The sequence below is a fragment of the Cucumis melo genome, chromosome 1 (genome assembly GCF_025177605.1).
Source record: "Cucumis melo cultivar AY chromosome 1, USDA_Cmelo_AY_1.0, whole genome shotgun sequence".
Taxonomy (NCBI): domain Eukaryota; kingdom Viridiplantae; phylum Streptophyta; class Magnoliopsida; order Cucurbitales; family Cucurbitaceae; genus Cucumis; species Cucumis melo.
In genome coordinates this window covers 24,809,938-24,882,026 of record NC_066857.1, presented here as the reverse complement: position 1 = coordinate 24,882,026, position 72,089 = coordinate 24,809,938, and the positions used below count along the sequence as shown (strand labels likewise).

Below are 72,089 nucleotides of genomic sequence, written 5' to 3'. Positions count from 1 at the left end.
TCCAACGCCCGGCTTTGGTGACGATCACCTTGAGTGACTAACGTCAAAGCCTAGTATACTCCATCCGAGTGATGACCCATAACTCAGACTTCCAACTACTACAACAATAATCTCCAGCCATTACTTGGATGATCAGTTCATAGTGTTTTAGTTTTATTTTATATAGTAATTTGATTGACTTATAAAATATTTTGAGTGTAAATATAGCAAGCTTATGCATAAAAAAATAGTTTTACAAAAATGTCATAAACACGTGTGAGTGTTTTTATTTTAAACAATTTCTATCAAAATTGTTTGAATGGAAATTACTGTTTGAGAAACAGCTTTTTACTAGTCAATTCAAATGTTCCATAATATATAACTTTATATGTTTATATATATATATATATATATATATAATGTTATTCATCAAATTCGACTAAGAATAATATAATTTAATTTAGTCCTCGAACAAACAAATTTCATCAATCTTTGTTCTTAATCTCTTTTTGAATGATAATTCTACAGCCATTACTTTCTTTGAAAACATGTGCCTAAGTTCAAAATATTTTGTGTGTAATCGTGGTGGTGGCCTATACTTGACATCATTCTTAGATCTACGTTTTTATGCAATATTATGCTTTTAGAGAATTGGTTGTTTTCATGTGCATATTTCAACAGGTTTAAGGACTAAGGTCTGGGGTTTAGGATTTAAATTGTCTCTTCTTATAATTTTAATTTCCTTGCCAATATTACATTAATTCTTCAAGAAATTGTTCAAAATTTAATTTTAGACAAAATAATACTTATAAATTTTAGAAAAAAAAAATTAAGATCCTCAACATGTATTTATTTAAAGGAGTTAAACTTCAAGATATAGGTGTTTGGTCTTTTTAAGGGTCGAAAAATATTTCATTGGAAAAGATAAATATTCTCGTACGGTTTTAGGTAAAATTTTAACTCCAAGAATCCGTTTGAATTACATCTATAGAAAAAATATTTTTCAACAATACATTTTCTTTTAAACACTTTTTTAAAATGAGTTTAAAATTTAAACACTATTTTAAAATGAGTTTAAAATTTAAACACTTAAATGTTTTGTTAGATCTTTTTATAAGTGTTTATATACATATTTTTTTCAAATTTTGGTTTTGAGTGTTTTCTTTAAGATGAATTATTTTTCAATCTCATTTTCTTAAAATGCATTTTGAAAAGTTACCAAACACCTCTTTTTTAAAAAAAAATGATTTTTTTTCAAATTTAAACACTTTAAAAGATAATCTAAACACAATACCCTAAATAAATGATTAATTAATCTTTCTTTTTTCTTAAAATCAATAAGAAAATTTGTTTAGAAATAAGTATATTAGATGAACCAACAATATACTCGAAATCTCATATGAATATAATCCTATAATTCTATAAATACCCTTATTTGTAATTAAAAAACCAAAAGACTAGAGGTAAGCCCTTATTCCATTTCTATTTTACATATATTAATATTCACTAAGTCGTAAAAAACAAGTTTAAAATCCATGTATAAATTCTTTATGGGTTGAAGCATTTTGATGAGAAAATTTTAGAAGCAATTTTATTTTGATAATGATTTGAAAATTTAATAAGCGATGGAAAAACAAAGAAAATGGTCGGTTAAATTTTGATTTTGAGTTGAGGACATAAAGATCATTTCATATTTTTTCTTTTTTAAAAAAATGGGACAAGATCTCAACTCTCTTCTTCTCCTTCTCCATTCTTCAAGAGGTTTCTTCTCCTTTTTAGTGAAAGCCGACCCCCCCCCCTCTCAACCTTCTCTTTCGCTCACCATTTCTCTCTCGCACGTTGGCCACGACGTGGCTTTCCGTCAACAACGTGGTAAAAAACCCCAACCCAAGTCTCCCTCGTGCTCATCGTCTCCCTTTCTCCTCTAGCCAACACCATCACCTGTTGATGACCAGCACGCCACCATTATAACTTGCATGACGACCAACGTCGTTTGACTCTCTTTCTCCTTGTGCCACACTCAAGAGTTCAGCTTGCACGCCACCGTTCGTTGCTGTCACATCAAACTCACGAATATGGTAGTAACTTACTTGTTCGCTCGAATTGTTGAACTTCAGGTCAGGTTAACGCGAAGTTCTTGTCTTATATTTGTCTTGTACCGTAGCTGTGAATATCGTGGCTTCGCCATTCTCGCTAAATTTTGGCTTTAGGGTAAGATCTATTATATTTTAGTTGGGTTTCTTGTACAATTTCAAATTTTAGTTGGGTTTCTTGGACACTTTCAAACACCCACTAAGTCTTGGCTTGAATTAAACATTACCCATAACATTTTGATACTAGATTTGAGTGCTAAGGATTTAGCTACTGTCTAGCCGAGAAGGAATGAATTGTTTGGGTGTTCGACACAAATTTGGGTAAGATTTTAAGCTTTGTTTGGGTCTTGAATACCCATTTAATTCTAGTGCTAATATTGAATAGCTCACAATGTTGAAAGCTAAATTTTGAAGTTAGAAGGTTGTTAGGGTGTTGTCCATTAGAAATAAGGCTACTTTGATAAGTGTTTGGTAAGACTTTGTTTAATTCTAGTAAGTTTCGTGAATACCCATTTAGTTTCGACATGAAACTTTTATTATCATGTTGTTGATTTGAAGATTTAAGGTTTTAGAGAACTAGGAAGTATTGTTCACCGTACTTAAGACCATTTAGGACAAGTGTAGATAAGTTCTTAAGTTGTTGACTCGTTAGCTTGACGATGAGTTTGTTAAATTATCTAGATCTCTCAAATTATATATTGATATTGCAAATAAGAGCATGTTAATATAAAAGACCCATTGAAGTTGCACTAAGTTTGGATGTTCGTTTTGTTAAAGAGTTTAAGATGAATTTTAAGGGTCCAAATGTGGAATTTTTAGCATAGATTAAGGCATGTAGGAAAAAAATCAATTAAAGTCTTGGAAGAGAGAAATTGGATTCTTTGGAACGTTAATTGATGTGAGTTCAGCTTATGGTGTGTTTTGGAAATAGTTGTGACATCTTGACATGTGAAGATAACTAAGAGACCTTAATCGTTGTTTCAAGCCAAATTGAAGTGGGGAAAGCATATAATCTCGAGGGATCGAGTCATTAATAGTGAGTAGTTCATTTTTAAACTTTCTTTGTACATATACATGTTATTTTATGATATTGCTTGGAAATTACCGTAGTTTAATCTTTTTATGACTGTTTTCATTTACACTTAAATGATGTGTTTACTCATCATGATCTTAAGAATGTATATAACGTGAATTTTATAACTAATTCGTAGTTGAATATAAACTATGATTGGGACTTTGGAGTACTAGTTGAATGAGTGTGTGGCGAGACACACTTGATATTATTTTGAGTCTGAAGAAAATTTATGCATAGAAGTGAAAATCTTCCCTCTTATCAGGTTTAGCTAACCAATATTTTAAGGGAGATGCTGCCGAAATTCCAATAGAATTTTATATTACTTGTTCTATAGAAGTTTAAGTTGAATAATAATGTTGTTTTCAAAAAGTATTTTCATGCCACGATCTAGATTAGGAGGAAAAACCTAGAACGAAGTGTGATACTAGAATGAACCAAAAAAGAGATGAAAAAAAAAGACAATCATGATAATAGAAGACAACTAAAGTCAACAACCATAAGACCAAAATACACATTTTGAAAAATGTTCATTATACCTACTAATTCAATCTCATATGATATCAATTATCTCATTCAATTACAAAACACCAATAAGGCTACTCATAAATTTTGAGGGAGAGTGGCTTACATTTTTGCTCCTCCACTTTCACCTAAATTTAGATGTCAACAAATACAAAGATTGAAATGGAATGAAACTAGAAATAATTAATACAATAATATTATCACTACAAGAAATCGAGGTTTTTCAGAAGCACAAAAAGGCGTCGGAAGAAATAACGTCGGATAGACGCCTTCCCTCGACGCCACTTTTCACACGTCGGACAAAGGTAAAAATATTATTTTATTATTGCCTTTTTCCGACGCTGTGATAGAGTCGTTGGGAAACAAGATCACAATTTCGACGTCTGGGTGTAGGGCATTGGGAATAATTACCTTATCCAACACCCCATGCATACATCGAAAACTCTTAGTCAAAAAATTCAAACATTAATTATGTCAGATAGAGATTCTCGATGTCTCCTACATGGGATCACAAAAGGCGTCGGGAGTAAGGGGAGCTTCAGACACCACTAGTGATTCGTCGGAAGTAAGAGGAGCTTAAAACCCTAAACCCTTAAATATTAGTTTAGGTTAGGTTAGTTTAAATAGTTTAGTTTTTTGTTTTCTAAAATTAGTTTTAGGATTTTAATGATGCATTAATCTTAGGATATTATTTAGGAATAGATTTTGGTTTCTGAAGTTGGAATTTTGAATATAGGTTGAAGGGAGGGTATTTGAGAAATTGATTTGGGGAATTAAAAATTTGAATGTGTGGGTTGAATTTGAAGAGGAGGAGTGGGGTTTAATTGAATATTTAAAGGGGGTGGGTTGAAAATTAGAGGGGAGGGAGGGTTAAGGATGAAATTTTGAAGGGGGGTTGAATTGAAATTTTGAAGGGGGTGGAGGGGGGTTTGAATTGAAAATTTGAGGGATTAGGGTTGAAAATTTGAGGGGGAGAGGGGCGATGACTATTATTGTGTTAATTTGTGTTAAGATTAGTTTTAACTATCCTGCAGTTATGGTAGTCTTTAGTTCAATTATAGTAGTTTATTTCTTATTAGTTTTGAATAACTTTGTTGTTGATTTAGGATGACTATCCTACAATCATGGTAGCCTTTTTTGTTTCAAATTTGTTTGTATTTCTGAGGGTTTGAAAGGGTGGTAGTGGGATAGCTTGTAAGGTAACGTTGTTGGAAGGGGTGGGTAGGATGCGAAGATTGAAGTTGTTTGTTGTTAATAATTAGGTTGTATTGACTATCCTGTAGTTATGGTAGCCTATGTACGTAATTTGAAGTTAGTTTTAGTGAAAATTTTGAAAGATTGTATATTCAGGGGAGTAAGTTTAGGATGTGAGAGGAGAGGAATATGTTTCTAATCAAACCTATTTATGTTTTAGGGACTTAAACGATGGACAAGGGTTGGATGAAACTTAGGAATAAGTTTTTCCTTGAGTATAGAAAGGGAGTGACCCAATTTTTAAAAGTTGTCAAGTTTCACATTGATGCCTACGAAAGAATAACGTGTCCATACATGAGATGTATGGACTTAAATTGGAACTTAATAGAGGGTATGGAACGATATCTACTGACTATTGGAATATCCCCTACTACACAGAATGGGTGTATCATGGAAAGCCATTAAGCTTTAAAGGTACAAAACACTTTGAAAAATGAACTAGTAGTAATCCTTTTGATGAAGGAACTAGTAGTAGGCAGTTTGATGAAGAAGATGATATGTTTGGCATGTTCAATGATTTACAAGTCCTGATTGAACAGGAAGAGGAAACGGAGGAAGGTCGTTTGGAGGATGAAATGCCGAGGAATATTGGGGTAGATATAGATAAAGATACAACAAACATATTTCAGGACTTATTGAATGAAGCACGTAATGAGTAGTACCTCAGTTGTTCTAAATTTTCATCCTTGAATTTTTTGGTTAAGTTAATGTATGTAAAGGTTCTAAAGGGTCGTCGTCGGTGGGCGACAATTTGGGTGAGTCTAATAATGGTATACATTTTAACTTAGGATTACTTCGACTTTTTTTCTAACATTATATGTTTTTATAATTTATTGAGTAGGTACTTCTCAACCATCTATGACTCTGACTCCTAGGAGACGTGTACAGTCTCGACTCTTAGAGTTGGAGTGCTACGTTATAGCCAATGGGCGAATTTTGATGACAATTTGTCCTAGTGTGGAGAAGCCTATTTCCCCACACATCGTTCGCTTCAGCCAGGCGATAGGCGTATGTATGAGAAAGATATTTCTTGTTTGCTGCCTTAAGTGGGCAGACGTAGGCAGAGAATAAATCAAGGTCATTAAGGCTAACCTCTAGGCAAGTCCAGTACACATTTCTGTTTTTATTTTAAAAATATTTAAGTTAACCAAGCTAATTTGTTATTTTTGTAATGTGTAGCAGTTTTTTGCGCTTGATTTCAATGATCAAGCAATGAATAGGTTCGTTGAGCATCAGATGCTCGACACCTTTAAAGAGTTTCAGGCGACTATCTCAGGCACCTCAAAAAGTACAGCGACCTCGAGGAGGCTCGTACCAACTCACCACACCTATTGGTGAGATGTGATGAGGATTAACACTACCTTTGTGACCACTACATATGTCGTGCATTCAAAGTGAGCAACTGAACCTTTTGTCGTGGTTAATTATGTTTTCAACTTTTAATATGTATAAGAAATAAACAATATAATTGTTTTCATGTAGGAGAAATCATGGACGAACAAGGTTGCTAGATAGAAGTAGCCTAACAATCACAGCAGCGGCTCAAAATTTCTACAACGACAGCATGAGCTCGCTGAGCAAAGAGGGGAACCGATGGACCGTGTGGAGTTGTTCCAACAAACTATTGACAAAAATAAGGTAATTTGGGTAATTTGGACAAAGTCTACACGTCAAATGATAAGTAGATGCATGGTATGATGGTTCTCTCTCTCGTCCCGTAAAAGATAAATAGATGTATTAAGTGTTGACCCCGGTCTTCAACAACTTTTTAAATATTCAAATCTCCAAATTCCAATTTTCAAAAATATCTTTTTTATTAAATATTTTTCCAAATTCCAATTTCCAATTTTCAAAAATACATTTCCTTATTAAATATCTTTCCAAATTTCAAATTATTCCAATCTCCAATTTTTTTTTAAAATATATATATATTAACAAAATATATTATTAAATATTTAAATCTCAAAATTCCAATTTTCAAAAAATACCTTTCCTTATTAAATATATTTCAAAATTCCAATTTTCGATTTTTAAAAATATCTTTCCAAATTAGATATCTTATTAAATATATATGTTATTAAAAAATATAATATCTAATTCTAGAATTCTTCTTGCCATACGTTTTTCATTTTGATTCTAAAAAAAATTAGATATTTTGTTAATACCGATAGATTGCAAATATTTGTTTAATATATTTTTAATAGTATATTTTGTTAATATATATCTCTTTTCAAAGAATTGGAGAATAGAATTTGAAATTTGGAAAAATATATTTAGAGATTGGAATTTGAAATTTAGAAAGATATTTTTTTAAATTGAAAATTGAAATTTGGAAATATATTTAATAAGGAAAGATATTTTTGAAAATTGGAATTTGGAGATTTAAATATTTAATAACATATTTTGTTAATATATATATTTTTTTGAAAAAATTGGAGATTGGAATTTGAAATTTGGAAAGATATTTAATAAGGAAATGTATTTTTGAAAATTAAAAATTAAAAATTGGAAAAATATTTAATAAGAAAGATATTTTGAAAATTAGAATTTTGAGATTTGAATATCTATATATATATATATATATATATATATATATATATATATGTTTTTAAAAAAGAAGAAAATGTGGGGTCCACGCATTGAAGTTTGGACCCCGTCCACGACTTTTAAGCAAAGTCGTGTATGGGGTATACGACTTCATCTAAATTACCCTATTTTTGTCAATAATTTATCTTCTACTCAATTTTTGACATTACTTCTAAAAAACACATTATTTTAAAAAGATTCCATTGTTTCTCTTTTTTTTTTTTCCTTTTTTTTTAGTTTCTTCTTTTATTTGTTTGATTATTAATTCATTTGATTTTTTCTTTTTTTTCTTCTCTCTATCTTTATTTTATTTATTTTATTTACTGTCATAATAATAGTTATCATATGACTTTAATTGATATCTTAGGTTATTTGTCTAATTTATTGTGTGGCATATTTGATTTGGTTTATGGTGCATCATTCCAATTTGACTTGCATTAAAGATTTCTTATGTTTTTAAAATATTTTTAAAGGAAACTTGTATAAATGTAACAAAACACCATTGTTCACACGAGATTTCCAGAGAAATTCGATTCGTGGAGCTGAACTTGTGTTGATATTGTATTTATGTTGATTCGATGCGATGTGGTTCGATCTCTAGAATTTGATCCTCTGATTCTCTCTCGGCTGGATGCTTGCGCTTGATTTGAGGAAGCGAAGCACGTGATATTCTTAGAGTTGGAGTCTTCGAAGAGCTTGGATCTTCAAAGGAAACTTCAAACTTTGAGGGTGTTCTTGAAGTTGGAGTCTTCGAAGAAAGCTTGGATCTTCAAAGGAGCTTCAATCTTTGAGGGTGTTCTTAAAGTTGGAGTCTTCGAAGAAAACTTGGATCTTCAAAGGAGCTTCAAACTTTGAGGGTGTTCTTGAAGTTGGAGACTTGAAAGAAAGCTTGGATCTTCAAAGAAGCTTCAAACTTGGAGGGTGTTCTTGAAGTTGGAGATTTGGAAGAAAGCTTGGATCTTCAAAGAAGCTTCAATCTTCGAGGGTGTTCTTGAAGTTGAAGACTTGGAAGAAAGCTTGTATCTTCGAAGAAGCTTCAATCTTCGAGGGTGTTCTTAAAGTTGAAGACTTGGAAGAAAGTTTGTATCTTCAAAGAAGCTTCAATCTTCGTGGTCGGAGTTTCGATCTTCGAGGTTGGTTTACTTCAGGAGTTGAGAAGGCTTCTATCTTTTGGGAGGATTCTCTCTAGACCTTCTGGAGTCAAAAATTTCCAACCCCCACAAATGAAGAGAACTCCTCTATTTATAGAGTTCCCTGGTGAGCTTTTATGGACTTGAGCCTATTCTGGTCCATGGACCATACCCATGGGCTCAATCACATGGATTTGGGTCATATTTTATTTTAGGCTAAATTAAGCTTATTTTTTGGATCAATTGAATTTTTTAGCCTAACTAAATAATATTTAATTGAACCAAAATAATTAATTTGACCCAATTGTCATAATGAAGACACGTGACACCATTAGAATTGTTCAATTTGTCTTTAAATTTAATCTGGGACACATGCCAATTTTTAGTTAATCCCAAATATAATTATTTTAGTAAATGATGTGGCAATTTGTGATTGGTTCAAAAATTTCTTATTCAACAACCATATTTATGGCCCGTGTAACAAAGTCCATAAAGTTAGCCATTTATTAAATATTTCAGGTTTAGCCGTCGATTTCGCTAAAAAAATCTTACAATAGAATCTAGAAATTTTTGGGAGTCCGTTGTTTCTAGATTCTTGAGATAAGGGATCGATATCTCTGGGAATTCGAGATTTGATCTTAAGAAAAAATGAATTTAATCAATGTTTTTAAAAAAAAATCATATAAAGACTAACCTAAGATAGAATTTGAGAAATTGTAATAATTTATCGTTTTCTTAAAATGAGGATTTTTTTCGCAATATAGTCTAATTAATGGAATATATTCTACTTATTATATGAAATCATTGCTTCAAATATTGGACTAATGAGCAATGAAATAAGACATATAAAAAAAATTTTGTTTTTTTAAATGAATTTTTTTCAAGACATTAAATTTGGTCACCGTTTTTTAAATGGGTGTTATAGGGTGCTAACACCTTCTCCGTACACAAATAACCTTCGAACTCAATTCTAGTTTTCTTTTCTTTTTGTAGACTTTTTTTTATTTTTTTAAAATGATTTACTTTATTTCAATGTCAAATTACACCATAAACCATAAAAAAGATTGGTGGCGACTTTTCTTTCTCTTTTAAATTAACCCTTTTCTAAGGACGTCGACCACTCCACGTCGTCTCGGGTACATGACGACGTCACTGATGATAAATGAACGTTTTATGCTTGTAAATGAGTTTTGAGTCAAGGTTGATACACTATTCATAGCATCATTCTTATTCGTGAAATTTTACTTGGACGTTCACATTTAGAACTCTGCACTAATGAGATATACTTCAAAATATTGATTCTTGTAGGGTTTTCTTAGTGGATTCTAGACTACGATGAAAATCAAGATCTACATAAGTTTAAAATCTTAGCCAATCTTTTTTACTTTTTCAAATTTTAAAAGTCACACTGCCAAACATTACACAAATCGGAGAAAATTGAAAATATAATGATGTAACCTGAATATATTGAAAGATAAACAATAATGAAAATACAAGACAAGATAAAATAAGTATTTGATGTACTTTGACCCACCAAAAGTCTCAAACTGACATAACTCTCAAGTCTTAATTCAATCATCAAATATTGCTCAACTCCTTTCCTATTCCCTGTATTTGTAACCAAACTTTCCTACTAAACTCTATTTATTTACATGAAAACCATCTTTATAATAGGGTCTTTTCACAAATATAATAAAATGATAAAATATTTACATTATATAAAACAATTTTGAAAATGGAAAAAACCTACAGACCCACGATGAAAAATACCAAAAATATCCCGTCAATAACGCACGTCATATATTTGGTACACGATCATTTATATTTGACTATTATTTGGTACACAATCGTTTATATTTGGTCGTTTAGATTTGAATAGCCAAATCTAGACGATTTATTTTTTTAATTCTATCGTTTAATTTGGTATACGATCGTTTAATTTGGTTTTATGATCGTTTAATTTGATTTTACGATCGTTTAGACTTGGTTACACGATCGTTTAGTTTTGGTTGTTTAGATTTGGCTGATTTTTTCTTCAAAATTTGGTACACGATCGTTTAGATTTGTTTAGACGACCGTTTAATTTTTTCAAGATTCTTTGGTATACAATCGTTTAGATTTGGCTAAATGATTTTTTTTATTATTTTGGTAAATGATCGTTTATTTTTTTTTCACGATCGTTTAGATTTGTCTACTCCAATCTTAATGATTTTTTTTTAAGATTCTTTATACACGATCATTTAGATTTGGTTACCCTAATTTAAACGATATAAAAAGAATAAGAAAAGAAAGAAATACAATGGAAAGAAATCACAGCGAAAAAAAAAAAAGAAGAAAGACAATGGAAAGAAATCACAGCGAAAAAAATAGAAAAAGAAGAAAGCCGAAAGAAATCATATTTGGTTACCCAAATCTAAACGACGTAGAAAAAGAAGAAAGACCATGGAAAAAAATCGCAGTGGAAAAAAAAGAAGAGGAAAGGAAGAAAGACAGATAGAAAAAATCGCAACGAGAAAGAGAAGAAATATAGTAGGACAAACCAGAAATATTTAAAAAATTGTTAATTTTATAGGCTTTGTTATACCGATCGTAAATATTTTAATAGTTTGTTATATTTATAAAAATTTCCCTTTATAATAATTGAAAAAGCCTAAAATTTGGGAAGAATTACATGATGAAATTTAAGAAGAGGTAAGAGTTGATATAAGAATCAAAAGAATGTATCTTTAGTAACATGAATACAAAATAACTCCGAGACTCTACATATTTAGGGGGCGTTTGGGGCGTGGAGTGAGTTATTATAATCTGTGGGTTATTATAGTCTGTGTTTGAGGTGCAGATTATTATAGTCTGAGTTATTATAATCTGTGTTTGGGGTGCAGATTATTATAGTCTGGGTTATTATAATATGTGTTTGGGGTGTAGATTATTATAGTCTGGGAATATCAAAAGTGTTTTTTTCACTCTTTTTTTTTACAATACAAATTTTATTTCAAAATTATTTTATTCAATCTCGTTAATTGTTTGTTAAATAAATTTAACTATAATCTCTATAATGTAATTTTCTCGTTCGTTAATTATGTAGTGTTCAACATAATTAATTGTAGACAATCGAAATTACATATTTAGTAAACATCACAAGAATGACATAAATTAAGAGTGTTCCTAGTGCATACATTTCACAACACGTTAGCAGTTTAGAACAAATGACAAAATAATTTCAAGCGATGATAGTAATTAGAAGAGTATTAAGGCAACAAAGTTTATGGGTTAAATCCATTGATATATAGAAAGAACTAACAAAGCAAGATTGCCTTTTGAAAAAACGAACATATGAAGTTGAGTCTTTTTTTTTCTTTTTCAAATAACTTTTAAGTCGGGTTGACTTATACAAGTTTAGGGAATGATGTAAGTTTAAACAAATGGTTATTAAAAATGAATGACCGATATGAAATATAACCTAGCAGAGAAGTTTCTAGTCAATTCCATTTACCTAAAATATTGCATCCAACCCAAAATTTGCTTTTAGGAGAAAGTTTAATTATTAATTATTCATTTTCATTATTTAATTACTAGTGTTTTTTTGTTAATTTGTGTTTTTCTTTCAAAAATGATTTTTAAAGCAAGTTATAAGTTTGTTAATTTTGTAAAAAAAATTTAAAAAATTATATAAGTTTTTGCATGATTTTAACCACTACATACCGGCATTTTTTTCTAAATGCATTTACCATACTTATTTTTCCTAAGTATGATACAAATTTATTCTTTTTATAATAGAATTTTATTCTTTTTTCTCTTTTATCATGCTATCATTCTTTTGATAACACAAATTGTCTTTAAAAAATGCATTATGATGCATATCTTTTATTCTTTAGATTTATTATACAAATTTGGTTATTCAAATTTTTTTTATGCTAAATCTTCTCGTAAAATAGATTTTTAATGAAAAAATGTAGAATCGTATTTTTTCTAAAAATTAGTCCTTTGATTTATTTAGAAATAAAAGCTAAAAAAAATTCGATTCAATGAAATTACATGTATAATTTCATTTTACTCCACCTAATTACCAATATTTATTTTTATTATGTTTATTTATTTCTATAGCAAACATTGTCAAAAGTTGTTGATTGTCTTATTTGTTTTTTTCTTTTTGAAAACTTGAAATAAATTGATAAAACTATTAATCACTATTTTTCTTAAGTTTAACACAATTGATTTTTTGTATTATGTTTATGCATTAACCGTTTAACATAATTTTTAAATTTTTGCAAAGGAAATTTTTTCTAAGATATTTTTCCAAATTAATTTTTCATAAGTAATTTTTTTACGTTATTTTTGCAAAAATATTTTTCGTAATTTATTTTTCCTAACAGGCCATATTCCTAAGTTATTGTTGTAAAGTAGATTTTTTCTAATTTATGTTTTCTAACAAAATTCATTAGATGAATCTTTTTGTAGCGTAATTAAAATTTGTGAAATATATAATAACCTTTGGAGGAGTGAGGGATAGTGATAAAAGGAGAAATGAGGGAGTGAGAAATAGTGTGAGAGAAGAAAATGGAGGAGTGAGGAATAGTGGCAGAAGAGAAATAAGGGAATGAGTATAATAGTCCTAATCCTAATCCTCGGGTTATAATAACCCTAGGGACAAACATAGATTGAGCTAAAATAGCCCACTCCACTCCTTCATAGTCTGAGGGCCAAACGTCCCCTTAGACTTTCTTTCTTGATGAAATCTATCTACTTTCTAAATCTCTTAGATAATCTCCGCAAAAATTCCATGTTTTCCAAGATTTTAAAAATGAAGGTGCGATGTATATACACGAAGTTTTTTCAAAAATAAAAAAATTTGATAAACTATTTACCGAACAAAGCCACTAAAAAATAAAATTCATTACAATTAGATTTTTTCTATGAAGTGAATATTTTGTCAAATATTTTATTTTTGACTATTTCCCTATATAAAATGATCGTAGAAACAATAATCGGCCAAAATTTAATAGTTTAATTTGATAAAGATACAAGGAAAAAGATGGAAAATTTGTTATAAAATTTGGAAAGATTAAATAATAGGGAAACTTTCATAAGTGTAACAAAACAACAAACTATTTACGGCCCATTTAACAAAGCTCGTAAGGTTAGCCATTTTTCAAATATTTCAGGTTTGTCCTTCCATATTTCTTCTCTTCCTTGCATATCTTTCATCGTCTTCCTCGTGCGATTTCTTTTATCATCTTTCTTCTTTTCCTTTTTCTACTACAATTTCTTTCCATCATCTTTTTTCTTTTCTGATTTTTTTACGTCATCTAATCTTTCCATCGTATTTCTTTTTTTTTTTTTTTACGTCGTTTAAATTTGGGTAACCAAATCTAAACGATCTTATACAAAAAATAGCAAAATCTAAAAAATTTTATGTAAAGAATTTTGAAAAAAAGAATCATTTAGATTGGAGTAGCCAAATGTAAACGATCGTATGAAAAAGGTAAACGATTGTGTAAAAAAAATTGTATATAAAGAATCTTAAGAAAAAATCATCTAGATTAAAGTAGCAAGATGTAAACGATCGTGTCAAAAAGGTAAACGATTGTATATAAAAAAAAAAAGATCGTGTATAAAGAATCTTAAAAAAATCATTGGAGTAACCAAATGTAAACGATCGTGTAAAAAAAGTAAACGATTGTGTAAAAAAAATAAATTATCATTTAGAGAAATCTAAACGATCGTGTACCAAAAAATTTAAAAAATTGTGTATCAAATTTTGAAAAAAACAATCGTTTAAATTTGAATCCCCAAATCTAAATGATCAAATCTAGACGATCGTGTATAACCAAATTTAAACATAACCAAATTAAATGATCGCGTAACAAAATTAAATGATAGAATTGAAAAAATAAATTATAGTCATATCTAAACTATCAAATCTAAACGATCGCGTCCCAAACAATAACCAAATCTAAACGATCACAAATATATTACATGCTTTGTTGATGTCGTGGTTGACAGAACATTTTTGATATTTTATATCGTGGATCTATACTTTTTTTGTTTTCGGAATTGTTCTATACACCTAAATAATATTTAAAAAGAATTAACAAATTAAACTTGGTTTGATACAACAAAAGAAAAAAATATTACCGAGGGAATTTAAAAGAGATGAGTGAATTCTAACTAAATCTAAAAGGTCAGTCTTGACCAAGATAGACAAAGGAAAAAAGAAACGTTTCTCATTTCTAAGATTGAAAGTTATTAACATAATTAATGGTCACAATTCCTTAAAAGAAATGAATGAAGATATAACTTTATCATAATCCAAACTTTTTAAATAACACATTATGATTAATTCTAATAAAATAATTTGAATGAAACATTTAACCATCATTACTCTAAGAAATAGAATACTTCTCCTAGTATGTAGGTTAATAAAAACTTAATTGAATAAATCAGTACATAAAGATAAAAGTTGAAACTCCTAAAACATTAGGTAACTAAACTGAAATTCCAACCCAAAAAACATAACTTTCAAAGCATGTAAAATATCCATATTACCTGTGCATCAATCAATAAGAGAGATAAATTAAAACTCTTTGTGCAAGAACACTAAAAACTAAAACGGAAAGCTCGTTTTCCAAGTTTGGTCAGAAAATGTTATTTGAATAAACCACCACCATTACTTACAAGTTGGCAAACAAGAAACCAACCTCAGATGCCTCCACTGTTTGTACAAATTCAAGAGGAGGAGGAAGCAGCTGAATTTTGAAAGAAGATTAGAGGACACTTTTATGTACATAGATGTGAGGTCTTTTATGCCTCTTTTTTCATCTTGCCTGGGGAAAAACATAGAAATTTAAGTTTATGGATCATCCAGACACTAGAGTAAGAGATTGTGTTCCAACAACCTGAGTGGAAACTCCATACGAAGCAATGTTGTATTTCGATACCAGATAACATTTTAGGAGGGTTCAGAGTAATTTTGATCAGTTCTATCGTCACTGGAGTTTATTTGAGTTCTACCATCCACGTCGGAATCATCCTCATCACTCTCACGAGCATCACTCGAAAATTCAAGAATTGCACCTATGTTATCTGAGCTATCTGAACCTTCACCATTAGCAATAATAAAGGTTGTAGAACCTTCCTCTAACATTTCTGTTACTACCCCCAACCTCATATTTCGAAACATTGGAGGATGTACAAGGTGGAACCTGTGCTCTGGTCTATGTTGCTGGTTAAACCGACCGGGACGTTTCGAACGTGTATTGTAGCAGTCACCACAGAGGTCAAAACCTACTTCCTCTAAACAATCCTTGCACTTGTATCTGTCGCCAATGAGGGGAAACATCTGCAGTGTATAACAGGAGAATACTACAATCAGTAACAAAGTGAGCACTTCGTAATCAAATTCTAGTGCAAACTAGTTTCAATATTTGGACCCAATTTTTAGTTCAGGCAGAAGAGCTATAGGTTATCGTCAGTAATCTCCATAAATCTATTCATCAAGTCCCTGGTGTATGAAATGCAACTATTTTATTAGGTAAGACCTTGTCTGGGGGTGATTCCAAAATAATTCAAATCACATTTATCATTTTCAAAATCAATCATCTAAAGTTTAAAGTCTAAAACTAAATATTAAGGCTTCATTTAGTAACCATTTTTTTTTTTGTTTTTGTTTTTGAAAATTAAGCTTATAGACACTACCTCCAACTTTCTTCATTTGTTATCTATTTTTCAACCATTGTTTGAAAAACCAAACGAAATTTTGGAAACCAAAAGAAGTAGCTTTTAAAAGTTGTTTTTGTTTTTTAGATTTGAAAAACAATTCAACCATTGTACTTGAAAAGGATGCAAACAATTGTATGAAACAGGGAGAAAATAGGGAGACATTAGTTTAATTTTCAAAAAGCAGAAACAAAAAACGATAACAGTTAACAATCGTGGCTAAATTAGTCATATGATTAAAGACATGTTTTAGAGAGATTTGAATGAAAAAATGATTTTAACAATGCAGTAAGTCAAACACTTGAACAAAAAGGAGACTAAGTACAAAACTAATTGCAAAGTGAACACTAACCATCCTTGATTGATTTTGATTGATTAGGATTAGGATAAGTGTCCTTGATTGATTAACTTAAGGATTAGTTTCCTTCGTTTATTAAAACATTAGGTTTAGGATTATTTTTTTCATAAATTAGGATTAGGATTACCTTGTTTTCCTATTCTCCATAAATAAATGGATTGTCTTTTGGTATTGATAAATTTTGATTCATAATAAAGACTTCGGTTTTATTAATCTCCTTTTATCCTTTAGGCTACACCAAATAGCCTTCTAACAACATCGACAGCATGATAAGAATGGTGAACATATAAGGAAATTACCCCACAAGAATCACAGCCAACTGCAGAATGCACTTTAGAGGCAACATCACCCCATCTCGGCAGGTACTGTCCCTTTTTACCCTCTTCAATGGAACCTGGAAGCAAATAATAAACGTAAATAAACCAAAATGATATTATACAGACTAGTTTGTGTTGATGAAGCATTTACAATATTGTAGAGCGACAATACACCATCAAGTATTATAAGTACATTTCTACCCTTACCAAAAGGATTGAAGAATGCAATTGTAAATAACACCATTATTTTAAAATTCCTACATGGGTACAATATCTTGTTTTCCTGAAATTATTGAAAGAAATGAATAGAACATGGATGGTAGTAGAACAGCCCTGCTATCAAATAAATGGACCTAAAAAACATCGGTAAATATTGAAAGCAATAAACACAAACACGAGGCTTTACGTAGAAACCCGAGAACCAGGAGAAAAAACACGATATAGTTAATTTTATTACTTTTTGATGATTTACAAAGGTACAATAAGGGAGATTAAATAGAATACACAAGGGCATAAGAAAAATAGGAAAAGAAAGATTTGTGGTAAGCTTTCCACTTATATTTTTTTCCATAAACACCCTAAGGGTCAAACCCACAAATTCTAACACTCCTCTAAAATTGAGACGTAAATATCGATAAAGCTCAACTTGCTGACACAAAAAATCAAAGTTTGGTCTGAGAGGCCCCTTGGTGAGATCATCAGCAACCTGTTGGTTTGAAAGCATGTACGGAATGCATATGCTCCCATTGTGAAGTCTTTCTTTGATGAAATGTCGATCAATCTTAACATGTCTAGTTCTATCATGTTGAACTAGGTTGTTGACAATACTAATAACGGCTTTATTATCACAAAAGAGCTTCAATAGATCAAACGGACTTTTTGGAGGCAAATTTCCTCCCATATTCCCAAACTCATAGCTCTATATTTGGCCTCCGCGCTGCTTTTAGCCATACACTTTGCTTCTTACTCCTCCAAGTTACAAGATTGCCCCAAACAAAGGTACAATAACCGGAGGTAGACTTTCTATCAACAATAGATCCTATCCAGTCCAAGTCAGTATATGCATCAATGGTCTTTCTGTCTGTCTTTCTAAACATCAATCCTTTATCAGGTGTCATTTTCAAGTATCTCAGAAATCTGTTGATAGCTTCCATGTGTTCCTCATAGGGAGCCTGCATAAACTGGCTGACAACACTCACAACAAAGGAAATATCAGAATGAGGGCAGGGTAAGTAGATCAATTTTTCCCACGAGGCACTGATATTGTTCTTTATCAACTGGAACTTGATCACCAGAGTTTCCTAGTTTACAGTTGAATTCAATAGGAGCGTCAACAGGACGACATCCCAACATACCTGTCTCCGTTAGCAAATCAAAGGTGTATTTTCTCTGAGACATGAAGATGTCTTCTTTAGATCTGGCAACCTCCATTTCAAGGAAATATTTCAGATTTCCTAAATCCTTGATTTCAAATCCATCACGCATTCTCTGCTTGAGTTGACTGATTTCTGCTTGATTATCTCCAGACAAAACAATGTCATCAATATAAACTTTGATTGCTTCAATCTTCCCTGTCTCGAAAACTTTTGTAAAACAAAGTATGATTAAAGTGTCTTTGACTATACCCTTAGGATTTGACAAATGCAGTGAATCTGTCAAACCTACACTGGGTGACAGTTCAGATCATATAGGAATTTCTAGAGTTTATATACTTGCTGACCAAAATAGGCTTTGAATCCAAGAGGGGGCTCATGTAGACTTCCTCCATTTGGTCCCCATTTAGAAATGCATTTTTAACATCCAACTGATATATAAGCCAATGTTTGTTCACAGCAACGGATCACAGGACTCTAACAGTATTCAATTTAGCAACAGGAGAAAAGGTTTCTGAATAATCAACACCGTAGGTTTAAGTAAATCCCTTTGCAACTAGCCTTGACTTATGTCTGTCAAGAGTTTCATCCACTTTGTATTTCAGAGAGAACACCCGTTTGCATCCCACAGTTTTGTGTCCTTTGGGTAGAGCACAAATCTCTCAAGTTTTATTCTTTTCAAGAGCCTTCATCTCTTCCATTACAACCTTTTTTCATTCAGAGCACTCTAAAGCAGTGTAGATATTTTTTGATATTATGGTAGAGTCAAGGCTTGCTGTAAAAGCTTTGAACTGTGGAGAGAGATTATCATAGAAAACATTGTTGCAAAAGGGATGTTTAGTACAAGATCTGATACCTTTTCTCAGAGCAATGGGAATTGTCAAGAGAGGGATCATACTCATTAATGCCTGTATGACCCTGTTCAACTTCACTATTATTGGTTCTTGCTCTGACCTCAGTCTCATCAACACTGTTCTTTCCTTCCATATTTTGAAGAACCGCAACACCAAACCTGTCATTCTCACTCATCTTATTATTAGTACAAATGTTTAGTAGAGTTTTCCATACCTTGATCTCGAAGAGGTTCAGAGTCTTGGACTGAAGCCAGCGGCTGACTAGCAGGGAACTCAACTTCCTTTCTGAGATTCTTTTTGTAATACATTTTCCAGAGAACTTGGTCAGTAGGTAGGACTGTAAGATGAGAATCCAAGTCAGACACGGTACTAGGAGTAGGTTCAATAAATCCTAAAATGCTAAGATGTTAGACTCTTCACTTACACTCTCCACTTGAAAATGGCGGAGTGCTTTCCTTAGTTGGTTCTCAACAAAGAAAGCCTAACCGGAAAGTTGAGTCGGTCCTCACAGAAAATAATATCCATAGTAACCAAGTATTTCCTAGATGGCGGATGAAAACATTTATAACCGCGCTGACGAAGGGCATACCCTTGGTTTGATTAGGGTCAAATTATGGGCATAAGTAGTACACCCAAACACATGGAGGGGAACCTCAGAAATTAGACGCATTGAGGGGTAGAACTCCTTAAGACAATCTAAGGGAGTCCAAAGGTGGAGGATACGAGAAGATATTCTATTGATTAAGTATGATGTTGTAAGAATAGCATCTCCCCACAGGTACGAAGGAAGGGAAGTAGATAACATAAGGAAATGGAATACTCCCAGAGGATGACGGTTTTTTCACTCGGTCTCCCATTTTGTTGAAGAGCGTAAGCAAATGAGTTTTGGTGAGCAATCCTCTTGGAGGCTAAGAATTCACTAAGGTTATGGTTTTGGAATTCCTGACCATTATCACTTTGAAGAATTGCAATTTTTTTATGGAATTATGTTTCAATGGTGTGATAGAAGTTTTGGAAGATGAAACTTCGGATTTATTGGTGATAAGGTAGACCTAGGTAAGATGAATATGATCACCGATGAAAGTTAAAACCACCGTTTCTCACATAAGATAGGAACCTTGGAAGGACCCCAAACATTACTATGAATAAGGGTAAAGAGTTGTGTAGGTTTATATGGTTGTGAGAGAAATGAAACTCGATATTGTTTAGCTCGAATACACACATCACAAGATAGAAAGGAGACATCAAGTTCAAAGAAAAGATGGGGAAACAAATATTGCATATAATTAAAGTTTGGGTGGCCCAACTGAAAATGCCACAACATACAATCATGTTCAAAAATGCTAAAATAGGAAGACAATAAACTAGCCCTAGAGAAACTACTACCGGAGGCATCATCACCAAGAATGTAAAGTCCCCCACTATGTCGAGCAGTGCCAATCGTCTTCCCTGAGCTCATGTCTTGAAAACAAATAGATTCAGGTAAAAAGATAACTTCGCGATGCAGCTCACGAGTGATCTTGCTTATATAGATAGCAAATTGTAAGACAATTTAGGAACGTGTAAAACATTCTAGAGAGCAAAATCACCAAAGGGAACTATTTGTTCTTTCCCAACAATCGAGGCTAGAGAGTCGTCGGCTATCTGGATTTTTTCATTACCGACAGATGTACGAGATAAAGTGCTCCGAAGAACCTATCAAGTGATCTGTAGCCCCCGAGTCTAAAATCCAGGAATTCTTCCCATCAACGCTAAGAAGTCCAAGGGACTAAGGCATAACTAACTAAGCAATGGCACCCAAAGCAGAAGTCTCGGTTTGGCTTACAGTAGGGCCAATTGATTGAGAAGTGCTGGTAGTGGTAATTTCACTAAAGTGGGCACGTCCTAAGTTCTGTTTCTCGTTGAAGGGCTGTTTCTTACCTCCCGGGGGACGAGCATGGCGTCTCCAACACAGATCCTGGATGTGTTATTGTTTCTTGTAGTGCTCACAAACAGGGATTGGTTTTCCATTATTCTTGTCACTATCATGATTCAAGGACTGAGCACTAAAGGCAACAGAATCAGTAGCAGGGGTAGTTAGTACACTCATGGCATTAGTACGGTCTTCTTCAGGACAGACTTCAAAACATACTTCCATTAAGGAGGGAAGAGGTCTTTGTCCGAGTATATGGCCACAAACAATATCAAATTTGGGATCAAGCCCTGCAAGGAAGTCATAAATATGGTCAGCCTCTTCAAGTTTAGCATATTGTATACCGTCATTTAGTGTGTCCCAAACTGTCTTTTTGCACAAATCCATCTCTTGCCAGAGAGGAGAGAGCTTGTTGAAATAGGTAGTGACGTCCAGGGTCCCTTGTTAGCAATCATGCACCTGTTTTCTCAATGTATACAACCAAGAGGCATTATGTTGCTTCGAGTAAAGGGTCTGAGTTGTATCCCACAAATCTTTTGTTGTGGCTACGTACAATAGAGGCTTGCCAATCTAAGGTTCCATACTATTAATCAGCATGGACTAAATGAGTAAGTCCTCCCCTTTCTAGAGTTGTTCCAAGGCGTCACCTGGTGGGGGACGTACAGTCTCTCCAATTAAGAAGCTAAACTAGTGGCAACCTTCGAGGAACATCTTTACTGATTGGAGCCAAAAAAAATAAATTTGCTGATTCAAATTTTTACCTGGAAAATTCCCTATAGATAAATTCAATGAACCAGTTGTATAATTTGACGGTAAATTAGGGAACGAAGTTACCGGGTTCTTGAAATACATCAACAACTCGGTTGATTTGGAATGCATTAAAGACTCACCCTCTTCAACCCCAAATCAGTTATGGAGGTGGACGGCCCCGTTCCCATAGAAAAAAGGTTGTAAAGGGCGACAAATAGATTTTGCATATCTGTAAAGATTTGACAATTTTGTGGGTTGCTGTCTGGTGGCAATGGGTAGCGCGTGGGGCGATGGATGACCAGAAGGGTAGGCTGGTTGGTCAAACGACGGCGCGTAGAGGAGGATGGGCTGAGCAGAGAGATGAAAAGAAAACGGCGCGTGGGCCAACATTCCTGAAAAAGGCGACGTATAAGGTGGTTTCTGGCTGGAGGGTTGCGTGGATGATGGCCAGGGTTGGCTCATTGGATAGATCGGCAACATCTGAATCCTTTGGAGCAGTTTTTCCATGGTGGCGGCATCCATAGTAGCAACAGCTTCAGGTTTAGTCTAAGTTTCTCCAGTTTCTCCTAGGTTGGTCTCTAAGGTTTCGTTATTGCTTAGCTTTGATACCACATTGAAAACAATAAACACAAACACGAGGCTTTATATGGAAACCCAAGAATCGAGAGAAAAACCACGATATTGTTAATTTTATTATTTTCTGATGATTTACAAAGGTATAATGAGGGAGATCAAATAGAATACATAAGGGCATAAGAAAAAAAGGAAAAGAAAGATTTATGGTAAGCTTTCCATAAATACTTTTTTCCATAAATACCCTAAGGGCCAAGCCCACAAATTGTAACAGTAAATTTTGAAACAAAGTAAATTCTATCACTTCAAAGATTATATAGACATACAATAAATAAATGGATACGATATGCTATTCAAAATCATTCAGAAATCAATTACATAATTTGGACAGCTTAGGCCCCGTTTGGTAACGTTCCTATTCACTGTTGCTTGTTTCTTGTTCTTTGTTTACCTGTTTCCTGTTTCTTCTTTTTTTAGAATAAGAAACAGTAATGCATTTGATAACTGTTTCTATTTCTTGTTTCTTGAAAAAAAGAAACAAAAACAAAAAATGTGTTTGATAATTGTTTCTTATTTACTGATTTTCTTTTAGATTTATTTTTATTTTTCACATCTACTTCAATTAAACATTAAACAAAAATATAGGTCTATTCATCAAACATAAAAAATAAATTTATCAAAAGTTTATTCATAATAACATAAACATAAAATTATATTTATCGTTCAAATGTTGCCAAATTTGATTGGCAATATCGTCTCTAACTCAACCCATTTCTCTTAGATGATGTCGATTCACTTCTTAATCCATCAATTTCAACAATCTCATCATTATTTCGTGACATCTAGAATTTAATATTAATTTTAAAGTAAGTTATTATGTCTTCAATATTCATAATTGAAAGAAACAAAACAAAATTTAACCTTTAACTCTACTACCTATGATGCTTTAGAGAAAAAGCCACAACGAAAACCCATATTTTCACAAAGAGGAAGACGAAAACTATAGATCCGACGAAGAGGAACAGTCAGGCAAAAACTTTGGATCCAACAAAGAGAAACAGTCTAGTGAAGAGGAAGAGTTCGGGTTGTCGAGGAAGACGATGAGAGGTGAAGAGGAAGACGGCGTGCAGAGAAAAACGATGAGTGAAAGAGGAAGAGGATGATTATTTGGAGAAGACGATGGAGATGGAAAATGAAACCAATAAAAATAATTAAGAAAAAAGAAAATGAAACAAATAAAAATAATTAAGAAAAAGGAAAATGAAACAAATAAAAATAATTGAAAAAAATGAAAAGGAAACCAATAAAAATAATTGAAAAAAAGGAAAAGGAACCAATAAAAATAATTGAGAAAAAGGAAAAGGAAACCAATAGAAATAATTGAGAAAAAAGAAAAGGAAACCAATAAAAATAATTGAGAAAAAAGAAAAGGAAACCAATAAAAATAATTAAGAAAAAAGAAAAGGAAACCAATAAAAATAATTGAGAAAAAAGAAAAGGAAACCAATAAAAATAATTAAAAAAAAAAAGAAAAAGGAAACCAATAAAAATAATTGAAAAAAAGAAAGAGGAAACCAATAAAAATAATTGAAAAAAAGAAAAAGGAAACCAATAAAAATAATTGAGAAACAGGAAAATGAAACCAATAAAAATAATTGAGAAAAATGAAAAGGAAACCAATAAAAATAATTGAGAAAAAGGAAAAGGAAACCAATAAAGATAATTGAGAAAAAAAAAAAACCAATAAAAATAATTGAGAGAAATGAAAGGAAACAAATAAAAATAATTGAGAAGGAAAACAAAACAAATAGAAATAAGGGTAATTATAATAGGTAGCAATTTTTAGAATAATTATTAAGTATATAGCAATATTTTAAAAAAATTGCAAATATAGCAAAATCTATCAGTGATAGGCTTCTATCGTTGATAGATTCTTATGGTTTATCAGTGATAGACCAACATTTACTACATAGTCTATCAGTGATAGACTCCTATCATTGATAGATTACATTTACTACATAGTCTATCAGTGATAGACTCCTATCATTGATAGATTTTGACAGATTTTGCTATATTTGCAATTTTTTTAAAATGTTGTTATATACTTAATTATTTTGAATATAATTGCTACATTTGCAACTATCCCTAAAAATAAATTGAGAAAAAGGAAACCAATAGAAGCAATTGAGAAACGGAACAAAAGAAACTTATTTTGTTCCGTCTTCTTTTGTTCCCAATAATTCCTTATAAAATGAGAAACGTTTCTACTTTTTTTAAAAATGAGAAACAAGAAACGTTATCAAATACCTCTGTTTCTTAAAAAATGAAAACATAAACAAGAAACAGGAAACAAGAACGTTACCAAACGGGCCCTAAACTACCTTCAGTCCGTACAAGCTAAGCACAAACAAAAGTGCAACAAATACTAAGAAATAAAAAGGGAAGAAGAATGTAACAAATACCAAGCACTAAAAGCACCACAAATAGATCAATCCAAGAACACAAATGCAACAATATTAAAAACGATTATTTAAGCAAGTGTAAGCAAGCATACAGGAAGTTGGATTGTCATGCTTGATACTGTTGGCTTGTTCAAGTTGAACTGAATCTCTGCGGATGCTATATTCTTCAGGAAATTGTTCCTTCAAAAACTGATCTAGCTCTAAACAGACATTTGGAAATCCCCTTGGTTGCAGCGACTGACAAACTTGGCACTCGAGTGTCTCAACCTGTGAGTTGATACAACTCTCACAAAATACTGTAAACATAAGAAAACAAGTTCTATTGAAACCTTTTAAATTTATGTTATTGAAGTCGACATATTTTGGGAATGGTAGTAAAGTTGAAAAATGAAATGACCCAATTATTAAACAAATACTTCACTACATAATTGAAAATAAAATAAAATGCAAGCTCACACATGGATGAAAGAAGAGCATATATACCATGGCCACAGTTAATAACCACAGGTCGGAAGAGCAATTGGGTGCAAGCTTGACATAGCACATCAGCAACTGAAATCTTCTCCTGCTTTTGTGTCTTTTGAGCACAAGGATCTTGAAGAGAATTGAGGCTTACAACAGAAGTAGAACTAACAACGTCAGAATTTTCTTCTAATATTAATTCAGCAATGGCATCACCATTTTTTGTATTTGTGTTCAGCTCGCCATTAGCAGAATCTTCCAAGTGTTCCACTTTCATACCAGCTTGGGAGCCACAAGCAAGGGAATCAAATTGTGGAGAGAAATAGCCAATTTTCTTTTCCTCCTCTGAAAATGAAAATCATTTAAATGGCGACAAGGTTAAAATAACTCTAGCAAAAAACTTGAAGAAAATCAACAATGAACTCTTTTGCTGAACCGACATTAAGAAAATATCATTTTCATGAATATAGTTCTACCAATTAAACAATATGTTTGAGATTTATGTGTATTTCAACACAATTAATATTTAACATCAAACGCAAAAGGCAATGGATCATTAGCATTCTGCATTCTAAATTAGTTTTTTCATTCTGAAACATTATAATCATTGATAAAAAGAATTAAGCAAAAAATAAATAATCTAAAAGAGGGAAGATAAGGTATATCTTACAAATTAATCAATTAATCAAGGAATACAGCAAGGGCAGTAGCAATCTTGTCAAGAAAAGGATAAAAGACAGGTACATTAGATAGATAAGCGGCTCAAAAAAAAGTATGTGTTCCCTTGTACATTAAATAGATAAGCCCATTGTCAAGCCACTTCTTTGCGTTATTCTGGCTTTGCAACTTTGATATCGTTGGCATTTAAATACATCATCAGAACAGGGATCTACTTCCCCTGTTTTTTGCTCTATTTTTTGTTGGGTTTTACTGACTGCAGGTGAAGTCAGATTCAAAGTTAAAACCATTACACCTCGGCTCATATAATATGCATCTTCTTGATATGTTTGTTTTTAACAGCAAAGATTGCAGCCGTTGCAGACATTAGCACATTAGTGACAACAGCATCCAATAGAAAGCTTACCTAGAATTTGAGCTTCCCTTCTCTTATAGGCTGTAGGATAAATCTTCACAATCAATTGGTGAAGAATCTCACAGATGGTTGGAAAGTGATAATACGGACGTCTACAAATTGGACAGTGGGACTCACGAAAACCATTCATGGATTTGTGGACGCACCAAAAACATGAAATATGACCACAAGCTGGCATAGAAGAAACTAAAAGTTAACAGAAGGCTGGCACCTCTCAAAAATATTTATGGTCAACATCTAATTATACTCACAGAGCACTATTGGCTTGTGGAGAAGATCCCTGCAATTCACAACCAACTTAAATTAGCCACATGTAAGAAGAAACTGGTGAAGACAAATAATACTAACAAACAACAGAATAAAAAAAACCTCCTTGCAAGTGCCCCAGTTGTTTCTCATTTCTAATAATACTATAAGCCATTACCTCATGATCATAATACTATAGGCCATTACCTCAATTCAAAGTTTATCTTTCCTCCAAAATCTAGGAAAACCCAGTTTAAACTGTAGTCCTATTGGATATGGGTCTCTTAGAAGTTAAATTATTGACAAAATAATCTTTTTTATTTCCGACCACGCCTGCCATACCGATTGAAATTGCCTACTATGTAAACATTTATTTGGCATAATTCAGGCACAGAAAGTATGCAATAGAAAGGGAACACTATTTGGCAATATGTGCAGAAATCTTATCAGAAGAAAACTAGTCAATGCTTGTTTGAAGTCATTATTGAGATCTTGAAAAGAGCTGACTTGATATAGACCATCCATTCTTTAGTTATTTGAAGTCATTCCTACAATTTATCATAGTATATTTTTTTAGATATCCGTGAGTGTCCGGACCAACTTCCGCGCACCTCAACCCACCTGTCCCTAAAACATTTGGGTGTCAAGAAAACTCATAGAAAATTAATTCCTAGGTAGATGGTCATCATGGATTGAACCGATGACCTCTTAGTTAGTTATTGAAACTATATATCCCTTTTTATCACTAAGTCAATCCATGATGGTTACAATTTATCGTAGTATTGAACATAAACAAATTCCAAAAGCAATGTCCCACTCTACTATGTCTCCCTCAGGTAAAGAATAGTCAACATCAAGTCAACCGAACAGGACACTTTATCCAATTCTATAATTTACCAACCCACCTGGGTGACTTTTGGGCCAAACGAAAAATAGGGCAATTCAAGTATATAGAAAAACACTAGGCTCCCCAACATGGGATTTTGAGAAACAACGTTTAATAATGATAGCCTTCTGTCAGACCCCAAACATACAAGAGACGGGGCAGAGAAGGGAATTGACATGGCTTTTGGTAATTCGGGGAGGAGAGAGAGAAAGCATCACCTGAGGACTCACAGTGGGTTAAGGTATTTATAGGGAATGTTTTTGGGGACTGCTGTTTAGGTTTTTATGTTGTCTTTTAGGTGGAAGCAGCCATAGCATTACGAGAAGTTTCCAGCCTTCTCGAAGGAGCTGAGGGTTGATCTTGTTTTGCTACTGTTTTTCTGGGTTTTATATATCTGTTGTGTGATTCATCTTGACTATTATCATCAATATATAGTAGCAGAGTGCTGCCTCTGTTTTGTCTTTGTTGGGATTTTTCTGCTTTTCAGGTTAAGAATCTTAACACCTTCCTGAAAGCCTCCCCTTTTCTTAAGAAAATATACAACAAATGTGTAAAATGCACAGCATAGCTATTAACATATGAAATCATTAGCTTTTCCATTGAGAATAATTGATTATTCAGATTCCTAACCTCATCAATAGAGCATCAGAACAAAACACGAAACCCACATAGATATATACAAACATCGAACAAAAAATCATTCCAAGTCATACTTTGATTCCGAAAATGAATATAAAACGAGAGAGAGAGAACTGACAAGCAGACACAGCAGAGGAATGCGTGAGGAATGTCGTCGGCGTCGACATCGTCAAGCATCTGATATTCCGCCATTGATAAGGTTGTGGAGAAGGTAGAGGAGAAGAACGTTGAGAAGAATTGAGAGGGGAATCGGAGGAGAGAGAAGAAATGGCGGTGAAGAGAGGGAAACATGAAATTGGGGGATTCTGATTGACAGAGCAGATTAGAGTCGAATGGCAGCCTGTAATTACTCGGAACGCTAAGTCGGTAACCAACCAATATCAAAATCTCCAAAATAAAAATAAAAATCACAGTCATAACTCCATTTCTATATTCAAAGATGACGAATCTAAGAACAATCACTTGGACTGATATTAATGTTAACAGCAATTATTTGTGACTCATGAGATCCAATTTAATTGTTTTTTATTCTCCACAAAAACTACACCAAAGAAAAGATTTACAAAATTTGGGGGTCTTTTTAATAATATAACAAAGCGACAAGTTATTACAATAACTTAAAATCTCATAGGTCTACGATACAAAATACCGAAAATATCCCAAGAAACACGTGGTTAATCATCTGCGCAAGCGTGACTAATGTTAATAAACGATTATTATACGAAACCGTGTAGAATAATATACAATTGATACACGATCTCATAAATTACCAAATACATAAACGATAAAAAAATAAACGTTAAACGATAACAATATACTTTAACGATTGTGCAATATCTGATCACGTTTGTAAATATAAACGATAAGCATATACGATTCTATACATTATATAAACGATAATCATATATATATAAACGATAAGGTAATAAACAGTAAAAGATGACGAAAAAGTTTAAGTATACACGATCGTGTAGAGAAACTTCAACGATCGTTTATAAACAAAAATTTACAAAAACTCCAATAAATCGTAATTACAAAAATGTCATCCAAATAAAGGGGCTATAAAAAGGTGAAGGAACTTGCTCAGACTTTTTCTTTTATCGTCTTCGTCGTCAATCGTTTACGTCCTGGTAACTATTTCAACATAACTGTCGTGATCGACGATCTGACTTGCATACAAAAAGATTTGAATTTATATTCATTTCGATCTATCTCCATCATCCACATATATTTAGCACCATCTATATCGCATACAAAAAGGTCTTAATCTATATTCATTTCGATCAATCTATATCTATCGCGATCTATCACACATACAAACATGTCTGTTTCTATACTGATTATATATATTTCATTTAATATAATTTATACTAGTCTTCTTTTTTACAAATAGATGGTGAGCAAGAATAAAAAAGGTCTGAGTCTATATTCATTTCGATCTATCTCCACCATCCACATATATGTACCATGATTTATATCGCATACAAACAGGCCTTAATCTATATTCATTTCGTTCAATCTATATCTATCGCGATCTATGCCACATACAAACATGTCTGTTTCCATACTGTTTGTATAATTTATATTACTCTTCTTTTTTACAAATAGATGGTGAGCAAGAATTAACAAGCATCTTGTAGCAAATCAGTAAGGTGTAAAGCAAAGACAGAAGAAAGAAAAAGGAAAAAAGGTAACAAACTAGAATGTGGATATCTGTATGTATAGTGTTGTATATTTATGTATCTTTTTCTTTATAGTGCTCTGCATTTGTAAATTTGTTTAAACTTGCCCTTGTTTGAAACATACTATTTATTATGTCATTCAACAGGTGAAACACTATCCAAATGACATTATTATGGAAGACGAACAAAAAAAACCTTTGAATTACTGTATACTACAACTTAGAAACATTGAATCAGATCAAGTCAAAAATAGACAAAAGGATTCTTTCTCGAGTTTTGACAAACAATCCTTTTGGTCAGTTCCTTAACATTAAAATAGCTAAATACCAACACAATTCTTGAATTTTTATTAAGAAAACAATGTCATACAAAAAAAACTAATGTCCTTGCTTTCAACTTCAATGGACATATAGTAGAATTTGGGCTAAAAGACTTTTGTTTTGTGACTGGACTAAAAGGTCACAAATTCCCTGAGTTAAATCTAGGAGAAAGAAAAGAAAATGTATGAAAAATGTGCTTTTCCGCCATGATGACTTTATAACAAGAAGAGATATAAAAAGAACTTTCAAAGCGTTGTGCAATGAGTCAATGAGGAAGACTCATTGAAAGAAAAACTAGTCAACATCTATATCTTAGAAACATTTTTAATTCCCAAACAGCAACACAACCACATAAATCTCCTACAGCTAGACATATTGGATAATGAAGAAATCTTCAAAGGCTATCCATGGGGAGGTTATCATACATCCTAATATATCAGTTCTTGAAAAAAACATCCTACAGTGACAAGGATGTTGTATACCTTCAAGGATTTCCCCTAGCTTTAGTCTATTGGGCTTTTGAGAACATACCAAGAGTTTTCAATTTAGATGTTGGGTTTGGAAGAAAGCTTGCAAAGGAAGAGCCACCAATTGTAACATGGAAATGTTTGGAAACAAGTGACTAGAGGACTCTAAACATCGACATTTTTTAATATGAGAATGTAAGTAAACTTAGAGCATGCATATGTCTATCCAGATAGACATATGCTAGAGCATGCATATGTCTATCCAGATAGACAGTGAAAGATTTTCTATCCATGTCTATATTGAATAGATGATGAATATAAATCTATCACTGTTTATCAATACCTTTGCTACTACTTTTTCACTAATAATCTAATATCATTTTATTTGTAGTTCTCCATGACACCTCTAGACTCATCAAAAGAAGAGTCTCAAACAATTTTGATATATTTCAAAAATATTGAGAAGCAGGAAAGAAAAAAAAAGCATAGCAACAACAAAAAAAAAAGAGAAAGAAATGAAAAAAACAATGAAACAAATAAAATCTTAAATGAAATAAGTGAAATCAAGAAAAAATAGAACCAGAACAAATATTATTAAGACAAGGAATAAAAGAAATAAAATGCATGTTGACAATGGTTATGACAAGCTTGAATGTTCCACCACTATCAGCCAAACTTCAACAATAACAGAATGAGAAAGAAGTTGCATATATAAAAGTCGTGGAGAAAAATAGACCACCTACTTGTAGCCTCAATCTTCTTGATGATGATGAACAAGTTAAAACAATGGTGAAGTATGCAACAACAAATTGCCCTACGGTTAGTGCCTTGTTCATTTTCCACTCCTTTGTTTTGTTTAATGTTCCTCACTTTCCAAATAAAATAAAACACGATTATGTTATTTCTTTTTCTTTACAAGAAACTGTTGTTTTGGAAACACAAAGTAGCTTTGAAACAATAGCAACTACAGATTTAGAAACACCCAAAACACAAATATTGCCGCAGGTTTAACTCTTTACCAAACAATAAAAATAACTTGTATAGATAGATATAATTTATCTGTCTGGATGTGTTTTCTTCATGATGTATCTGAACATTCTTACTTTATGTACTTGCAGATGGATGAAGAAGACGAAAACAACAACTGACTTATTCATTTAAGAACACCAAAAACACACGTATTGACACAAGTTTTAATTTATTTAATATACAACTGGTTTCGCGATCGTTTAAATATAACTAAATGATCGTTTAAACATAACTAAACGATCGTTTAAACATAACTAAACGATCGTTTAAACATAACTAAACGATCGTTTAAACATAACTAAACGATCGTTTAAACATAACTAAACGATCGTTTAACATAACTAAACGATCGTTTAGTTATGTTAAACGATCGTATATATATGTCACACGACTATTCGTTTAGTTTGTAATTCTTTAATTTATATATTTTTTATTTGTTTGCTACTCAGCTGCTTTTATGATCGTATATACATATTTAAACGATCTTTATATTGCATGGTTGTCTACATTTTGTTGCACAATCATTTTGACAGCACATTCTCTTTTTACATTCAAATAATTGAATTTAAAGATGGAGAAAAAGAAGAAGAAGTTGAAAATAGGAGCCAGAAAGACAAAACAAAAAGAAACCAGATTCAATTGGTAAATATTGTAATCATTGAAGAAAAAATAGAAAAACAAGGGAAAGAAAATACAAAAGATACAACAAAAGGAAAACAAAAGTTGATTGATGAAGATAAATGTGATAATAACGAAACTAAAACTGAAGAAGAAATTGACACTGATAGCAGTCAAGAACCACAAGAAGAAATTGATACTGATAGCAGTCAAGAACCAAAAGAAGTTGAAACTAAAGGAAACAAGAAAGAAATTAAAGAAATGCAAAAGGATAATAATGTTAGTCATCAAAAAAAGACAAAAGTCTCAACACAAGGAGAAAGCAGCAAGAGAAACGAAAGAAGAATGTCAACTCAAGAATACATTGATACTGCTCCATCCTTCGACTTACAAATCTCTCAATATTTTAGAGATGATTTATAATGTTTGTAAAGCTTCAAATCATTAAATTTAACTTTCAAAAATTTCTTTATTTTATACTTGAGAGATCCGTATTTCATTTCACTCTTTATATCTTACACTATCTTGTAAAATGTACAAAGGGAGCCACGATCGTTCATATTCAACAATACCATCGTTTAATCGCATATATACAATTCGCTTAAATAATATATTACACGATCGCGTAAATTGTACATCTTATAAATGATATCCTACACGATCGTTTAGTTGTACAACATCATCGTTTAACATTATATGTTTTTCCAATTGTTTAACAACGTGATCAATTACATTTTTTAAAAGATCGTTTTGACTTAATTACACGATCGTTTTTATATATATATATATTAAACAGTAAAGAATGTGATTCAACATTTTAAAAAAAGTACGCGAATTTACAATCTTACCCCTTTGGTAAAAACAACCAATATATACATCCGCCTTCTTCGTTTTCTGTCACTTTGCAATACACAAACACACTGATCACTCAACATTTCATCTCAAAGATTTCCAATTCCATTTTTCTCTCAATCCATTTTTCTCTTCAACGCCAAAAGGTATTTTGTTGAACTTTTCCTCTATAACGTTGCACTTTTCCTTCTTTATATTTCAAACATTTCGACTTCTGTCTTGAAAAACTATCGTTCTGTTCTTAAATTCTTTCTCAAGCATTTAGGTTTTCGAATTCGTTTAAACTTCTATTCTCCATATTGTATCTTTCAATTTATTATTACTTTCTGTTTGGATTAAATGATCTGTTACATCAAGTAAATGATAGTTTAATTTTAGGGTTTATGATTTAGTTTTTTATAAACGATCATGTATATAACAAAAGTATATTATGATCAATATTTTCAGAATCGTTGTACCTATCAACAAATACTTTCTTGCCACTGTCTCATGCCAAGTGCACAAGATTGGTTGTCTTATTAAAAATAAATTGATCAAGGAACAGCTGCAGATGTTCCATAAATCAATTTTCGATCCACTATTGAATGTCAACATGGTCTTCAACGGCCAGTTGATCCATCACTTCTTGCTGAGGCAGATACTTGAAGAAGCCAACGTAAATGGAATCTATTTTTCTATTTTGGGGAAGAATGTTCGTTTCACCCAAAATGAATTCAACATCATAACCGGGTTGTGGCCAACCAGTGTCACATTGGAGAAAGACTATGATAATAAGTGCCTACAAACCTTTCTATTTGGATTAAAGAACAAGAAAATAATAATGTGCTTGGAACTTGAAGAAATTTTCAAAAATTCAAACAGTGGCTGATGAGTCTGAAATGCATCCAATGACCAAGAAGAAAAGCCGCAAATCCAATGACAAAAAACAACAAAGTCATTCAAAATCCTACGAAAGACTGAAAAATGACATTAAAGAAATTCATAAGGATGTATCCGCGTTAACTTCTATAGTATGTAGGATGGATGACACAATCAGAAAGCAGTCATTGAAGCCATCTGAAATGAAGCAAATACTGAAGAGATTGCTCCAGGTAAACTTTGTTTTCAGAAAGTATTTTGTTTATTAGTTGTTTAAATAAATGATCGTGTAACTAAAATATTCAATCACCTATCAAATTTCAATTGTAAATGAAGAATCTCAATTAGTATGTATACACAACAACTGTGTACTCCTTTGAATTAAGAGTTTGTTTCTTATCTAATATTATGCATTGTAGGAAATACAAAAAAAAAAATGATCAACCAGTTACTTTGGCTGAGATAGAAAAAGAAAAAGAAAATGAACAAGTAATTGAGGATCAAACAATTGGAAATGTGCAGCAATCTACCTTAACTGAAAAAATAGAATCTCAATTGGTATGTATACACAACAAAATGTGTAGTCCTTTAAATTAATAGTTTGTCACTTGTCTGATATCATACATTACAGGAAACAACTAAACAACAGATTGAGATTCAAAAAAATAATGAAACAATTACTTTGGTTGAAAATGAACCAGTAACGCAGAAAGAAAGTTCTACAATTGATTTAGAACCTATTTCGGTATGTATATAAAAGAATTCTAAGTACTTTTCTTCAATTATTATTGTTTTTTATTTTTTTCTTAGTTAACAACATTGTGCATTATAGAAAACAAATGAAGATCAACAAAGACCAATGAAGAGAAGAAAACTATGTAAAATAGCAAATTAAAAGGTGCCTGATCAAGATCAACAAGTTAATCCACCCACAATATCTATTAATATCATATCAGAACCTACAATACGTGTCATATATGTCGAAATCAGAGATGTAGATAGATATAATCACATGTGGCAAGTGGATGAAAAATTATGGAAGGAATACTTAGAATGGAAAAGATCAAAAACTCATGAAGAAAGGAAAGTAGTCTCCACAACCAGAAAGAAAGAGTTTTTCAAAAAACTTGAAGAAAACACATGGATACTAGGAGATGTAAGTACTCGTTCCAAATTTCATTTTATGTATAAAAACACATGATCGAGTACAACATATTTTATCTAACCAAACGATCGTTTATATATATTACATGATCGCTTAGTAAGGAAAAAAATGTTGTAAACGATCACTCGTATTTTCTAAACGATCGCTTCTATTCACTAAACGATTGTTTATATATATTAAACGATCGTTTAGTAAGTAAACGGTCACTTGTATTTTTTAAACAATCGCTTATACTCTTCTTTCATTCACTAAATGATCGTTAAATTTTCATTGTAGACCATGGATTTGCTATTATCCCACTTGCAGAAAAAAATGTTGTATATCAAGAAACTTTGCAAGTATACTTTTAGAGAAATAGATTCCACGTTTATAGTAAGTTGTTATTCTTTAATTTTTTTATGTATAGAAGTTAAACTGCATAATTATATTTTAACTGAATCTTTTACTTGTTCTTCAAGACTGGAATCAATAAGCCATACTGCATAGTTTGGCAACGTCTTTTTGATACTCATCTGCTGATAGCAGACAATAAGAAAACTAATTGGAAAGACATAACAACACATTTAAATCTATTGACAGAAGAAGATTTAGAATACTATTTCAACAAAGCTGGTGGTGATTTCCAAGTAAAACCAGGGTGGGGAGATTTCAACTACGTGATTGGCTGCATCAACATAAAAGAACACTGTTGGCTATTACAGCTGATATGAGGAAATGCAAGATCTATGTATTCGACTTGATGGCAAATTATGTTGAGAAGAAACTTGTTGATCAAGCTCTTGAAATGCTTGCACGATGCATCGCCTCACTCGCAATTGCAATTGGAGTGGACCTCCATTTAAAACGATTCAAACATGGCCCTTGGTCAGTACTTAGATCGAATACCACATTACAGAAAGGGCGTTCATTAGATTGTGACATTTTCTGTTCTAAATTTATTAAATGCCTTATAACAAATACTGACCATAATTGTCTAACTATGGAAAATATGAAACTGTTTAGATAACAGTATGTACTGGAACTTTGGACAAATAAATACTTTTGGTAAATAAATATATATAATGGCCTCCGACAATAGCAAATGAGTTTGATCAGGTGAAGCAATTTTGCCACTAATAATCCTCCAACTGACATCAACATCAACTTGAATGTCTGAACCATTTTCTCCAACTTTCTATTGACAGCACCTAAAAGTGAATTTGGAAGCTTTTCTGGCCCACGAATTAGCAGCTTCTGTAGAGCAGAATGTATCCTTGTACAAACTATGCTACAAAACCACTTTCCTCATGGACCTGTTTCATTAACGATCTTTCAATTTTTTTATCCCAGAAAAAGGAGGGCATTGAACAAGGGAAGAAATCGTTTTCACACAAAGGATTTCAGGTAAAAAGCAAGACTATGATCTGAGTTAATACCTTAAGAAATGCCATTTTGTGGTCTTTTAAACGGCCCACATGAAATTCCTTCTCACACTGACCAGAAATCAAATGAAGAAATTTGAAGAAAAAGCACAACAGCAAGCAACATGGGCAAGGAACTGGCAATGAGTCAATAACAACAGCACTTGAAAGCTCAATAGGAAGTTAAGATGATATGATAAGATACCTGATCACAAAGTATAATTATGCGGGGACCAAAACCTGATTTGCTGAAATCAGAAAGGAAGGGAAATTAGTATTAGATAGTAATCAAACAACAATCTTGGTATTATTATTAAACTTCAATGCAAAAGCAACATATAAGATAGCACGATGAAAAGAAAAATGAGAAGTCATAGGCAGGGAGTAGGAGAATTGGTATTATTACCGACATAGCACACATCCACTAAGATGTGTTTCTATGTTCTTAACAATTCGAATGCATCTTTTAGTTATCTGCTCAATAGGGTCAACTCCATGCACCCTTCCCGCTGCAACAGCATTGACATTATGCTCAACAAACTTTTCTCTCTCGAACATATTTTTGGCAAAATTTAAAATACCAATCACCATGAGGAATACATGATAATGATGCACATTCTGCACAGACGAATGGAACTGCAAATCAGAAACTCCTTGTTCAAGCCTATTGATGATACTCATAATTATCACACCATATCCTATGGAATGATGGTCAATATTCCAATAAATTCTGTACTTATGATCCTTGTTTGGCCTCAAAAGCAAAGCAAAATCCTGTTTTAAAAAAGGAAACAAATCCAAAACCATTAAGTTGTGATAATGACTCAAATAGATTTCAAAGGGGGTTTTTTGTATAGTTTAATTTAAATTACCTAAAGAGTTCCTAAGGTGAACAGAGCAATCCCAATGTTGTGATGAGTAGTGTATTGAATTGCAGCCGACTTGCCGCCGAGTTTGATAACGGTAGCCCAACCGGCAACACCGACAGCGTAGGCGGAGGTCTGGCAAGCGACATGAAGGTAAAACCAAGCAGGATCTACAACCTTAAAGACCTTCAAATATCTAGTGACAATGGCTCCCATTGGCATTAAGGTCCCCTAACTCACAGACCCAGATTTAAAAAAAAAAAAAACTTGAGACTTGCGTTTCTTCTCTTGAAAACAAAATCCACTTCCAAGGTGCAAGATCCAGTAAGCAAATCCAGAGTACTAAGTGACCATCGATTGTCGCCGGCAAGGTTATGGGAACCTGGAGAGCTTTGATTCATGGGAGCTTCTTGCCAGACTTGATAGATGGTGGTTAAACCAGGGGGAAGATTAATAGTTGCAAAAATGATCATTTCATTGTTGGTATAAGCGGCGGAAAGTTGAGGTACTTCAAAGCTCAAGCTGCTCTGTTGTATAATTGGAAAAGGTTGATCAATACTTGAAGTGTAAACATGGGGAAGACCGGAAGAATTTCGATAAGCGATGAGAGCTTGAGAACCGAGCACGGCGAGGCTTTGCTGGTTAATGGCCCAAGCAATCAGTGGCTGATCTGCTTAGGTAAGACTTGAACTTAAAAAGACGGGCTGACAGAGATAATAACCGCTTAGCTTACTAGTTTATATATATATATATATATATATATATATATATATATTATATATCCAAGATAATAAAGTTGAGGGGCTCGAATCCCCTTGATCAATACTGAATCTGTTCGTGCAAATAATCCATTGATGGGAAATAATGGAAGGGCATCTAAAGGCTATTTTGAGAGTGGAGTTTGAAGGATTGTAAATCTAATGGAGGAAATGAGATAATAAAGATAGAACTAAAAAGAAAATGTACTCTAGAGACCCATTTCACAGGGAAGAATATTGGTTGAAGTTGAATAAAGCTTTTGTAAAACCCTAACAACGCTACTTACCTTAAACCCTGAACAGCCCCGTTTATTGCCCCAATGAGAATACACAAACTTTGTGTGGCCGACCGGTCGAGATGGAGAAAATGATGGCCAAAACGAGTGGAGATGGAGGGCTGAGGGTTTTCGTGGAGAGAAAGGGGAGATGAAAGAAGGGGAATAAATTTTAATAAATTTATTTAACGAAAGGGGAATAAAAAGTATTTTTATACCTTTTATTTATTTTTTATTTTTTATACTTGACATTTTTATACTTATTTTCAAAGTTTCAAATAATTTTTTAATTATAGTTGACATTTTTTTTGCATCAAGTAAATGTTCACGATACTTGACGAGAATAAAATGTCAAGTAAAATCTTCCTTATACTTGACGCGAAAAAATCGTCAAGTAAAAGCTAACATAAATAGTTCAAAAAAATTCATGAAAACTCTACTTTTTTAAAACTATACTTGATGTTTTTTCTTTAAAATAGTCAAAGTTTTTTTTTTAATAAAAACGTTAAGTATGTGAAAGTTGCTAGTGTCAAGTAAAACAGGTTTTGTAGTAGTATTTAGCTTGCCATGTTTTCAATCCTTTAAATATTTTGAAACATTAGAAGACAATAATAAAGTGAAATAAGAAGTAATAATACGCTTACACATTTATACCCATGAAGGTCTTCATGAACTTTACTTTGAAGAGAGTCTAAGACATAAACACAGTTTTCTTGAAGATTGATAACATGCAACATCTAATGGAAACTACAATAAACAACATCTTCAACGTGAGTATACATTTAACCTCCAATTAAAAAAAAAAATTAATGTGTCCCCCTTCTTTATTTACGCGGTATTATATGGAATTAGAATTAATTGTTCCAAGTTAGCCCCTTCTAATTGGTTGGCTAGATTTCTTGGTCAAAGATCAAGATCCTTGACATATGATGATATTTTTGATTGGTCAATAACAAAAACTTTTCTTGTTATCGCATAGACATATTCATCCCAAAGATACCTAAGCAAAGCAACCTTAGTTAAAAAAGGAACAAAATAACAATAGTTATAATCTTGGAGATAAGATGAATAAAAGATGTCTTATACTTACGTAATGGATGAATAAAAGTTGTCTTATACTTACGTAATGGATGAAGTTTTCTCCCCACAAATTGAGCATGCATGATATCATTTCACCGGACAACCACAAAAGTTTCTATATGTAGGAAAATCATTAATGGTCTATCATAAAATAGCTTTGAGCGTGAAACATTGGTCTTGGTATGCATTGTAACATTCCACCCCCATCATGCCAAAGTTTTTACAAATCATCCACTAACGGAGCTAAATAAATATCTATTTCATTTATCGATTGTTTGGGACCAGATATTAGTGCAGTCAACATAAAACTTTTTCGCTTCATACACAACCATGGAGGTAGGTTATATGTCACTAACATCACTGGCCAACAACTATATCTACTAATAAGATCTCCATGTAGGCTGGTCCTATCTGTGGAAAGAGCAAGACGTAGATTTCTAGGTTTCAACCTAAACTCTAGCCATGTCTACTTTTCTCCATGATAATGCATCTTTTGGATGTTGTTGGTGAGATTCTGACTTAGTGTTCAGTTTAGTGTTGTGCGTTGTGTATCTTATTCTATGCGATGAGACATGGTCATGGTATGTTGTATGCTCTCTATATCTCGCGTTCTCATGTAATTACTAAGTTCTTGTTGAGTACAGATTTTCCTGTTGCTTGCTCAAAGATAAGCAAAGCAATATGTTTTCTAGGTAATCCAAGGTTGAACTTTGGGGATTGATATCAAAGCTTAGTTCTAGGGTTCACTTTTCATTTAAGCAGTATAAAAGAATTATCTATATAGTATGAGAAAGTGTAAGTTTAAATTATATATGCTTATCTACACTAGAGAATCTGTAAAAAGGGATTATGATGGATGCAAGATGAGATTGTGAACTAACTTGCATAAAAGAAGGGGTGAAAGAAAGTCTATGTATTACTAGGCGATTAAGTAATAAAAGAACCTTGATGTGATATAGCTCAGTTAACTAGCTTATGCTTACGGCAAGTACCTCCTAGTGTCTTTAAACGCCACACTTGCTCACCTCTGGGGATCCAAATGACTAAGCTAAGGTAAGCAAGATATATCTAGAATGTTTCACTTACAAGACTTATAGAGCTTCTTTTTTAAGGGTGACAACCTCTCAGTGCCATATACCCACACTTGTTCTCCTTTCGGGACACAAATGATGGAAGTTATCTTGCTAAGATAGAGTTCGTCTCCAAACTTCTCCTTGCATGCGTTGGCCATATCCTTGCTACTTGCCTTTTGGGTAGTTGGCGATAAACACTGGCCAAACGATGAATATAGCTCAGTTAATTCGCAATAAAAGTTATAATAAGATAACCCTCTTATCAAGAACTTATCATAGATCTTAAACTACAAATAACTCAAAGACTGAAGAAGTATAAATATGCAATGTATTAAAGAATATAGGCTTTAAGCCACTATACAATATGAACTAATACATTACAATAAAATACAAAAAATGGAAAGAATAGAAATGACATTATAAGTTAAGAGATAAGGGGAATGAGATCTTCACTCAAACCTCAAGCTTTCACTCATTGACTGATCGGAGAAGAAGAAGAAATGCTTTACAGACGATGGAAAGGCTATTTTTTTCCTTCCACCACTCTCTAGGTTTTGGTCCATTTAGGTTCCCCTTTCTCTGGTGTTGATGAGTCTTTTTATAGGCAACTTTTGGGCAGGAAAGTTGCCTTTGTCAAGTCACATCAACTTCATCTACCACTTTTGTCTTTTAGCGAACCTTTTCTTGCCTACTGTTGAAGTCTTCTCGCATAATCTCCAAGCTAGTTCCTCTGCGATTCGCTAGCTTCTTCTTTTGTTCATAATCTTGCATTAAGACATCAGAGTGAAACAGGCATGAAAGCTTATGTAAAATGTATTTCTAAATATTTATGAATTTACAACATGAGCTACGTATTTTGACACTTTTATTATGCATTTTGGTCTCATTAGTCTATCTTAAAGACTATAATAACTTGTATTTCTACCAGTTATCAGTTGTAATAAACCATTCACATCTCTTTTTCTGGTATGCCACGTGAATAATCTTGATATTTCTTTGCTTCAAAACATTCTTTCAAATCTTGGAATTACACTAGTACAAAACTAGGTTTATTTGATACTTGCCATTTAGAAATACTTGACGTTTTTAATAAAAACTGTGAAGTAAAATAAAAAAAAGGTCAAGAATAACGAAAAAAAACTGAAAAATACATCAATTTTTAATTTTTTTTCTCAATATTTGATAGGTTAAAAGCGTCAAGTATAATTTTAGGTGCTTGACATTTTTTAAACGTCAAGAATGACCTATTTGAAAAAATGATTGATTTAAAAATTAAAAAAAAAAAACTTAAAGCTCCTTTTCTCTCCATCTCAACGATACTTCCCAAAACCCCATTTTTCATTTCCACTTTTTGACACATTTTCCATCTCCATGCAAAAATAACCTAAAACCCCAGCAGCCACAGAAGCAACGAAGGATGACGACTGATGGTGACCTTTAGCGACGACTGACGTCTAACATAACCTACAACGTGAATAGATTAGTAACACTTGAATGGCTACGAGGGAATGAATCCACACGAACGACTCCACCTAAACGTTTGACGGTGACTACGACTTACCAGTTTTGGATTTTGAAACATTGCACATGACTGACCCTTTTATTCCTGGTATGCTTGTTTCTATTTTATTATTTGAAGTTGAATCTTTATTAATTTCTTTTTCCTCTACAAATCGTTGATTCTGGATTCGTTTTTCCACCCCTCTATTTTTGTCAAGATTCATTACCTGATATTGTTTAGGAAAATTGCATTAGACGACAAAAAAATTTAGAAAAAATTAGCTCATAGCACCTATTTTTTTGCATATTGCAAATATAGAAAATATGAAAAGTAATTAATGATATCAGATGGCTATCAGAAGGCTATCAGAGGACTATCAGAGAGTTATCCGCTTTCAAATTTGTTACTTTTGTAATTTAGTAAACGTAGTGCTATGGGCTCTATTATCATTAATTTGTTTGCTATTTTTGCAAAATCCCCTTATTGTTTATTCTAAATTGATGCTAAATCGGTGGAAACTTTGTATGATATATATGTCAAACCAAACTTTTTAGGTAGAGCTGAAGTTTTGAAGTTGTATTCTACAATAGGTAATGAAAACAATGTAATTTTCCTTTGAGTTTGCAAAATGGTAATTGAGAAGGCCGATCGTTGTATGAAAAAGCCGACTGAAATTTTCTATGTCATTATGAATTCTCTATGAATGGTAATTGAGTGGAATATGGCATTATGAATTCTCTCTAATATTGATTGTATAACTATAGGTGAACAAAAGCCTTATCGACTATATATTCTTTCATAGTTTAGAAGTTGTTCAACACTTCAACTTGCCAATGCAGATACATACTGTGTAAGATAAATTACCACCCACCAGCATTCCTTTGGTCTACATTTTGCTATGACTTAAACGGAAAGCTTAGCTATGATATAAATTGACAACCTAATTTATTTACTGTACAACATACAACTTCTAATTGCAGTGCTATTGACAAATCTTTTTCTAATACTGCCTCGCCTCTTATCTTATCTGTAACACTTCAAAAATAAGGTAATTTTAATTATCTTGGTTTAATTTTATTTATATCGGAATTATTAGAGTTTAATTTAAGATAATTGGTTGTTTTGTGGAAATTAAGATTTATTAAATATTTGTTTGGCAGAATATTTAATTAACTTAAAGATTTGGAAATTTGATGTTATTTGATTTAAGTTCGAGAGTTATGGTTTGATTTAATTATTTTGGTGGAATTTAAGGAATTATGATTAAATTGTTGGAATTTGTGTCCTAAAACGAGTACTTTGTTATTTGATTCAATAAATTGTATTATGAAATGCTATAGTCTTAAAACTAATAAATTAAGGTCCCAAGGCTATTTTACTGAGTTTGTCAATACACTTGAACTTTATGTAGAGACATAAACATGGATTAAGTTCGAGTTAATAGCTCAAATAATCTATGGTGTATGAATAAGGATGGGCACCTTATTCTGGAAAAACACTATGGATGTTGCCCGCTCCGTAGTTAGTACAAACGATATAATCCTGAATCGTTCATGTAGAGAAATGGGAGTGTGGGCATCCTAGGTAAATGGTTTGCATAAGACTGGAACCCCGAAATAGTCACTTTTAGTTATAACACTGTAAACTATAAACTGACTATTTTAATTATGATGACCTAGGTAACTTGATCTTAATCCTGAGCTAACTATGAACTTCTGTTCATTCGGTAGTATTCTTAGATCTGCATAGGTGAGGGCAGCTCATCATCGCTGGCCCAATAAGCCTCCCATTTCAGAGATAAGACCGAGTGGATAGCTAAGGACATAGGATGCAAGACGAAATTCACTCCTGTCCATTTCTAAGATAGTAGATAGGTTGTTCCCTTAAGGACTGAATCCAAGTCTTGAACAAGGGGCCCTACCTTCTCATTGGCCCGAGAAGGATTCAGGTTTATAGGTTGGACCTTAAACCAAATGTTCAATAGTGGATCAATGGGTTTTAAGGAATAAGATGTAATCTCTGGGGTAAAATAGTATTTTGACCCAGCCAAGATGATGAACAACCTGTGAAAGATCGACTTACTCATCATGGTTATATCAGGTGGACAGAAGTATATCTATAGTGAGGGAAGTGCAACTAAGAGTCTTTAGTAGAATGACTCTTTAGTTAACGAATGTTGATTAAGCTTGGTCTAAAAGAGTTTAGCCCGTTAATCTTGAATCGTTGGAGCCCATGATCTATAGGTCCATTAGGTTCCTCTACTAGCTCATATGGATTTAACTAAGAACAAGTATGTTGAAGTAACTCGAATTGTTCGAATTAGGAAAAGAGAGAGAAACCGACAAATATATAAGATATAAGTTGATAGATATAAACTTTAAGCTTTGAGTTTAAATATTATTTAAATAAATATGAATATAGATTCATATTTAGAAGCTTGGAAAGTTTTGAAACGGTCAAAGTTGTAAAAGTCAACTTGTTGACTTTTAACTTTAAGAAACAAAACTTTGACCGAATTTATATTCAAATATGATTTGAATTTTAGAAAAATTAATCCGGATTCATACTCGGGAGGTTAGAATTAGTTAAGACGGGTAAAATAGCAAAAAGTCAAAAAGTTGACTTTTGACTAAGAAAAGTCAAAGTTTGACTTTGACTTAGTTGGTCAAATGACCAATTTGTCCCTTTGATTAATTACTTAATTAACTAAAAGTTAGTGGGCAATGTGACAACTTATTGTAAATTAGAAGCCACTAATTCCATTAAGAGTTAATGGATTAATTAGGTGTTGAGATTATATGAAATAATTTGCATGCAATTTGCATGTAAATTTTATATATAAACTTCTCATTACAGAATGAGAAGAGGATGATGTTTTTCTCATAAAATCACCTAAAAGATACACCACCTTCCATCTCTATAAAAGATTTACTTCACAAAAAACGAGTCCCACAACTTTGTTCTTGGTCCTGAGATTAGTAAGTCAACATAGTGGTTGTCCTTGCTCGTGTTTTTCAGGCAAAGAAGAAGCTTTGGATCGAAGAAGAAGTTGAGAACTATAAAAGGTAAGTTCATCGTTTACCTTTTACACTCTTCGTTTAGGTCCATCGCATAGCAATTGCATGTTAATTTCTAAATCGTTTAGATGCATATAGAGTAAAGCATGATCCTAATTCTTCCACACTTCTGCATGTTGTTTGATGTTTTTCCCTTCATAAATATATATAAAGGTATATACAATTAAGTTTAAAGGAAGGGTAAAATAATTATATTAAGGATAATATAATTATTAAGTTTATTATATATTAATTTTGGGTAGAAGATTTGAATTGATAGGAATTAAAGGAGGAGAGAGAATAAGCTTTTTTTTTTTTTTGGAAAAAGAAAAAGATAATTTAGGTATTAAAGGAAAGAGAGGATTTGGTTTTTTTTGGTAACCGAAAAAGGAAAAGTAAATATTAATAATAACTATTATTACAATATTATTACAATTTATTTAAATAGACCCCCTCGTGAAGCGTGCCCTAATCACTATGCATTTTCTTCCTTACAGCTCATAAAGAAACCCTAGTCGCCACGTTGCTCCACCTCTGTCCAATCACTATTCACATCGACCATCTTTGTCCTTCTCCATCTTCCTCTGTCAAGCGTCGCGTTGTTCTCTCCGTCTTTGCTATTTTCGTTCAGCTTTCCCTTCGCGCATCGCACGCCCAACCGACAGAAGCCGGTCTCTCCACTCTGTCACCGTCGTTGCTCATGCGATTCAAGCTCAGATGAAGTCGTCGATCAAGTTTCCTTCATTGAGCCGTTGTTTCCTTTGAAGTCGACGTCTAGCCGAACGAGTTACGTGCAATCCGTTTTCCTATCACGTAAGCCACTGCCTCTTTCGTGAGTCGCCTAACTGAATTCCTCTATACTCGAGCCACGCACGTCAGTCATCAAGCTACCTGAGTTGGTCCCCTCATATCTAAATCAAGCCAATCGTTTCAAACCATTTGCTTTTGAGCCATCTTCGAGACTTTCCTTTGGTAAGTTTTGATTGGGTTTTAGGAATATCCATCAATTGTTAATTTTTAGACTCTAAATAATTTAATTTTGGATTTAAGTTGGGTTATTTTACATGAAGGTTTTAAAGGGATGAAAGCCCTTTACAACGAAAGAATTTAAAGAGATCCTAACTCAATTTAATTGGAACCTAAAAAATACCAATACATTGGCAAAATAAATTATAAAACTAATTTCTATGGCTAACCATGCTTTCAAGAAAAATTACAGAGAAGAACAAAGAAGAGGAAACTTACGATCGTTGACGTCTCTATGATACAAAACAGTAAATTTGGGGCACCCCCACTTGGAAACCTTCATATTCTCTATATTGAAATGGTTTGGGGGGACCCAAAATGGAAAGAGGGAATTTTTCCAGAGAGAAAAAAAATGTTTTAGAGAGAATGCGATGTACGAAAAAATTCACAGAACTTGCTTCTGTGTATCGTACCAGTAACTCCAGAAGTTGAGAGAAAAGTGAGAACGTGGGAAAACCACCCACGTTCCCTATTAATTTAATAAATTAATATTAAATTAATAGTAATATTAAATTAATTAATTAATTTAATAGTTAATTAAATCATATTTATTTAATATTTCATTTAAATCATATTTAAATGAATATCTCTCACATAACCTATAGTTTTAATTTAATTAATTTAATTAAATCAAAATAAATTAAACTATTAATTAATACTCCAATTAATTAATTTATAAATTAAATATCTTATATTTAATTTAATCCAAATTTGAATCATATTCAAATATGAATTTGTCTCATAACCTATAGTTTTAATATGTATCATATACACATTAAATTTTAACCTATAGTTTTAGTATGAATCTAATTCACATTAAATTAATATTTGAACTTATTCAAATATTTTATTCTCTCATAAATTAATTTTCGAATCATATCCAAAATTAAATTTATATATTAAAGTCTAATTAAAATATAAACTTTATATTATTATATATTACCATACATTATATTAATTCCCAAAGTAAATTTGAAAATTTTAAATTACAACCAATATAAATAAATCTCATTACCCTTTACGAGCTAGGAAGAGGACCTAATGGACCTACAGATCAGAAGTTACAACGATATGAGATTAATTGGCTAAACTTATTAACCACATTAATCAATATTCGTTAACTGTGTACACTCCACTAAATACTCACAAGTGAACTCTTCTCACTGTAGATATATTTCTATGTCCACGGATATAGACCAATTACCAGTAGTTAGTCCTTCACAAGTGTTCGTAACACAAGTTGGGTCAAATTACCATTTTACCCCTAGGTTACTTCTAGTCCTTAAATACCAATGCTCCTCTAATGAACAACCAGTTTATGGTCCAACCACTAAACAAAAACCCCTCTTGTGTCATAGAGAGGGTAAGGCCCTTTGTTCAAGTCCCAGAGACACCATTTAAGGGAACACTTATCTACTTACCCTAAAGTTGGAAAGGAGTGAATTCCATCTTGTGTGATTATGTTTCCAGCTCCCTACTCGATCTTGTCCCCAAAATGATAAGTATATTGAGTCGACAATCTGACCACTCTCACCCATACAAATCAAAGGACAATCCTTTGCAAACAGGAGTTCATAATACACTCCGAATTAAGACTAAGTTACCTAGGTTATCCTAATGAAATAGAAACCCAACTAGTTAATGGAGTTACATCTAGTGATTACTATTTCATGGTCCAGTCTTATGCAAACTCATTGCATATGATACCCTCACTTGCATGTCGTATACCTGAATGTATTGGATTAATGTGTTTGTATCAAATACAAAGTGAGCCGTATCCATAGTGTTACCAAGATAAGGTACCCAACCTTAACCCTATATTATAGACCCTTTAAGCTAATCTTGAACATTGATCCCCGTATGTCTCTACATACTGTGCAAGACTCATCAAACAACTTAGGATGTTAGTTTATTGGATTTAAGTTTTTAAGACAAAATTAATAATATAATCAATAACACTTATTGAAATTATAATAATAAAATACTTTATTAATTACAGTCAATAGATTATATTTACTATCTACGAGTTTTAGGACATAAAACCCAACATGTTTGACTAGAGTTTATTGGAGGACTTGTGCTGTAGAATTCTCCCAATCAAGGTTGAATTGGAACTCAACCTCAAATTTGGGTAACCCAACCTCAAATTTGGGTAAGTTGATTTGAGAGGATTTGTTAAGACCTTAGCCAACTGTTAAATTATTGATTTTAGTTATTTTTCTCCCTTACTGTTTAGGGCCTATTCTTTGGAAAGCTTGACCGTGACTGTTAGGAAATATTTGTTAGGTAATCTCGAGGTAAGAGATTCTCCTACTAGACCTTCAAACTAAAGTTACGAGCTTGCAAGTAATTTTTCCATTATGCATTGATATAGCTAAGAAGCATAATGGATTGATGTTGATGATTGATATTATGATTGATGATGATGACTGATTTACATTGATGATGATGCATGATATATTAATCACATGATTAAGGACGTTATGATTAATATTCTTGTCACGTTTATGATGTTTATGTTGGAAAGCATACAAACGCAACAAAAATAGGATAAAAAATTACTTTATATGCAACTAAACATTTTAGTGATTAACATGCCTTGAACTACCCTAATTACACTAATTAGGGTTAAAAGAGAATTCTTTACCTTTAAAGCTCCCGATGTCCCTAATCTTTGTTCTTCACGAACCTGGGATAACCACTAGAATTGACCCACTATTCTTCGGACTAAGAACTGGGTTGTGGAACCCGTTAATTGAAGGAATTAGAGAAAGAGATGAAAATTGGAGGTGAAGGATGAATCCAATTTGAGAATTTGGGAGCAAACGTTTGTTTTGTAATTCAAAATTACAAAATTACAAAAACCTTTTTTCAAGTTTGAAAATAGCCCCTCAAATAGACTAATTACATGCACAACTGCATGTAATCTAGTTTATTAAAATTCAACAACTAGCATTCCACTAACATTTAGTGGAATTAATCACCATTTCATTATCTCTTAGTGGGCTTGGTGTCATCACCATATACTTCCACATGACCCACTAAGAGATGGTGGGATTATCCAATAATCTTTGGTCAATGGGCAAAATGGTCATTTGACCATTAAAGTCAAAGTCAATATTTGACTTTTTGACTTTTTACCATTTTGTCCGTCTTGACTAATTTCGACCTCTCGAGCATGAATCTGCATTCATTTTTCTGAAATTCAGATCATATTTGAATATGAAGCCGATCAAAATTTTAATTTTCAAAGTCAAAAGTCAACACTTTGACTTTTTACAACTTTGACCTTTTTCATTAATTCCGAGCTTCCAAATATGAATTCATATTCATATTTTTAATATTTAAGTCACATTTAAACTATAAAGCTCTATAACTGACGGATATATCACATATATTCGTCGATTTCTCTCTCTCTACTTAATTCTACAAATGCGAATTATTCCAACAAGTTGTTCTTAGTTAATTCCATATGAGCTAGCAGAGGAACCTAATGGACCTATAAATAATGAGCTTCAACGATCCGAGATTAACTGGCTAAACCCTTTTAGACCAAGCTAATCAACATTCGTTAACTAACGAGTCATTCCACTAAAGTCTCGTAGCTGCACTTCCCTCACTATAGATATATTTATGTCCATTTGATATAACCATGATCAGTAAGTTAATCTTTCACAGGTTGTTCGTAACCTCGATTGGGTCAAAATACCGTTTTACCTCCGAGACTACATTTTATTCCTTAATTCCCACTGATCTACTATTGAACATTTGATTTGAGGTCCAACCTATAAACCGAGTCCCTCTCGGGCCAATGAGAGGGCGAGATCCCTTGTTCAAGACTTGGATTCAGTTCTTAAGATAACAACCCATCTACTAACCCTAAAGTGGGTAGGTGTGAATTCCATCTTGCATCTTATGTTCCTAGCCATCCACCTGGTCTTACCCCTAAGATGGGAGGCTTATTGGACCAGCGCCATTGAGCTGCCCTCACCTATGAAGATCTAAGGATAATACTGGATGAACAGAAGTTCATAGTTAGCTCAGGATTAAGATTAAGTTACTTAGGTCATCATAATCGAAATAGTCAGTTTATATAGTCAATGGTGTTATAACTTAAAAGTGACTATTTCATGGTTCCAATCTGATGTAAACTCTTTATATAGGATGCCCCCACTTCCATGTCTCTACATGAACGATTTAGGATCACATCGTTTGTACTAACTACAAAGTGAGCCGCATCCATAGCGATTCCATAATAAGATGCCTAACCTTCTTCATTCACTATAGACCGTTTGGGTTATATACTCGAACTTGATCTAAGTTTATGTCTCTACATAAAGTTCAAGTCTATACTAGATAGCCTCTGGACTTTAGTTTAATGGTTTCAAGTTTATAATATTTTATTTTCACTAATAAGTCCTCAATAACCACTTTATTGAGTAGACTATAGTTTTAAACTACGAACTACGAGTTTTAGAACATAAATTCCAATAGTTTATGATGTGCTACATGTTATGGATGGATGTTCTGTTAACTTTATCTATTAAGGTCGTACCCATATGGGTGTCCCTCAGAATCACCACCTTTTTTTTATGATTGTGTGGTTCGATGGGACCACCAGTCTGTAATGATATGTTATGTATATGAATGGTCTGACATGGTCACTTATAGCTCGATTATCTTATGTGTTCCTTCGGGTTCACTGAAGACCAATTTGTCTTAGGTATTCCTTTGAGTTCACTGAAGACCAGTTTTGTTCTAGGTGTTCCTTTGGGTTCATCAAAGACCAGATGTGTTCCTACAAGATCATTAGATTGTGTGTGTTCGGGAGCACCAGTTTAGGGGTACTTCTTTACAGGACCCTAATGGGAAGTTAATAGACACCTAGCGGGACTAGTAGTAAGTCCCTTACTGAGGATATGTTTATATTCACTCTTCCTATGTTTAAATTTTTAGGGAAAGGTAGTGGTAGAGGTAGAGGTAGAGGGAAGCTGACGAATGATAAGAAGTGACCATGACTTGCTATAGGAAATTTTTTTGTTGCTTCCTTTTTTACTTTTAAAGTTTTGATTTTAGAATTTTTGTATTATTGCATTTCAAACTCATGAGTTATTTTTATGATTATTTTTCTTTAAAAATTAGATAGGGTCGGAACTAGGATTTTATTTTCTAGATTTTATATCTACATACTTTTATTTATTTCATGTTTTAGCCTATGCTTATATCTATCAAGGGGTTTGTGCTACTTTCTAGGTTGTATATTGTTGGTTCTTCTTTTTTTCTTTTTGTGTAGTCTACTCAGTGGTTCACGTGTCTTTCAAAGATGCTAGTTTGTGTTTTATATCTCGCTTTTATGCAATCTATAAATTTATCAATATCTTAGCATTTTGTATTTAACTTCCAATTGTTTTTTTTTTGTTATAGATATTTTAGGTTGAAAAATACTTAGGTCTTCTAGATAGGCTAGTATCATTACATGTCATCTTCTCATCAAGATGACAAGTAATATTAAATGCCATCTTCTCAAATTTGATATCACTACAAGAAATCAAGGTTTTTCGACGCACAAAAAGGAGTCGGAAGAAATAACGTTGGGACAGACGCCTTCCCTCGATGCCACTTTTCACACGTCGGTCAAAGGCGAAAACATTATTTTATTAATCGTGATAGAGTTGTTGGGAAACAAGACTACATTTCTAACGTCTGGGTGTAGGGCGTCGAGAATAATTACCTTATTCTGACGCCCCATGCATGTGTCGGGAACTCTCAGTTCAAATTTTTCAAGCATTAATTATGTTAGATAGAGATTCCTGATGCCTCCTACATGGCGTCGCAAATGGTGTTGAGAGTAAAGAGAGCTCCCGACGCCACTAGTGATTCGTCGGGAATGGTGTTGAGAGTAAGGGGAGCTTCCAACATTTTCATGCTGCTTCAGGAGTTCTCATATAAAAAAGATGTTTCAGTTCTATGAAACACATAACCAAAACGAAAGAGAAAGAGGAAGATGAGAGTTTGGTCGGTGAAACAAAGAGAGGAGAAAATATGAGTCGTTGTCGTCGTGAGCCTGTCGTCGTGCCTCTCCCCCCATCTACCACCGCACATCTCTTTTTGAGGTAAGTTTAAAATCCCAAACCCTTAAATGTTAGTTTAGGTTAGGTTAGTTTGAATAGTTTAGTTGTTTGTTTTTTAAAATTAGTTTTACGATTTTAATGATAAATTAGTTTTAGGATATTGTTTAGTAATAGATTTTGGTTTTTGAAATTGGAATTTTGAGTGTGGGTTGAAGGGGGGGTATTTGAGTAATTAATTTGAAGAATTAAAAATTTGAATGTGTGGGTTGAATTTGAAGAGGGAAAGTGGGGTTTAATTGAATATCTGAAGGGGGTGGGTTGAAAATTAGAGGGGAGGGAGGGTTGAAGATGAAATTTTGAAGTGGGTTGAATTGAAATTTTGACTGGGGGGAAGAGGGAAAGGGGGAGGGGTGTTTGAATTGAAAATTTGAGGGACTAGGGTTGAAAATTTGAGGGGCGGCGATGGCTATTGTGTTAAAAATTCTATAATTTGTATTAAGATTCGTTTTGGCTATCCTGCAGTTATGATAGCCTTTAGTTCAATTCTTGTAGTTTATTTCTTAGTAGTTTTGAATAACTTTGTTCTTGATTTGGGATGACTACTCTGCAGTTATTTATGCCATGTTCCTCGAGTTTAAAGAGGAACTAGATAACCTTGCGGGAGAGTCGTCGTTGGTGGGCGGCAATTCGGGTGAGTCTAATAATGGTATACATTTTAACTTAGGATTATTTCAATTTTTCTCTAACATTATATGTTCTTATAATTTATTGAGCAGATACTTGTTACCATCTACGACTTCAACTCAATGATCAAGCAATGAATAGGTTCATTGAGCATAAAATGGTCAACACCTTTAAAGAGTTTCAGGGAGGTTGTCATAATAACTTCAAAAAGTACAGCGACCCCGAGGAGACTTGTGCCAACCCATCATACCTATCGGTGGGATGTGATGAGGATTGACACTACCTTTATGACCACTACATGAGTCGTACATTCCAGGTGAACAACTCAACCCTTTGTCAAGGTTAATTATGATTTTGACTTTTAATATATATAAGAAATAAACAATATTCTTGTTTTCATGCAGAAGTAATCACGAATGAACAAGGCTGCTAGACAGAAGCAGCCTTACAATCATAGCAGCAGGTCAAAGTCGTTTCGACAACTTTAGCCCGAGCTCGATGAGCAAAGAGGGGAGTCGGTCGACCGTGTGAAGTTGTTTCGACAAACACACATTCAAGACGGGACGTTCGTGTCACAGGCTGTGGAGGATGCGCATGTAAGTTATCCAAGCAATACTTCTGCTCTTATTTGTCCTCTTTAATATATAATATATTTTTTACTTACTAAGATAGTTTCTAAATTTGTTGCAAAATCAAGTGCTAAAACTCTAGTCCCAGCCTACCCCATAGGGTACTCAGTCACTCTCTGGGGACAAGATATGCAAGACGGTGTTGGGTAGACGATCAGGTTACTCAAAAGACCTTGGTTGGGGACCCAAGCCCAAGGCCCACAAGATGACCAATACGAGCAATTCCACGATCTCATGTCCTCAGTCCACTGTATAGCTCTAATTATAGGCTAAGCTTGATCAAGCTATGCAATAGACTGAAGAACAGACAAGAAATCACGATGCGTTAGTTCATAAGTGGAACGAATGCGGAAGCTCATAGAAGACATGACTCGAGCACAACAAGGACCATCACATAATTCCTAGCTTTGCGGTACGTATATATGTTTCTATTATTCTTAAGTTCTTGAAATGACAGTATACAGTGATGATATGCATATAATGTACTTGTTGTGTTTTTGTCCTAAAACTCGTAGATAGTAAATATAATTAATCGACAGTTGTTAATAAAGTGTTTTATTATTATAATTTAGTAAGTGTTTTTGATTATATTATTAGTTTTTTCTTAATAATCTAAATCCAATAAACTAACATCCTAAGCTATTTGATGAGTCTTGAACAGTATGTAGAAACATATAGGGATCAATGTTCAAGATCAGCTTAAGGGGTCTATAGTATAGGGTTAAGGTTGGGTACCTTATCCTGTTAACACTATGGATACGGCTCACTTTGTATTTGATACAAACACATTGATCCAATGCGTTCATGTATGCGACATGCGAGTGAGGGTATCCTATACAATGAGTTTGCATAAGACTGGACCACGAAATAGTAATCACTAGATATAACTCCGTTAACTAGTTGGATTTCTATTTCATTAGGATAACCTAGGTGACTTAGTCTTAATCCTGAGTGTATTATGAACTCATGTTTGCGAGGGATTGTCCTTTGATTTGTACGGGTGAGAGTGGCCAAATTGCCGACTCAATATACTTATCATTTTGGGGACAAAACCGAGTGGGAAGTTAGGAACATAATCACATAAGATGGAATTCACTCCTTCTCACCTTTAGGGTAAGTAGATAAGTGTTCCCTTAAATAGTGTCTCCGGGACTTGAACAAAGGGCCCTACCCTCTCTATGGTACGAGAGGGAATTTCTGTTTAGTGATTGGACCATAAACAGGTTGTTCATTAGAGGAGCACTGATATTTAAGAACTAGAAGTAACCTAGGGGTAAAACGGTAATTTGACCCAACTGGTGTTACGAACACTTGTGAAGGACTAACTTATTGGTATTGGTATATATCCGTGGACACAGAAATATATCTACAGTGAGAAGAGTTCAGCTGTGAGTCTTTAGTGGAGTGTACACACAGTTAACGAATATTGATTAATGTGGTTAATGAGTTTAGCTAATTAATCCATATCGTTGTAGCTTTTTATCTGTATGTCCATTAGGTCCCCTTTCTAGCTCATAAAGAGTAATGAGATTTATTTGTATTGGTTGTAATTTGAAATGTTCAAATTTACTTTGGGAATTAATATAATGTATATTGATACATCATAATATAAAGTTTATATTTTAATTAGACTTTATTATATAAATTTAATTTTGGATATGATTCAAAATTAAATTACGAGAGAATAAAATATTTGAATGAGTTCAAATATTAGTTTAATGTGAATTAGATTCATATTAAAACTATAGATTAAAATTTAATGTGTATGTGATACATGTTAAAACTATAGGTTATGAGAGAAATTTATATTTGAATATGATTCAAATTTTTGATTAAATTTAATATAAGATATTTAATTTAGAAATTCATTAATTGGAGAATTAATTAATAGTTTAGTTTAATTTGGTTTAATTAAATTTGATTTAATTAAATTAATTAATTAAAACTATAGGTTATGCGAGAGATATTCATTTAAATATGATTTAAATGAAATATTATTTAAATATGATTTAATTAATTAATTATTTAATATAATTAATTAATTATTTTAATATATATTTATTTAATATTTATTTATTAAATTAATAAGGAACGTGGGTGGTCTTCCCACGTTCCCATTTATTCTCTCTAACTTCCCTCTTCTTCCATCTAAAGAAGAGGGAATTATTTGCGTAACAAAAACACAGAAAGTGTTCTGTGATTTTTTTAAGGAAAAAAGGATCATCGCATTCTCTCTAGAAATCGTTTTCTCTCTAAAACAATTCCCTCAATTCAATTTTGGTACCCATAAACCATCTCAATTAGAGAATAGGAAGGTTTCCAAGCGGTGGTGCCTCAAGTTAGTGTTTGGTAGATTCAGGGCCGTCAACGAGAGTAAGTTATTCTTCTTTGTATTCTCTTCACAACATATTTAACCATAAAAATTAGTTTTGTAATTTTTTCCAATGTATTGATATTTTTTAAGGTTCCAATTAAAAGTGGGTCTCTGTAATTCTTCCGCTGGAAAGGGTTTTCATCCATTCAGTACTAAACTTAGTCACTTTTGTATCATTGTAGGACCTACAGTGTAGAATGGCGTACGAGGCTCATTAAGAGACGTACGTTATGAAGTACGACTTTCTTTGCATTTTTCTAGAACGAGGAATATTTTTTATTTGTATTATGAACGTTGTTACATTTTTTGAACTTCTTTATATTATGGAAATTTAATTTTTTGTTGAATTTGTGTTTTTATTTTATAATTTACTAATTTCTTTTGAATTTTCTTTAATTGAATTGAAAACAAATGCGAATATTTAAGGAAATAAATCTTAAAGGAAAATGTTTCAGGAAAAAAAATAAAAACTTACATATTTAAAATATTTCTCGATGCAGTACATATGTTGAGAATATGGTACAAATGTTACGTCGGGGATGGTTATTGCCGACGCATGGATGACGTCGGATATACAAACATTGAAAGTCGTTATTTCCGACGCATAGCTGATGTTGAAATTATGGACGTTGGAGAGGACTTGTTGCCGAAGCATCGAAGACATCGGTAAAGATGACATCCGGAGAAGATTATTCCCTGCGCCTTGTTGGTGACGCATCGGGAATCTGTCTCCCAACGCATTTATTTCGATGGTCGTCTCATGAATATATCAAGAAGTTTGCAAGAAGGTTTTATGAGCTCAAGTTGTGTTGAAACCATATCTTAACATTAACTATTCAAAGCAACAGAAAATCTAAGTCTTTGAGTTTTGAGTTATCATTGAAGTTTGTTTTTAACACCATAGATGCTGGTAGCTTTTTTATGAAAGCTGATCAAGTTAAACTATTATTAGAAGGAAAGTATAATGAGATCTCTATTTTGTTGAAAATTCTCTCATGATTTATTTATATGATACTTATATGAAATTAGTTGGACTTCTTGTTTTGAAAGGTGGAGGATGGAGGTGAAAGTCCAAGGGTTTTGGAAAATTTCAAATTCTTATATGAGGTACAAGTTTGGGCTTTTGTTAGAAGTTTGGGCTATTGTAATTAAGTATGTAAGCTCTTGTACACATATGTCCAATTTGTTAAAATATAATTAGTTCTTTAATGGAAAGATTGGGTTGATTCAATTGTTCAACTAATATGTAGTTTAGCACATTTGTGTACTCTCTTGCTTTACTTATGTTCGTTATTGTTGAACTTCAAAACAGGTGCAAGATAAATTATATGGATATTTTAGAGTATACAATTTTTCATTTGAAAAAAAAGTCGTGACATGTAAAGCGTGTCAAGAATAAACAAAGTCTGGACGCGCAAAAAATGTCAACTAATCTTCCTTGACGCTTAAAAACGGTAAAAAGTGAAAAAGAACCCTTTATTATTGACACTGGATTGCTTGACGCGTAAATAATGTCAAGTAATTTCATATACTTGACAGTTATAAACTGTTAAGTATAATTTTACTTGACGCTTAAAAATTGTCAAGTAAAACCTTCTTATTCTTGATACTGGATTACTTAACGCATTGAAAACCGACAAGTAAACAAATACTTGACATGTAAAAGTGTCAAGTAAACCCTTTTTTTGTAGTAGTGTAGGGAGAAACACCATATGACTTTCACTAGAACATTCTTAACCTCTTTTGAATTTTTAGGAATCTTCCATCTTGACATATCACAAGAGGGGCATACAATTGCATTAGAGAGTTCTTTCCTAAACAAACAACAATCATTCCTACATGCATGAATCTTCTCGTACTTCATTCCAAGAGTACACAAATTTTTTTTTGGTTCATAAGTAGAAGTAGAGATTTCATGAGGAGCAGGTAGTTTTAACACAAAATTTCTAGTTCAATTTTTTTTTGATTTCATGAGATTTCACAAATTAATTTTAACAACTCGGTGAAACTCTTATCACTCTATCTAAACTTAGCTTTCAAATTATTTAACTTCTTGTATATCTTCAAAATTTTCTGACTTGTGATTAAAATAATTGTGTGCAGCCTCAAACATTCCAATTGTGTCATCAACATCGTCCTCATCAATTTCTTCTCTTGCACTACTAAAGACACTTTTATTATTAATCTTTATGGGTAGTGATTCACCATGAAAACTTGATAACTTTGATCGATGCTATTGAAAAATAAGTGATATCTAATTGTATTCACATCTAAAGTCTTTGCATTTACGCATTTTAAACAAGGACAAGTCATGACGTTTGATATAGTCAAATGTTTCAACCCATTTTTAATAAACATCTCAACTTCGAAAGCATAATCAGTTGACATTCTATTCTTTTTCATCCATGACCGATCTAGATGCAACTTAATCTACAAAAAAAAGTAAAAAAGCAACAAGGAATAGTTAAGTAATCTTAAACTTGTAAACTTAATTATAACCAACAATAATACATAAAAAGTTGAAAACTAAATATAATCAATAAAAACTTCTATATACACTCAAACAACCAAACAATTAGAACAAAGCAAGACTATCAAAGAAGCACATATGTCACTAACAATTGGAACAAAGCAAGACTAGCTATACGATCGTTTACCCTCTTATGCGATCGTTTAGCTTTATCTACAATCGTTTACCCTTTAACGTGATCGTTTAGCTTTCTACCTTCAAACCATTGACTAACTTTCTATATACGATCGTGTAAGAAGTAAGTAAACGATTGTTTAACAAAATACTCCTTCAAAACTAAATGATCGTGATTGTTTGTAGGATTTATGAATGGGCACAAACACAAACAGATCGGGCATGAGCACGACAAATCAGGACACCAAACAAAAGGCGACAACTGGACACCTAAGAAACGATCTGGGACGACACGTTTAAGATTTGGGATGTCGAAGATCTAGGATGATGAGACGATCTGAGACGTACGACGGTGGTGGCAAGATGATCTGGGAGAACACGACGATGGTGGCACAACTTGACTTAGTAGATCTTCGAAGATCTAGGATCGTGCGACGGTGGATGGTGCGGTGGTGGTGGACACGAAGGACGACACGATGTCGCGATGTGCTCGACGACGGTGGTTCAACGATGGAAGAGTGACTGATTGAGAAGAAAGGGTTTGGGTGGGGAGTTTAGTGTGAGATGAGAGGGAAGAAAGTGAGTAAAGTGAGGGGATACTTAATTTTGCAAAAAAAAAAAAAAAACAATTAAGGATAGTTTAATGTCGATTTTAAACCGACATTAATTCTTCCTCTTTGATGTCGGTTTAAAACCGATAATAAACATCAATGAAAAGAAGTTTTTTTTTGCAAAAACATGCATGTTTTTCTTAAGTTAATCCAAACGTGACTTAATATAGTTTAGAAAAATGATTTTCGATTATTTTTTATCTAAGAAAACAAATAGAAAATAATGGTGGTTACGTTGATGTAAACTACTTAATCTGATACAACTATATATATCTATCTAATTTCAACTTACACATGGCCAACAAAAACTTAGTTTAACTGACATTTAAGTATAATAGTATCTATAAGATCAGTGTTTCAAATTTTTCTACCGCAATTATTATATTAAAAAAAATCAACTAACACTAAAGAAGTATCACATCAATTGATCTAAATGAAGAATGAGTTGTCGAACTTTGAGATTAATAACTCAACTCGTTAAATATGTTCTATGGAAAGGTCATAGCTGTGATCCCACTCTATCATTGTTGCACACTTTAGAAAAAGTGACAGGCCTACACAACTATATAATTTATCATAGAATAAAATTAATGAATATATAAAAGTTAATATATATATTTTTATCTCGGGGATTGTTTCTTAAAGGTTGTGTTTGATAGAAAATAAAGAATTCAATAACACCCTGGAAAATCATAAAAAATAAAAAATTTGATAAAATATAGTAAAATTTCAAATTCTATCGACGATAATAATTGATAGAAATTCATATGCTTTTATTAGTCATATTAATAGGTGCTAATAGAAATTTATCGGTGCCTATATATCATTGATGTAATCCAAAATTTTGCTATATGTCGTAGATATTTTAGTTTTTTTTAATATTTAAAATTGTCCCAAACTAATTTGTACATAATTTATGTAATTTAGAAATTGAATTTTTGTTTAGGGGTTTTTATAAAAAATATAATATATTGGTAATATATTTATAGAACAATTTCGAAAACGAAAAAAACCCATGAGCCCACAATGGAAAATAACCAAAAATACTCTAGTCAATACGCAATTAATCGGCCACACACTTACATGAGTAATCTTCTTCTAAACAATCATGTACTACAGTCTAAACGATCTACAATCGTTAAGGTCGTGATACATGATCGTGTAGTTCTTTTTAACGATGGAAAAAAGGATTTTATTATTTTAAACGATCGTGTTAACTATGGTAAGCGATCATTTAGATTATATACATACGATCATGTGATTCTTTTTAAACGATGGGAAAAAGGCTTCAAATTTAAATGATCGTGTGGACTATACTAAACGATCGTGTTGACTATGGTAAGTAATGTTTAGATCATATCAACACGATTGTGTAGTTCTTTTAAATGATAGAAAAATGGTTTCAAATTTTAAAAATTGCGTTGACCATGGTAAAAATCGTATTGACAAAGGAAAACAATCGTTTAGATCATGTAAAAATGATAATATAGACGATATTGATATTCTCGAATATGAGGAAGATGAAGTAGCTTCAAAAAATCTTGTCGAAAATAGTGAAGATAAAATAGGAGAGTTAAATTAAAGTACAGAATAATAAATCATTTAAAATAAAATAAAAAAAATATGGAAGATGAGATAAAAAAATTTGGAAGAAAGAAATAACAAAGAACAGAGAAGAAGAAAGAGAAGTGACACAAAGGTGAACTTGAAAATTATGAAAATATTTTACGACTGTTGTTTTTTTTGTTACGGTCTTAAATATTTTTTGGTTTTGTTACTTTTACGTAAATTAATCTTGAACTTAAATAATAATTTAAAATAGTTGGATACTATATTTTTGGTTAATATATGATCACGTAAAATATGTAAACCAATAAATTATTGAGACGACAAATATATTTAACTATTAAAAGTTTGGCAAAATTACAGGTTTGATTCATAAATTAAACTCAATGTGGTTATACCTATTTAAATATCTTTTCATCAACACACTTAATAAGGAAATAAATGGCAATGATTGGAGCTGGAGCATTAAACGATACCTTTATGTCCAAACTAAGGTTCAACTTTTATGTATCAAAAGACATCTTTGCATTTAAGAGCCACTAAAAATTCCAAAATCCAGCTGATTCATCCATATCAACAGTGATAATGTACGTATTTATATTTGTGATAAAGTTGGAATGGTGATAGATGAATTTAGTCAGTTAGTTGAAAAATTGTGACATTGCAAGTGTCTTTTTAGCACTTGCCTACATTTATCATCAATAGAATTGAAATTTGAATAAATGAATAATCTTTTTTATCAAAGAGTCTAGTTTCTCCTGCTTTTATAATTTGTTTTGTATATTCTTGTTTTAGAATGCGTGTTTAGGACTTTTGATCTAATTTGATAAACTCTTTCTTATGTTTTAACTTTCTTGAGGTCCTGTATTGATTGTTAGATCGATGATGAGAGTTAGTGTTAGTATTGTTATGGATCACCTTGAATAAAAGGAGAGTACACTCCCGAACATAATTGAAGCAGTTCTCTAACTTAAAAATATATCTCAAATTAACATGTCATAGATTCAAATCTATACTCCGACAAAATGGTAAATTATGTCAATGGAAAGATATAAGTCAATGGTTAAAGAAGGCGAAGGACATCCTCCACAATTAAGCATGACCCTCCTTTAAAAGTGCATGCCTCACACGTCTCTCTATTTCTCTATTATCTCTCTGTCTTTTGTGTGTGAGTTGTTTTATGTTTCTTTTTTTAACTCTCATTTCCCCATACTACTCGGAAATACTAAAAAATATATATATATATATATATTTTTTTTTTTAATTGAATAACAATAATTCAATTCAATATTTTGTTTTTAATTTAGGTCTTTTTCTCCCCCTTCCTTATCCCTAACTTCCTCATTCGAACCTCTTTCTGGTTTTCAATTTTCCCCTCTTGGGAGGGTCCCCCCTCCCCCCCAGCCCCCCTCTCTCTCTATTCATTATTTCTTTACAAATATCCATCAAATTTCTCTCTCTCTTTCTCTCCCTCCCTCTCTCTCTCTCCTCTTTCAAATGCTACATTTTTTTGTAGTTCATCAACTTTGGTGAATGATTGCGTGTTCTTAGCCCAAAAGAGACCATTTTTTTTTTTTGATGAATTTTCTTTCATATTCATAGTCAAAAGAGAGATAGGAAAACCCCATTTGGGTTTTATTATTATTTTTGTAATTGATTGATTCATTGATTTATTTGAGATTATTGTGGGGGATATTATTGTTATATCACTATTATTTTTGATAAAAAGATACAAAATTGAGATTTGGTGAAGAAAAAGAAAAGGAAAAAGAAAATGAGTTGCTTTCCATGTTTTTCATCTCATGGGAAAGCAGCAAAAAGAACAAAGAGTGGTAGAAGGGAACAATCTGTTTCATTACATTCACGTAGTAATAAACATAATCAACAACAACATCAACCACTTCCACAACAACATCACCATCATGCTCCTGCTCCTCCTCCTCGTCCTACTCCTACAGGTTCCATTTATTTCATTTTCTATCTTTATTTTTATGTAAATGCCGAAATAGGGTTAGAGATATTGAATATCTCGACGGGGACCAACCCAACTATGTTTGTGGAAATAGGGTTAGAGGTTGAAATCTGGACCGAGATAAAAAAAAAAAAAAAAAAAAATGGTGGAAACATATATCCCAAACCTAGCTTCGTGATTCTAGGTCATATTATAAATTTAGACTTTAGCTTTCAAAAAGTTCCGATTTACATTTGGTTTTGATTCTAGTATCTTCTCCATTTAGTTTTTGTTACTTAAATGTTGTGGGTAGGGTAATTAAGGATTTTTCTTTTCTTTTCTTCTTCTTCTTCTTCTTCTTCTTCTTGTTTTTTTTTTTTTTTTTTAAAAGTTCAATAGAAATGGGGCTTCCAATCCTTACTAATTAGTTGTTAATGATTAAACATGCTAGCTATATTCCAGCGAGCTATAAATTTTGTTTAAAATTTATTTACCACTTTGGTTAGGTTGAGATGTTACTTTGATCTCTATAATATATTTTTTTTTTGTTTATTTTCGTTAATTTTATATTTGATTCATTTTCATCCTTGAAACTTTGAAAAACTGATCATTTTGATTCTTAAGAAATAATCATTCTAAAAAATAAGAAACAAAATAAAAATGTAAGGTTTAAAGTATAATTACAAAAGAAAGAACCTTTTGTTTTTAATTATTATTATTCATTGGCTTGTTCTCTAATAACGCTAAGATCGTGTCAAACAATTTTTTTTTTAATATATAGTCAAAACCAACATGTCTCACATTAACGAAATTAACTAGAAAATTCAAAATCATAATCGAAAAGTTGAGAGAACAAATCTCCTCAAAGTCACTCTTACAAGTTAGTTGCTATATATATGATCAAAACTATATCTATCTATATATATATATAAATGTGTATTTGAACATGGATATTATAAATGAACAGAAAATCCAAAAGCAAACCCTGTGCAAAAGGAAGCTATAGAGAAAGAAAAAGAAAAAGAGAAAGAGAAAGAGAAAGAGAAAGAGATTGGGGAAAAGAATAACATTGCAGCACAAACCTTCACTTTTAGAGAGTTGGCCACTGCTACAAAGAATTTCCGTCAAGAATGTCTCATTGGTGAAGGAGGTTTTGGGAGAGTTTATAAAGGCAAACTCGATAAAACTAACCAGGTAATGCCTACACAAACCTTCACTCATCACCTGCTTATTTTCTTTAGGGTTCGTTTGATATATATATATATATATATATATGTTTTTGTTTTTTTTAAAATGACCTTTAATTTTATGTTATTTGTTAACAATTATAACATTATATTCTTCTTGTTTAAGATTTTGGTTTAATGTTATGTGTTAGAATTTCTTCTTAAATTTAAAGTTATAGTTCACATCTATATATTAATAATCCTAAGCTTATTCTTTCAAATGACATGAAATATTGATTTCAAGAGAGCTCAATTGTCATTGATCGTCTTTGTAGTCCACCTAATCTCATAGATTTTTAAAAGAATTTTGAAACAAATGTTTTAAAGTTTTGTTTCTTTAAATGGAATGGTAATTTCCATAATTTTATTTGTTTAATGGACTCTAAAACCATGTTTTTTTAAAAATAATTTTATATTTCAGGTTCAAATTATAATAGTTTATGTTTTTGACTATTCTATCCATAATTGAGTATAGTATCCCCTATATCAAATTATTATTAATTGGTACGATATTTACTATTTCCTATGAATCCTTCCTCATCTTTATTAATTTGAACTTTAATAGTCTGCCCACTATTTAAATATAAACTAATTATAATTTATAAACTATAATAACTACTAACCATGAACCATAATAATTACATACTATAATAATAAGTTGAATGCTTCCAACTCTCTAAAAACTTATTGTTATTTAATTTATTGAAATGTTATTTTGTATGTGTGAGATGTGACAGGTGGTGGCAGTGAAGCAGCTGGATAGAAATGGATTGCAAGGGAACAGAGAGTTTCTTGTGGAAGTTCTGATGCTAAGCCTTTTACACCATCAAAACCTTGTCAATCTCATTGGCTATTGTGCTGATGGTGATCAAAGACTCTTGGTCTATGAGTACATGCCTTTGGGATCTTTAGAAGATCATCTGCTAGGTTAAATTTCTAAAACACAACTCTTAATTATTTATTGATCAAATCTGCCCTAAACATTAACTTTTCGCACTAATTAACTTCATCCTCTTATGAATTTTTCCTTTTTCAAAATAAACAAATATGCATATGTGATCAGACTAGTAATTAATAAGCTCTACTAGAAATAGTTCAGTATATATATATATATATATATATATATATATATATATATATATATATATATATATATATACATAAAATAAATGCTAGTTTCACCCTGCTCTCCATGGAAGTTTTGAGCAAAAAGACGACGAGATGACTCATTAAACTTGTGTGTGCTTTTCATTTGGTATTTATAGATCTTCCATTTGAAAGAAAGGCATTGGATTGGGGAACAAGGATGAAAGTAGGGTTGGGAGCAGCAAAAGGGTTGGAGTACTTGCATGACAAAGCCAACCCACCAGTGATATATAGAGACTTGAAAGCATCAAACATCCTATTGGACAATGATTTCAATGCAAAGCTATCAGATTTTGGACTTGCAAAGCTTGGTCCTGTTGGGGACAAATCCCATGTTTCCTCTAGAGTTATGGGAACCTATGGATATTGTGCTCCTGAGTATCAGAGGACTGGCCAACTCACTCCAAAATCTGATGTTTATAGCTTTGGAGTTGTCTTATTGGAACTCATCACCGGCAAGAGAGTTATTGACAACACTCGTCCAGCTAAACAACAAAACTTGGTCGCTTGGGTGAGTCAACTTTCTCTTGACCCTATCTTACATTTTTAACGAAATGTTGACACTGATTTGTTTTATTATTGTTAGATAGAATAATAAACATCTCGTATAAATAGAAGAAACTCCATAGATATAAATATATAGGGTTATAAAAAGCATCCATATAACCCTAATTCCATCAACTGTTCTTTTGTGTTTCTTCTACGTGCAGGCATATCCAATATTTAAGGAACCAACTAGATTCAAGGAGTTGGCAGATCCTCTTCTTGGTGGAGACTTTCCTGTGAGGGGTCTGAACCAAGCGGTTGCGGTTGCCGCCATGTGCCTTCATGAGGAAGCAACAGCCCGACCATTGATTAGTGACGTCGTCACTGCTCTCAGCTTCTTGGGAGCAGAAACCACGCAATCATCACCGTCTTCATCGTCAGGTGATGTCCCATCACCAATTGATGATCAAGATCTTATCAATCTATCCAACAAACCCATCGACTATTTTCACGACGACGAAACAGCTGAGGCACGCCAAAGAGCAGTTGCAGAAGCCATCGAATGGGGTTCAACGTCCAAGCAAAATGCTGCTGCTTCACGCCCGGGAAGTCATTCTTCCTTGTAAATATAATAAAAAAACTCTCTCATATTCCATATTATATATATGCAACGTGTTATTTAACCTATGTTGTATTCTCCACAATTTTCTCTTGATTGTTTCGATGGAAAAATGGAAAGAAATATTATATTGAAGAAGAAGAGAGAAGGAAAAACTTAAAAGGAGATGCAAAAATATAGAAAAACAAGGTAGGGTTGTGTAGGGCTTTGTGTGCTTTAAATTCTTTTATTTATCAAATCAATCATTGTCCTTTCTTCCTCACACTCGTTGCCTTATACATGGTGGGAAATAATGATTCCAATTATGTAACAATATACTAATCAATAATAGTTAATATTATTATTACCTGTTTTTTTTTTCAACTGGTTGATGAAGATTTAAGACTCTGGCCTTTGCATCCATATTAGCTTAAACTAGCTGAGTATATGTAGTTCAAGTCTCTTCTATATAATAACTAAGAATTTGAAACTTTCTTTTTCTGCCAAACTAGATGGTTTTATTTTGTAACCACCTACTAATATTTGTGTCTGACATAAGTTCAAGAGGGATCCAATCTATTATTTCAAGTGAAAAACAACTTTGGTATTAATCTTGAGAGTTGCAAAACTTCATGTCAAAGAAGAAATGCATAGACATTTTTTGTAATTGGTATTAATCTATAGACTAATTTCGACCTCTTATACTCAAGATGATGGCCCATTTTCATTCGTAAGGTTTGTAGTGTGGCCAAAGTTGAAAAGTGGGCTACACAAGTTTTCTTCCAAGACTCCAACTTTAAGAACATCACGTGCTCTGCTTCCTCAAATCAAGTGTAAGCATCAAACCAAGAAAGAATCAGAGGATCAAATTTTAGAGATCGAACCACATCGCATGAAATCAACATAAATACAACATCAACACAAGTTTAACTCCACGAATCAAATTTCTTCAGAAATCTCGTGTGAACAAATTGGCACGTCCAGTGGGACCTCTCTACCTCTCATCTCTCTCTCATCATCCAAATCTACAAGAAAATCAATGGCATCAAAGAAGACTGCATCCAAATCTTTAGGTTCAAGCGACGCTTACACAAGACCCGTTACCCGCAGTCGTTCTAAGAGAATCACCCAGAAGCAGAGTCAAGGTTCTGCTATTGCGCAGAGCATTCTTAAGTAATTAATGGAGTCTCCTAAACCCTAAACCAAAGAAAATCCTTTGTATGATAATTCTGATTCTTCTTCTATCAAGTCAAAGAAGGAAGCACACCTTGACGTAATGTCTGTCATGATGGCTGATATAACGGCCAAGACTACCATGGCAGAGATGGAGAGAAAAATTAACCTCCTGATGAAGGTTGTGGAGGAACAAGACCACAAAATCACAGCTTTGAGAGAGCAGATGCGAACTCGTGAAACTGCTGAGTCAAGTCAAACTCATGTTGTTAAAGCTACTGATAAAGGAAAGAATGTAGTGCAAGAAAACCAACCACAACAACAATCAGCTTCTGTCGCTTCTCTCTCAGTTCAGCAGCTACAAGATATGATCATGAATTCCATTAGAGCTCAGAATGGAGGACCACGACAAACTTTTTTCATGTACTCTAAGCCGTACATCAAGAAAATCGACAACTTGAGAATGCTGCTTGGGTACCAACCTCCAAGATTCCAGCAGTTCGATGGAAAGGGCAACCCAAAGCAGCATACCGCCCACTTCGTCGAAACATGTGAGAATGCAAGGATCAAGAGAAGACCAGCTTGTCAGTCAGTTCATTCGAAGCTTGAAAGAAAATACTTTCAAGTGGTACACCGATCTAGAGCCGAAAGTCATTAACAGCTGAGAATAGCTAGAAAAAGGGTTCCTTAACCGTTTCTACAGTACCAGACGTACCGTGAGCATGATGGAGTTTACAAACACGAAACAACAAAAAGGAGAGCCAGTCATTGACTACATAAATCGATGGAGAGCTCTAAGTCTTCACTGCAAAGATCAACTCACTGAATTGTCAGGTGTAGAAATGTACACCCAAGGCATGCATTGAGGACTCCTCTACATTCTACAAGGAATAAAGCCACGCACATTTGAAGAGTTAGCAACTCGCGCTCATGATATGGAATTGAGCATCACCAGTAAAGGAACTAAGGATTTTCCTGTTCCTGAAGTAAGAAAAGATAAGAAGGAGACGAAGGGTGCTGAAAAGATAGTGAAGAGCATCGTGAAGTAATCTATGGTCGTAAACACGACTCCATTGAAGTTCTTCAAAAGAAAATAAGGGAGAGCTGAAAAGAAGGATGATGAAAGCGAGAGACGACGTTTTACTTTAAAAGAAATACAGGAAAAAGTTTACCCATTTCCTGATTCAAATATTGCTGACATGCTAAAACAACTATTGGAGAAGTAGCTGATTCAATTGCCGAAATGTAAGCGACCTGAGCAAGCAGGAAAGATGGATGATCCCAACTACTGCAAGTATCATTGGGTCATCAGTCACCTAGTAGATAAATGTTTTGTGTTGAAGGAACTAATTCTAAGGTTAACTCGTGAGAAAAAGATCGAGCTAGACTTGGAGAAGGTAGTTCAAACAAACCATGCTGCAGTAACGATAATGTCAAAGGCTCTTTTACTAAGATTGATTTTTGAGCAAAGAAAAAGCTTGGTCTAGTTTGGGACCTTCGAGCCTATAGTGGTCCAATTCCATCAAGAAGTTGCACTCAAGGATTCTCAAGAAAAAGAAAGATCGATCGAAGAAGACGATGAAGGGTGGACCGTTGTGACTCGCCAAAAGAAAAGAAAGTCGACTCCAACCCAAAAAGAGTAGCTTCTATAGAAATTATAGAAGAGCGAATAAGGCTCAAAGAATAAGAAAAAGAAGAAGACTCAAAAGCCTAAGCTCGTGCAGGAGGAAGACAAGGATTTCCCTCTACCTCAGCGCTTAGTAACCTTAGCAGACTTCTTTCCAACAAGATTCCTTTGTGATCATTAGGATGAAAACCTAGAAGTTGTTGCATGTCATGCTATTAACACAACAGAGGAAGAAAGCATCCCACCAAGATCATTAGAGGAGGAGGAAGTGTCAAAAGACCTATTGAGGTTCAATGTGGATGATTTTTTGTCTTTTCCTCAAGAAACCAAAACCATCGTTATTAATGCATTGTTAAATTCAGCAGCATCAAGTTCTTGTGCTCTAACTATGACATACGAGAGTACTCCTTATTACATGTCTATAGACTTCTCAGATGAGGATTTACTATTGGGATCTAAACTTCATAATAGACCTTTGTATGTTTCTAGATATGTTTGAGAACAGAGAGTCGATCGGATTCTCATCGATAATGGATCAGTTGTCAACATAGTGTCGAAGTTGACTATGAAGCAATTAGGCATCTTGATGGATGAACTCTAAAATAGTAAACTAGTAATTCAAGGTTTCAACCAGCAGCCAAAGAGTAATAGGTATGATACGCTTAGAACTCATAATTTGTGACCTAAAGGCTAATGCATTGTTTCATGTTATAAACTCGAGGACCACTTATAAGTTGTTACTCAGTCGTCCTTGGATTCATGGAAATGGAGTAGTAACTTCGACACTACATCAATGCTTCAAATTTTATTAAGACGGCGTAAAGAAGGTTGAGGCCGACTTTAACCTGTTCTCAGAGGTTGAGTCTTACTTTGCAGATGCAAAGTTTTATTTGAAGCATGACAATATCCCAGAAGTCGTGCCTATAGAAATTCCTCTTGTAAATAGAGAAGATAACCTACAATTGAAATCACTTACAAGCAAAGAACCACATAAAAGTACAGGAACCTTTAACTCTGGAAAGGGTGAGGTATCCACGAGCACCACAAAAAGTATGATCTTGATGGATGAAAAGACTTCAAACCCACCAATTTTGCGCTATGTCCCTCTGTCGAGACGCAAGAAAGGCGAGTCACCATTTGTAGAGTTCCCACAAGGCTTGAAGGTTGGTGACATTAAAGTCCTAAAAGAAAGCTTCACTAGATAGCTTACCAAAATAACTAAGCAAGAAACAAAGATAGACCCGACGAAAGCAAGCTTGCCTCAAAGGCAGACGAAAGACGGATTCGACCCTAAGGCTTACAAATTGATGGCGAAAGCAGGTTATGACTTCACAGCTCATACCGAGTTTAAAAGCTTAAAAATTCTGGAACAACCTGAGCTCTCCTCAATCCAAAAAAAGCTGTTACGGGAAGGACATGCTATACCCGTGTCAAGAAAAGGACTTGGATACAAATCGCCAGAGCCAATCCGTATAACTAGAAAGGGGAAGGAAAAAGTGGTTGACAACAATTATATAACTGTAGAGGAGGTTGATAGTATGGAAGAAAAAGAAGGTGACAGTCAGAGAACCTCAGCATTTGATCGAATTAGACCGCATGTTGCACGTGCCCTAGTATTTGAAAGACTAAGCATGATAGAGACAGAAAGAAAAGGTCACTAGTCAACATTTAGCCTTGACCAGCCATCGGCCTTTCAAAGGCTTAACTACGACCTTTAAAAAAGAGAAAGGCACATGTCAGGCCTTGACGACTACAATACTATTAGCCATTGAAAGGCTAAGCGTGGCTAAAAAGAAAAATGTACATAAACCCCGTGCTTTAATTTTTAATCATCTTAGGGATGGAGGCCTACATGTCAAGACTGGTTCTAGCATAGATACAAATAAGAAGGAATCAATATCTCGCGTGTCATTTCGGCCTCGAATTAAGCATACAGACGTCGAGAATTACCATGACAAGGAGTTTTCTTGTGAGGTAAAGGGAGAGTGAGAAATTCGTAACAATGTTCCTTCCCGAATGAAAATAAAAACTTTTTTTACTCTTAATACAAGTCAAGGTTCCTTGAAGATGAAAAGACATGATGTTATACTAACTAATCCTAAAAAGGAAGACTCAGAACAAGGAGAAGGTGAAACCTCATGTCATCACATCACCATTCTTGAGGAATTAGAGATTAAAACCCCTTAAAGAAGACGTGGAAGATGTCCCACAAAGTTTAGAGGATGGTGGTCAATCTACCGTAGATGAGCTGAAAGAGGTAAACCTTGGTACAATTGAGGAACCACGCCCAACTTTCATTAGTGCATCTTTCTCTAGTGAAGAGGAGGATAAGTATGAGTTTGCTCACAGATATAAGGACATTTTTGCTTGATCGTACAAGGAGATGCCAGAACTTGATCCAAAAGTAGCAGTCCACCATCTCGCAATTAAACCAGGGTATTAACCAATTAAGCAAGTGCAACGACGTTTTTGACCATAGCTTATTCCCCAGATCGAGGTTGAAGTCAATAAGTTGATTAAAGTAGGATTCATTTACAAGGTCAAATATCTAACAAAGATAGCAAACATTGTCCCTGTCAGAAAAAAGAACGGGCAATTTCGCATTTGTGTAGACTTTCATGACCTGAATAATGCATGCCCTAAAGATGATTTTCCTTTGCCCATCACAGAAATCATAATTGATGCAACTACTGGACACGAGGCGCTGTCCTTTATGGATAGGTCGTCTGGATATAACCAAATACGAATGGCTCTTTCAGATGAAGAAATGACAGCTTTCATGACTCCGAGGGAATACATTATTACAAGATGATGCACTTTGGATTGAAAAATGCTGATGCCACTTATCAACGTGCTATGTAAAAAGTGTTTGATGATATGCTACATAAGTATGTCGAGTGCTATGTTGATGACCTTATGGTCAAATCCAAGAGGCGACAAGATCATTTGAAGGATCTAAAACTTGTGTTAGACCACTTGAGAAAATATCAGCTGAGG

At 33.0% G+C, this 72,089-nt stretch overlaps 3 protein-coding genes across 3 annotated transcripts; 1 reads left to right on the top strand and 2 right to left on the bottom strand.

Moving 5' to 3' along the window:
* Window positions 1-15,244: 15,244 nt before the first annotated feature.
* On the bottom strand, window positions 15,245-28,759 carry LOC103497542 (E3 ubiquitin-protein ligase PRT1). The gene is made up of 7 exons (XM_008459760.3): window positions 28,399-28,759; window positions 26,761-26,789; window positions 26,501-26,680; window positions 25,438-25,761; window positions 25,047-25,250; window positions 17,013-17,107; window positions 15,245-15,978 (listed from the first exon to the last, which is right to left on the bottom strand). The coding sequence occupies exons 1-7, from the start codon at window positions 28,695-28,697 to the stop codon at window positions 15,589-15,591; spliced, it is 1,521 nt and encodes a 506-aa protein (XP_008457982.1). The 5' UTR covers window positions 28,698-28,759; the 3' UTR covers window positions 15,245-15,588.
* A 7,445-nt stretch (window positions 28,760-36,204) lies between these two features.
* LOC103497541 (uncharacterized) lies at window positions 36,205-38,701 on the bottom strand. The gene is made up of 5 exons (XM_051086601.1): window positions 38,583-38,701; window positions 37,078-37,289; window positions 36,877-36,919; window positions 36,687-36,743; window positions 36,205-36,563 (listed from the first exon to the last, which is right to left on the bottom strand). The coding sequence occupies exons 2-5, from the start codon at window positions 37,260-37,262 to the stop codon at window positions 36,534-36,536; spliced, it is 315 nt and encodes a 104-aa protein (XP_050942558.1). The 5' UTR covers window positions 37,263-37,289; window positions 38,583-38,701; the 3' UTR covers window positions 36,205-36,533.
* Window positions 38,702-62,175: 23,474 nt separating this feature from the next.
* Window positions 62,176-66,676, top strand: LOC103497640 (probable serine/threonine-protein kinase PBL25). The gene is made up of 5 exons (XM_008459888.3): window positions 62,176-62,843; window positions 63,804-64,030; window positions 64,800-64,989; window positions 65,328-65,719; window positions 65,919-66,676. Exons 1-5 carry the CDS (start codon window positions 62,660-62,662, stop codon window positions 66,318-66,320), a joined length of 1,395 nt encoding a protein of 464 aa, XP_008458110.3. The 5' UTR covers window positions 62,176-62,659; the 3' UTR covers window positions 66,321-66,676.
* Window positions 66,677-72,089: the final 5,413 nt, after the last annotated feature.

Coding starts and splice junctions, on each gene's coding strand:
- LOC103497542 (XM_008459760.3), bottom strand. CDS start 28,697: ATGACTGTGATTTTTATTTTTATTTTGGAGATTTTGATATTGGTTGGT. Junction 26,790..28,398: donor TTCCTCTGCTGTGTCTGCTT/GTCAGTTCTCTC, acceptor TGTGAATTGCAG/GGATCTTCTCCACAAGCCAA. Junction 15,979..17,012: donor TTGGCTGTGATTCTTGTGGG/GTAATTTCCTTA, acceptor TATACACTGCAG/ATGTTTCCCCTCATTGGCGA.
- LOC103497541 (XM_051086601.1), bottom strand. CDS start 37,262: ATGGTGATTGGTATTTTAAATTTTGCCAAAAATATGTTCGAGAGAGAA. Junction 36,920..37,077: donor AGTGGATGTGTGCTATGTCG/GTAATAATACCA, acceptor TTCTGATTTCAG/CAAATCAGGTTTTGGTCCCC. Junction 36,564..36,686: donor ACAAAATGGCATTTCTTAAG/GTATTAACTCAG, acceptor TTAATGAAACAG/GTCCATGAGGAAAGTGGTTT.
- LOC103497640 (XM_008459888.3), top strand. CDS start 62,660: ATGAGTTGCTTTCCATGTTTTTCATCTCATGGGAAAGCAGCAAAAAGA. Junction 62,844..63,803: donor TCCTCGTCCTACTCCTACAG/GTTCCATTTATT, acceptor ATAAATGAACAG/AAAATCCAAAAGCAAACCCT. Junction 65,720..65,918: donor AACAAAACTTGGTCGCTTGG/GTGAGTCAACTT, acceptor TTCTACGTGCAG/GCATATCCAATATTTAAGGA.